The following is a 72,089-nucleotide window of genomic DNA, read 5'->3' as shown; positions in this document are numbered from 1 at the left end:
GGAGGTTCTCAGCATAGGGACCCCAGGTCCAAATGATGCGCTAAGCTCCTGGTGCTTCTTTCTTGGTAGTATGAGGTCCCCTTGCTTTTCTGCTCGCTTCTCTCTTTTATATCTCAAAAGAGATTGGCTTAAAACACGGTCTGATTCTGTAGATTGAGCCCTGCCTCATTAACATAACTGCCATTAATCCCATCTCCTTAACATCATAGAGGTAGGATTTACAACATGTAGAAAAATCACAGCAGATGACAAAATGGTGGAGAATCACACAATACTGGTAATCATGGCCTAACCAAATTGATACACATATTTTCTGGGCACACTATTCAATCCATGACAGGCACTCTAGTGGGAGTGAAATGGTATTTTATTGTGGTTTTAATTTGCATCTCCCTGATGGCTAATGACATTTAGCATCTTTTCATGTGTTTGGTGGCCATTTGAATATCTTCTTTGATGAAATGTCTATTCAAATCCTTTGCCCATTTTATGATTGGGTTGTCTTTTTGTTGTTAAGTTTTTGTTAAGTTTTGTTTGCTGTTAAGTTGGTTATTGGATTCTTATCAGATATATGGTTTCTGAAGATGTTTTCCCAGTCATTAGCTTGCCTTTTCATTTTTTGGTGAGGGCTTTTGATGAACGAGTTTTTAATTTTCAAGTGGTCTCATTTATTTATTTTGTCATTTGTTGTTTGTGCTTTTGCTATCATATTAGATAATGCATTGTTAAAAGCTAGGCCCAACAGGGTTGCCCCTACATTTTCTTCTAAGCATTTTATAGTTTTTGTTTATACATTAGTTCCTTAATCCATTTTGCATTCATTTTTGTGTGTGGTGTGAGGCATGGATCTTGTTTCATTTTTTTTGTATGTGGAAACCCAATTTTCCCAAGGCCATTTATTGAAGAGACTCCTTTCCCTATGGAAAGGACTTAACACCCTTGTCAAAAATCAGTTGACCATAGACCTGTGGGTTTATTTCTGGACTGTCAATTCTATTCCATTGGTCTGTGCATCTATTGCTATACAAGTTCCAGGCTGTTTTGATTACTACAGCTGTATAACGTTTCCATATCAGAGTGTGAGTCCTACTTTGTTCTTTTTCGACATTGTTTTAGCTATTTGGGGCCATGCCATATGAAACCGAAGACTGGGTTTTCCATTTCTGTAAAGAAGGCTGTTGGAATTTTGATTGAGATTACATTGAATCTATAGATCACTTAGGTAGTAGTATTAATATCTTAACAATATTAAGTCTTCCAATGCATGAACATAGAACATCTTTCCATTTATCTAAGTCTTCTTTTATCTCTTTCAGCAGTGTTTCATAATTTTCATTGGATAAGTTCTTTTCACTTTATTGATAGTGTACTTTGCACTACAAATGTTTTTAATTTTGGTGAAGCACACTTTATCTGTTTTTTATTTTGTTGTGTATTTGGCATCATATTTAAGAAACTATTGCTTGGGGAGGCGGGGCCAAGATGGCGGACTAGGTAGATGCTACCTAGGATCCCTCTTGCAACAAAGACTCGGAAAAACAAGCCAATCGATCACATACATAACAATCTACAAACCCTGAACAACAAACACAGATTTAGAGACGGAGAATGAACAAATACGGGGAAGCAGTGATTGTTTTCAGAGTCTGGAGCCAGCGTACCAGTCAGGTAACCTTCGGCGCCTGATTTGGGGCAGAGCCCAGGGGAGCAGACGGCAAAAACAAGGGGTCCAGCCGGTTCGCGCAGGCGGTGTGGCGACGCAGACGGTGGGAGAAGTCCCCAGGAGGCAGTGACTGATCCTGGAGCGGGGAGAGCAGCGTCCCAGCCAGGGAACCATCCTGCTGGGATTTTGGCTGGTCGCAGGCACGGCATAAGCATGGAGAGCTGCTCCACCCCCCTGAACCAACCCCAGGAGGGGGCCCAGCCAGTTCGCGCGGGCAGCCTGGCGACGCAGCTGGTGGGAGAAGTCCCCGGGAGGCAGCGACTGGTCTTGGAGCGGAGAGAGCAGCGTCCCAGCCGGGACATGTGATCACGGCACAAGCACGGGGAGCTGCTCCACTCACCTGAACTAACCCCGGGAGGGGCCCAGCCGGTTCTCTGAGGCGGCACGGCGACGCGGCTGGGGGGACGAGAAGTCCCCGGGAGGCAGCGACTGATTTTGGAGTCGAGAGTGCACCGTCCCAGCAGGGGAACCTTAATGTTGGGCGTGGGGCTGGCAGCAGAGGATCTGACTGTGACTCCAGCGGGCCAGACCCACCGGGGGCAATCTCCACACAGCCAGCACACATAGGCGATGCGCCCGCGGGAATCTCAGATATAATAGTCATTCCAAGCAAGACAAGCAACTCTGGCTATATTCTGAGGTGCTACTCTCCTATCTCTCTGTTCCCTCCCCCACCCTCCCCAGGTGGCTTCATTAACATCCGAATAGCCTGAGCCAGAGGGAGAACTCTGATAGGGATCTGACTGCATTTTTTTTTAGTGGATTTTTCTGGAAAAACTAGTTTCCCAGTGATGGCTCGGAGACAGCAGTCCATATCAAACCACATAAAGAAGCAGACCAGGACAGCTTCTACAACCCCCCAAACAAAAGAATCAAAATCTTTCCCAAATGAAGATACAATCCTGGAATTATCAGATACAGAATATAAAAAACTAATTTACAGAATGCTTAAAGACATCACAAACGAAATAAGGCAAACTGCAGAAAAAGCCAAGGAACACACTGATAAAACTGTTGAAGAACTCAAAAAGATTATTCAAGAACATAGTGGAAAAATTAATAAGTTGCAAGAATCCATAGAGAGACAGCATGTAGAAATCCAAAAGATTAACAATAAAATTACAGAATTAGACAACGCAATAGGAAGTCAGAGGAGCAGACTTGAGCAATTAGAATGCAGACTGGGACATCTGGAGGACCAGGGAATCAACACCAACATAGCTGAAAAAAAATCAGATAAAAGAATTTAAAAAAAGGAAGAAACCCTAAGAATCATGTGGGACTCTATCAAGAAGGATAACCTGCGGGTGATCGGAGTCCCAGAACAGGGAGAGGGGAGAGAAAACACAGAGAAAATAGTTGAAGAACTCCAGACACAAAACTTCCCTGACATAATGAAAGACGAAAGGATATCTATCCAAGATGCTCATCGAACCCCATTTAAGATTGATCCAAAAAGAAAAACACCAAGACATATTATCATCAAACTCGCCAAAACCAAAGATAAACAGAAAATTTTAAAAGCAGTCAGGGAGAAAAGAAAGGTTTCCTTCAAGGGAGAATCAATAAGAATAAGTTCAGACTACTCAGCAGAAACCATGCAGGCAAGAAGGGAATGGGACGACGTATACAGAGCACTGAACGAGAAAAACTGCCAGCCAAGGATCATATATCCAGCAAAACTCTCTTGAAATATGAAGGCGAAATTAAGATATTTACAGATAAACACAAGTTTAGAGAATTTGCAAAAACCAAACCAAAGCTACAAGAAATACTAAAGGATATTGTTTGGTCAGAAAACCAATAATATCAGATACCAGCACAATACAAGGTCACAAAACAGAACGTCCTGATATCAACTCAAATAGGGAAATCACAAAAACAAACAAATTAAGATTAATTAAAAAAAAATAACAATACACATAACAGGGAATCATGGAAGTCAATAGGTAAAAGATCACAATAATCAAAAAGAGGGACTAAATACAGGAGGCATTGAACTGCCAGATGGAGAGTGATACAAGGCGATATAGAATGATACAAGTTAGGTTTTTACTTAGAAAAATAGGGGTAAATAATAAGATAACCACAAAAAGGTATAACAACTCCTTAACTCAAGAAAAACGTAACGACTCAACTAACATAAAGTCAAACACTATGAAAATGAGGATCTCACAATTTACTAAGAAAAACATCTCAGCACAAAAAAGTATGTGGAAAAATGAAATTGCCAACAACACACATGAAAAGGCATCAAAATGACAACACTAAAAACTTATTTATCTATAATTACGCTGAATGTAAATGGACTAAATGCACCAATAAAGAGACAGAGAGTCACAGACTGGATAAAGAAACATGATCCATCTATATGCTGCCTACAAGAGACACACCTTAGACTTAGAGACACAAACAAACTAAAACTCAAAGGATGGAAAAAAATATATCAAGCAAACAATAAGCAAAAAAGAAGAGAAGTAGCAATATTAATTTCTGACAAAATAGACTTTAGACTTAAATCCGCCACAAAGGATAAAGAAGGACACTATATAATGATAAAAGGGACAATTGATCAGGAAGACATAACCATATTAAATATTTATGCACCCAATGACAGGGCTGAAAGATACATAAATCAAATTTTAACAGAACTGAAAAGTGAGATAGACACCTCCGCAATTATAGTAGGAGACTTCAACACACCACTTTCGGAGAAGGACAGGACATCCAGTAAGAAGCTCAATAGAGACACGGAAGACCTACTTACAACAATCAACCAACTTGACCTCATTGACTTATACACAACTCTCCACCCAACTGCTGCAAAGTATACTTTTTTTTTTCTAGAGCACATGGAACATTCTCTAGAATAGACCACATATTAGGTCAAAAAACAAATCTTTGCAGAGTCCAAAACATCGAAATATTACAAAGCATCTTCTCAGACCACAAGGCAATAAAACTAGAAATCAATAACAGAAAAACTAGGGAAAAGAAATCAAATACTTGGAAAATGAACAATACCCTCCTGAAAAAAGACTGGGTTATAGAAGACATCAAGGAGGGAATAAGGAAATTCATAGAATGCAACGAGAATGAAAATACTTCCTATCAAAACCTCTGGGACACAGCAAAAGCAGTGCTCAGAGGCCAATTTATATCGATAAATGCACACATACAAAAAGAAGAAAGAGCCAAAAGCAGAGAACTGTCCCTACAACTTGAACAAATAGAAAGTGAGCAACAAAAGAACCCATCAGGCACCAGAAGAAAACAAATAATAAAAATTAGAGCTGAACTAAATGAATTAGAGAACAGAAAAACAATTGAAAGAATTAACAAAGCCAAAAGCTGGTTCTTTGAAAAAATTAACGAAATTGATAAACCATTGGCTAGACTGACTAAAGAAATACAGGAAAGGAAACAAATAACCCGAATAAGAAACGAGAAGGACCACATCACAACAGAACCAAATGAAATTAAAAGAATCATTTCAGATTACTACGAAAAATTGTACTCTAACAAATTTGAAAACCTAGAAGAAATGGATGAATTCCTGGAAAAACACTACCTACCTAAACTAACGCATTCAGAAGTAGAACAACTAAATAGACCCATAACAAAAAAAGAGATTGAAACGGTAATCAAAATCTTCCAAAAAAAAAAAGCCCTGGCCCGGATGGCTTTACTGCACAGTTCTACCAAACTTTCAGAGAAGAGTTAACACCACTACTAATGAAGGTATTTCAAAGCATAGAAAATGACGGAATACTACCCAACTCATTCTATGAAGCCACCATCTCCCTGATACCAAAACCAGGTAAAGACATTACAAAAAAAGAAAATTACAGACCTATATCCCTCATGAACATAGATGCAAAAAATCCTCAACAAAATTCTAGCCAATAGAATCCAACAACACATCAAAAAAATAATTCACCCTGATCAAGTGGGATTTATACCAGGTATGCAAGGTTGGTTTATTATGAGAAAAACCATTAATATAATCCATCACATAAATAAAACAAAAGATAAAAACCACATGATCTTATCAGTTGATGCAGAAAAGGCATTTGACAAAGTCCAACACCGATTTATGATAAAAACTCTTACCAAAATAGGAATTGAAGGAAAATTCCTTAACATAATAAAGGGCATCTATGCAAAGCCAACAGCCAATATCACTCTAAATGGAGAGAACCTGAAAGCATTTCCCTTGAGAATGGGAACCAGAAAAGGATGCCCTTTATCACCGTTCTTATTCAACATCGTACTTGAAGTCCTAGCCAGGGCAATTAGGCTAGACAAAGAAATAAAGGGTATCTGGATTGGCAAGGAGGAAGTAAAGCTATCACTATTTGCAGATGACATGATCTTATACACAGAAAACCCTAAGGAATCCTCCAGAAAACTACTGAAACTAATAGAAGAGTTTGGCAGAGTCTCAGGTTGTAAAATAAACATACAAAAATCACTTGGATTCCTCTACATCAACAAAAAGAACACCGAAGAGGAAATAACCAAATCAATACCATTCACGGTAGCCCCCAAGAAGATAAAATACTTAGGAATAAATCTTACCAAGGATGTAAAAGACCTATACAAAGAAAACTACAAAGCTCTACTACAAGAAATTCAAAAGGACATACTTAAGTGGAAAAACATACCTTGCTCATGGATAGGAAGACTTAATATAGTAAAAATGTCTATTCTACCAAAAGCCATCTATACATTTAACGCACTTCCGATCCAAATTCCAATGTCATATTTTAAGGGGATAGAGAAACAAATCACCAATTTCATATGGAAGGGAAAGAAGCCCCGGATAAGCAAAGCATTACTGAAAAAGAAGAAGAAAGTGGGAGGCCTCACTCTACCTGATTTCAGAAGCTATTATACAGCCACAGTAGTCAAAACAGCCTGGTACTGGTACAACAACAGGCACATAGACCAATGGAACAGAATTGAGAATCCAGATATAAATCCATCCACGTATGAGTAGCTGATATTTGACAAAGGACCAGTGTCAGTAAATTGGGGAAAAGATAGTCTTTTTAACAAATGGTGCTGGCATAACTGGATATCCATTTGCAAAAGAATGAAACAGGACCCATACCTCACACCATGCACAAAAACTAACTCCAAGTGGATCAAAGACCTAAACATAAAGACTAAAACGATAAAGATCATGGAAGAAAAAATTGGGACAACCCTAGAAGCCCTAATACAAGGCATAAACAGAATACAAAACATTACCAAAAATGATGAAGAGAAACCAGATAACTGGGAGCTCCTAAAAATCAAACATCTATGCTCATCTAAAGACTTCACCAAAAGAGTAAAAAGACCACCTACAGACTGGGAAAGAATTTTCAGCTATGACATCTCAGACCAGCGCCTGATCTCTAAAATCTACATGATTCTGTCAAAACTCAACCACAAAAAGACAAACAACCCAATCAAGAAGTGCGCAAAGGATATGAACACACACTTCACTAAAGAAGATATTCAGGCAGCCAACAGATACATGCGAAAATGCTCTCGATCATTAGCCATTAGAGAAATGCAAATTAAAACTACGATGAGATTCCATCTCACACCAACAAGGCTGGCATTAATCCAAAAAACACAAAATAATAAATGTTGGAGAGGCTGCGGAGAGATTGGAACTCTTATACACTGCTGGTGGGAATGTCAAATGGTACAACCACTTTGTAAATCTATCTGGCGTTATGTTAAACAGTTAGAAATAGAACTACCATACAACCCAGAAATCCCACTCTTCGGAATATACCCTAGAGATACAAGAGCCTTCACACAAACAGATATATGCACACCCATGTTTATTGTAGCTCTGTTTACAATAGCAAAAAGCTGGAAGCAACCAAGGTGTCCATCAACGGCTGAATGGGTAAATAAATTGTGGTATATTCACACAATGGAATACTACGCATCGATAAAGAACAGTGAGGAATCTGTGAAACATTTCATAACATGGAGGAACCTGGAAGGCATTATGCTGAGCGAGATTAGTCAGAGGCAAAAGGACAAATATTGTATAAGACCACTATTATAAGATCTTGAGAAATAGTAAAAACTGAGAAGAACACATACTTTTGTGGTTACGAAGGGGGGAGGGAGGGAGGGAGGGAGGGAGGGAGAGGGTTTTTTATTGATTAATCAGTAGATAAGAACTGCTTTGGGTGAAGGGAAAGACAACACTCAATACATGGAAGGTCAGCTCAGTTGGACTGGACCAAAAGCAAAGAAGTTTCCGGGATAAAATGAATGCTTCAAAGGTCAGCGGAGCAGGGGCGGGGGTCTGGGGAAAATGGTTTGAGGGGACTTCTATGTCAATTGGCAAAATAATTCTATTATGAAAACATTCTGCATCCCACTTTGAAATGTGGCGTCTGGGGTCTTAAAGGCTAACAAGCGGCCATCTAAGATGCATCAATTGGTCTCAACCCACCTGGAGCAAAGGAAAATGAAGAACACCAAGGTCACACGACAACTAGGAGCCCAAGAGACAGAAAGGGCCACATGAACCAGAGACCTACATCATCCTGAGACCAGAAGAACTAGTTGGTGCCTGGCCACAATCGATGACTGCCCTGTCAGGGAGCACAACAGAGAACTCCTGAGGGAACAGGAGATCAGTGGGATGCATACCCCAAATTCTCATAAAAAGACCATACTTAATGGTCTGACTGAGAGTAGAGGAATTCCGGCGGCCATGCTCCCCAGACCTTCTGTCGGCACAGGACAGGAACCATCCCCGAAGACAACTCATCAGACATGAAAGGGACTGGTCAGTGGGTGGGACAGACATGCTGATGAAGAGTGAGCTAATTATATCAGGTGGACACTTGAGAGTGTGTTGGCAGCTCTTGTCTGGAGGGGGGATGGGAGGCTAGAGAGAGAGGGAAGCTGGCAAAATTGTCACGAAAGGAGAGACTGAAAGGGCTGACTCAATAGGGGAAGAGCAGGTGGGAGTACGGAGTAAGATGTATGTAAACTTATATGTGACAGACTGATTGGATTTGTAAACGTTCACTTGAAGCTTAATAAAAGTTAATTAAAAAAAAAAAACGAATGACTACAAATGTAAAGGCTTATTTTTATTTCTGAAATTTCAATTCTATTCCATTGGTTTATATGTCTGTAGTATTTAAGAAAAATAAGGTTATATTCATGCATATGTATGGAATAGAAATTTGTATATAGAGAAGCCTAAGAAGAAAAATAAAAGAAACTTTAAACCCACTGCAAAAGAATGAACTATTGGTCCAAATTTTTCACTTCCGTGTTATATCTGCATGCATCCATACCCTTGTCATGCTGGGTGGAAGGTACTTTGGGCTTGGTCCATTTGACTCTGGTCTTGGCCATGCAATTTCCTCTGGCTCTCAGACTGTGAGTGAACATGACATGAACAGATGTTTAAGAGTTGTTTGTATGGTTGGTCTTGCTCTCTTGCACTTTTGCTATCACCATGAAAAGAACATGATCTGGGTAGCTCACTGGTTCCAAATGAATGACAGATGCTTAGAGCAAACCTGAACCCTCTCTGTGATCTGGAACCCAGCCCAAGATAAGCCAGACCCCAACCAAAACTTAGACCCACGGGCAAGAAATAAATGCTTATCATTGCTTACCACTGAGAAGTTTGTGGTTGTTTTTTCTGTAGCAATAGCTGACTAATATACCCACCACTTAGAGATAACCACTCCTATCAGTTTGGTCTTTTCCTACACATGAAAAAATGAGATTTATATATATGTTATTGTTAGTTGCCATTGAGTTGATACCAGCTCATGGCTACCCTACGTGTGCAGAGAACTACTCCGTAGGATTTTCAAGACTGTGACCTTTTGGAAGCAGGTCACCAGGCCCATCTTCTGAGGCGTCTCTAGGTGAGTTTGAACCACCAAACTTTTTTGTAGTCATCTAGTGCTTAACCATTTGTGCCACCCAGCTGCATATATATAAAATCATAATCTCATCATGAGATGAAAGGTTGGTGGTTCAAACCCACCAGCTGCTCCTCGAGAGAAAGATGTAGCGGTCTGCTTCCATAATTACAGCCTTGGAAACCCTATGGGGCAGTTCTACTCTGTCCCATAGAGTTTCTATGAGTTGGAATCAACTTGACGGCAATGGGTTTTGGGGTACATATATATTTAACATTTTACCATAATACCCTGTGTTAGTAAAAGTTCTTGATAAACACCCCTTTCAATATCCACATATTTCAACCTTGAGAAGTCGTATATTTCTCTTAACCATTCCTATGTTACTTTCATTATTACAAGTAAAAGTTGCAATGAATTTCTCTCTTATATAAATTTTGGTCCACTTTTCACATCATTCCGTGGAATAGATTCCTAGAAGTAGATGACTTTAATAAACTCCTTTAACCAGAGTTTAAGGTGGAGTCACCGGCTTCCTGAGTTCCATGTTATTACTATTCACATTTTCGTCTATGCTACTTGGCTAAACCTACCTTGTTTTGCTGCTTAAGGGATATGAGCAAATTTGATTTCTTTTTTAATAAACCAGTTTGTGAATTCTTCCAGGATGTTCTATCATATTCTCTTTGGACGTTTATACTTTATTCTAAAGAAGAAAATTGTTGCTACAAACAATAAACTATAGAAAGCCCTGCCTTTCTTGTTCTCTAGGCTTATGCTGTAGTAGGGTATGTGAGCACATGATTTTGTTTATTGGCATGCTGATAAAAGATCATATACCCTGGGGTAATTCTCTTTATACCCTTAACAGTGGCTGGCATAGTGCACAGGTGTATTCAATAAATATTCATTGAATAAAGAATGCAGGAAATACAGGAAACATTTAAGGAGCTTTTAGAGCCAGAATCTATTATCCTGACAATGATTAAGGACTATTTTTAAGGCTTTTTTAGTGATGAATCTGCTACATCTAGAATTACATGCGTAGCATTTTAAAGAGTAGACCAGATGGCTGATACTACATCTAAATTTTCTGGGTTCCTTTCTCAAATAAATGAATCTCCCCCTCTCTCTCTCTACGTTCCTTGTTTTACTTTTGCTTCCCCCAACGAAAAATCACATTTTTCATGTCATCTAACAGTGATTGATCCAGTTTCATTTTGGCAACTGCAGAAACATTTACTTTGGGGGCCCTAAGTATATACACTCTACTTGCTGAGCACATGCGCTGATTCTTTCGGGAAGTTTTGTTCAGGGCACCCATTGTTTGCCATTTGCAAGCAGAACCATTGATCTCACCTGGGCAACTGCCTCCCTGAGTCTCCTCTGAGAAGACTGTGGCCCCACCACTCCCAACATCCCCTGCACTGCCTTCTAAGGGGATGTGGAATTCTACATCAGTCACCCCCTTGGGTTAAGCCTGAAGGTCTCCTTTCAAAGGCAACTACTTCTATTTGCATAAAAACAGGATGGGGGGCAGTGTCTGACCTCCTTTCACTTTGCTAGGGGGTAGCCCAAGGGTGATTCCCATGAGGTGGAGGTCAAGACATGCTACCTTTCTCTGCCATCTTTACTACATCTGACACCAACCGTCCCTCCCATGGCACTGTCTACTTCTGTGCTGGGTTCAATAATTCATTGCAATGGTCACACAGAACTCACAGACAATATTCATGATTATGGAGTTTATTAGGGAAGTAACAGGTTACAATTCAGGCTTAGGAACATCCAGGATACAGTTTTTCCATGAGGATAGCCTCTTTTCAGCTGTGCTCACAGGCACACCTCTCCCTGGCCCTCTGCCTCTGCCCAAAGGCACTCAGCCGGTCTCTTCTGCCACCACTTCTCTGCCTTGGCTTCTCACTGCCTTTAGGGTTATAGCTCACTTTCTGTCCTCTGGGTCCAGGAGCTTCTCACACAGGGATTCCAGGTCCAAAGGACGAGCTCTCTGGTCCTAGCTGTTTTTCCTTGGTGGTGGTGGGATCCTTTCTTTCCCACCTCTAAGGTGGCTCATTTCAAGCCCAGAGGAATGGCAAAACTGATCAATCCCCTTGGTGGGGCACAATTATCCTATCTGCACAGACCATGGCTAGAAAGGGCACAGAAAAGCGATCCATTGCACTGCGATTTGGCTCACGTAATACACTAAGCGCCATTATTATCCATTCACACTACAAGCCACATTTTTTTTAAATTAAATTTTCCTTTTTGTTTATTGGCAGTTTTTTATTGTTGTAAAAATACAGATAATACACATTTACCAATTCAACATTTTTCATATCTGTTGCCAAATTTTCCATCCCCCTAAACAAAAGCTTGATGCTACCTAGACGATGATTCCCCCCTCTTCCCATCCCTTCTCCCACCCTTGGTAACTGCTATCACACTCTGATCTTTACACATTTGCCTGTTCATATCAGTAAGCCACTTTTTTTTAAGTCAGCTTTGCTAGTGTATTAGTCAGAGTTCACCAGAGAAAACAGAACCAATAGGAGATATAGACAGATTATATATAAATATCCAAATAGATATGTATATGTATCTATGTATACAGATATCTATCTACATATACATATCTACCATCTGTCTGCCTGTTTATCTATCTATCTAGAAAATTTATTTTAAGGAATTGACTCACTCAACTGAGGGGGCTAGCAAGCCTAAAATCCATAGGCCAAGCAGCTTTGGAAACCCTGTCAGTGTTGTGTCTGAAATTAGTAGGCCAGAAGGTAGGCTGGAAACTCCAGCAGGATGTCTATTTACAGTCTCAAGGCAGAATCCTCCTCCCCTTGAGAAATCTCAGTATTTGTTCTTATTGCCTTGAAGTGATTTGATAAGGCCCATCCACATTATGGAGCCCTGGTGGCATGGTAGTTAAGAGCTACAGCTGCTAACCAAAAGGTCAGCAGTTCAAATCCATCAGCCACTCCTCGGAAACCCTATGGGGCAGTTCTACTATGTCCTATAGGGTCACTATGAATCGGAATTGTCTTGACGGCAATTTTTTTTTTTTTTAATCCACGTTATGGAGGGTAATCCGCTTTATTTAAAGTCAATGGATTGTAAATGTTAATCACATGTAAATACCTTCATAGCAACATCTAGCCTAGTGTTTGACCAAACAGGGTGCCATAGCCTAGCCAAGTTGACACATAAAATTAACCATTTCAGCCAGTCAGTCACCTTGCCATTGCTCAGACAGAAATGGAATAAAATAATAAAAGACAGGAACATCTAAGGAGGAGTACATAGACCTAAGCACCCCAAGGACAGCTGAGGTGCTGCACTGGGAAGTGGGACATGATGGAGACAGAGCTCTATTGTGAGCTGCAGACCAACATGACCACAGTCACAACTGGTGTAGGACAAGCCCAGGCTACAGACCTCAGCAATTTATCACATCCAGAAGCCGTTTCCCACACACATATTGACTTGAGGGTACAGGATGTCCTAATAAAGCTGAGAAGGCCTAAGGGCATTCCCTGAAGCTGAGACCAAACCCAAACCCAGTTCAGTGTTGTTGATTTATTCTGACTAATAGCGACCCTATAAGACAGAGTAGAACTGCCCCACAGAGTTTCCAAGGCTGTAAATTTTTATGGAAGCAGACTGAGACATCTTTCTCCTATAAAGCAGCTGGTGGGTTGGAACTGCCTACCTCTTGGTTAGCAGCTGAGCACTTACCCACTGCACCACCAAGGCTCCTTAAAGCTGAGAAGGGCTTCTAATACTCAGCATGTAGGGAGAGGCATATTCCTTGCACCCCATTTCTTGTCAAATCACATGCCTGCTGTTGTAGTAAGTGATGTCGTTAGCTGCCTTTGAGTTGGCCCCACTCATGGCAACCCATGTGCAGCAGGATCGAACCGTTGTGATCCATAGGATTTTCACTGACTGATTTTATGGAAGTAGATTGTCAGTTCTTTCTTCCTAGTCTGTCTTAGTCTGAAAGGTCTACTGAAACCTGTTCGACATCATAGCAACACGTAAACCATTACTGACAGATGGTTAGTGGCTGTGCATGAGGTGCTTTGGCTGGGACTCGAACCGGGGTTTCCCACGTGAAAGGTGAGAGTGCTACCACTGAACCACCACTGTCCTCCTAGTGGGAGATAGGTGCAGATAAATCCTTCAGCTAAATGAAGCACATAAATAAAGCAGAAATGTAATGCTTTCCAGTGCCTGCAGAAAATTTGATCCCTTTATCGCCAAGGAGTAAAAATTTCATTGCTAACTCCTGAACAAGTAAAACATCTCTGAAAGAGGGTGACACTGCAGATTAGACAGTTATCAGATAGTGGCTCTCCCGACAAGAACCATCCTTTCATTGGACAGCAGTTTAGTCATAGAGAGTTTCAGTTAAGGCTGGTTTTTAACTGTCCTCTTACCAATCCTCCTCAACATTTGCTTAGAGAAGTCGACTTGCCATTCCATCGCAAAGGAAACAGCCTGTGAATGTGTGGCCATTACAGCTGTGATGAAGCAACGGCGAAGAACTGCCTCTCAGTCAAAAAGTGCACCCAGAGATAAGGCTCATTTCCAGTGCCCCTACTGCTGCTGATTCTGATTGCGTGCTGACTGCTCTTCTCAGTAAGTGGGGATCAAATGCTTGAGTCACCGCAGAGTGAACACAGATATTTTTTTTCCTCTGTAACATTTGCTTTTACAAGAATCCGTGCTCTAAAACTCCTAATAATTTCTTTAGTGGGGGGAGGGGGGCAGGGGCTGGGAGGTGGGAGGGTTGGAAAAGCAAGAAATAGTGATTTATAAATACATATTTTAAATAATGAAAAAGGGGAAACAAAACCCCTTATAGCTCTATTATTAGCTGGGACAGGACTAGTAATGGTGCTATTAAACATGTATTAGGTAGGTAATAGCGATTCTGGTGACAGCATTCTATTCTTGCATTCTGGTTAAGATAACCAAGATGTGCGCATTTGTGACAAGGTGGGTCGTATTAAAATAACATCCACAGTTTTTCTTAATGCTTACATGAGATGCTTTCTACTGTTCCAGATGCTTCATAGAATTAAAGTGAGATCATATACTCTGCCAAGATTTCTTGGAAAATATATGAGTTAGGAAATAGTACATGGATTGTAATAAAATATCTTGGCGAGGAAGTTGCAGGGTTAACTAAGGTACAGATTAAGAAGCAGCAAATAAGGAGTTGATTCCATTGCATCAAAGTGAAGACATTCTGCTTTTTGTTTCTCCTGTGGGTTCTGTGATTTCCAAGATTGTTTCGATCTTATAGAAAATATACAAAAATTTGCTGAAGTATTTCACTTGCTTTTATGCTCACCATTTTAATTATTTACCCAAGGCAAAGTAAAAAATATTTCCAATGTAGACAGAAGAAATGGAACAACAAAAAAATGGAAGTAGAAAGAAATTTAAAAAAGGAAGGAAGCAAGCAAGGAAAGAAGGGAGAAAGAGAGAGAGAGATTAGACAAAAGAAAGGAAGAAATAAAGAAAGAGAAATAAATCAGGATATCTTCATGCCTCTTATGCTCCATGAGCCTAAAATTCATAAGCACGTGAAAGTGACTAGGCTCCTCTAGCCGTAGAGAGTGATATACTTGATTCCTGAGTTAATGAATTATCGTACTGAACTTTTCATTTTCTGGTATGAGTTCTCTTTTGTGTGAAAGAATTGTGCTCTTCTTCACAGCTATTGAAAAATAAATTAATTGACGTAGGTAGGTGTTTGTTAAAAGTTTGCATTTCAAAACATAATAGAATTTTGGAAATCAAGTCACCTCATTTGTTTACATTACTTGAAATTCTGTCTGCGGGACTTTTAAGGCAAGGCTTCAAACATATCATACCTTCCAACAAACGGACCAACCTGCCGTGCTCCTGACCAAACGCAGCTGGCTTTGTCAAGAACTATGCACCGATTCACATTTATTCTGTACAAGGCAGGTACACTTAGCGGAATAGTATGCTAGGTGCTGGGGCTGCAGACATGAGTGGGACCTTTTCCTTACCCTCTGCTACTGAGTACTGGTCAGACATAAGAGGATCGCCTGTGCGCAGGTAGGCCCAGAGGTGGAGGGCATGGATGTGGGATGACAAATCACACCACATGTCATTAGCAGGAAGATTTTTAACTATTGGGGTATTTGTAGAAATCCCCTTATTCATCCATTTTTCAAGTATTCGGGACAGCGGCACCATTTTCAGCTAGCTGACAGAGTGTTTCACGTTTGTGGCAACACCTGGAATCCCTGTATTATATTTTAGGACTATGTCAGAAAATTCATAAAAAAATCAGTAGTAGTAAAAAAAAACTTCAGTATATATGGTAAGTGGCCCTTATTACTCATTTATATTTTTAGGAGCATGCATAGTTTTTCATTTGGGGTAATGCTGTTTACCTAGCTATCTAACTTGCATTTTACCCGTTGGTTTGTTTACTTCCCATCCCGTAAGAGATAGGCTTTATTGCTGATTACACTGCACAGAAAGATGAGGAAGTAAAAAGCAAGCTCTTCACTTTTACAAGCAGTGGGGAGTGGAGAGCCTAATAGAGCATGAATCCTCCCAGTTGCTTTTCAATTTCTGATGTTTGAGTCTGGGCTTAGGTGTCACCACAGCAGACTCAAAAAGGCTCTGAAAACAGGGCTGTAGATACAATTGTGGACATAAAACCAATTCCCCAGACAGAAAAATAAGTTTGAAGAAAAAAAAAAAAATAAAGAGGTGAAAATATGTCTATTAACAAGTCTGAACTTCAGTAGAATTTGAACAGTTCTCAGGAACACTTGGGGAAATCCATCGCAATTGTTAAAAGTTTACCTAGCTAATTTTCTAAAGACATCTGGGGTGCAAGACAGTGTGTCTTGCTTTCTCCCAGATTTCAAAGAATGTAACACTTATCAGAAGCCACAAGGGCACTCGAGGAGTTTTTCGATTGACTTGGTGAAGCAAGCAGCTCATGACCTCCTTTGGTGGTCAAGTGTGCATTCCTGAGAGGTTGTGGGTAAACAACACGTGTTTACTTCTCTTGCTTAAGCTGAATCTTAGTTTCACAATGTAGTGGTTTTCTTCTGGATGTTAATTGTAGCCATGGGAAGAAGAGATACTGGAACACACTGTCATTTTGATATATTTTTTAAGTTAGTGGAAGCAGCTCTATTCTTGCACTATAAAATATTACCCACTTGACATCTATAAATAGTACATTAATTTTGGAGTAAAAGGATGGCTCAAAGACATTTGAGTTGTTTTTCCAGCCAAGGGGATTGCTCTGCCAGGAATCAGAAATATTAAGGGCTCGTGGGCCTAGATTAAAGGAGCCTTGGTGGCATAGTGATTAAGTGCTCAGCTGCTAACCAAAAGGTCAATGGTTTGAACCCACCAACTGCTCTGTGGGAGAAAGATATGGCAGTCTTCTTCTGTAATGGTTACAGCCTTGGAAACCCTATAGGGCAGTTCTACTTGTCTCTATGAGTTGGAATCGACTTGGTGGCCTTGGGTTTGGTTTTTTGATTTGGGGCCAAGATTAAAGGAACAGGGAACAGCAGAGAGTGAACGTATTCATAGAAAACATAGGGTCAAATGCTAAAGTCTCAGTAATAGGCAGACTTGTATGGAATTCATCTGGCTCAGGAAAAATCATTATTTTGGGTAATATTTAGACATGTCATTATTTTTAAACGCTTGTTTGAGTCTCTTTTGTTGTCTATAGGACAATTTAGTTTCTTCCAAAGGTAAAATTATTTATTTATTTATTATTGTACTTTAGACAAAGGTTTACAGAACAAACTAGCTTCTCATTAAACAATTAGTACACATATTGTTTTGTGATCTTCGTTACCAACCCCATGACAAGTCAACACTCCCTTCTCAAACTTGGGTTCCCTATTACCAGCTTTCCTGTCCCCTCCTGCCTTCTAGTCCTTGCTCCTGGGCTGGTGTGCCCCTTTTAGTCTTGTTTTATTTTATGGGCCTGTCTCATCTTTGGCTGAAGTGTGAACCTTGGAGTGACTTCATTACTGAGCTAAAAGGGTGTCTGTGGGCCATACCCTAGGGGTTTCTCCAGCCTCTGTTAAGCCAGTAAGTCTGGTGTTTTTTTTGTGAGTTAGAATTTTGTTCTACATTTTTCCCCAGCTCTGTCTGGGGCCCTGTTTTGTGCCCATTGTCAGAGCAGTCAGTGATGGTAGCCGGGCACCATCTAGCTGTGCTGGACTCAGTCTGGTGGAGACTGTGGTAGTTGTGGTCCATTAGTCCTTTGGACTAATCTTTCCCTTGTGTCTTTAGTTTTCTTTACTTTCCCTTGCTCCCGACGGGGTAAGACCAGCGGAGTATCTTAGATGGTCACTCATAAGCTTCTAAGATCCCAGACGCTAAAGGCAGCATTTTTTTTTAATGGGAAATATCGCAGTAAGAAATGAAAAAAGATTAAAGCTGTTTCATGTTAAAAAATGAATAATCAAAAACTTATGAATGGTTAAATCTGAAAAATAATTCTATTTTCAGCAGCTATGAAATCAAAATACATGATAAATTCTAGGGAAGAGTTCTTGGTTAAGTAAAATATTCAGTTTTTCTCCTAATGAGATATTCAACAGCTTCATCATTTAATTCAACAATTTAATTGCAAAGGATAAATAGATGTTCATTATTTTTACAAATATGGTTATAACATACTACTTTCTTTGCTAGTCAGTAAAAATCACTAGGAAATATCAATTTAAATTTTTTTCTGACCTAGAATTATTCCCATTAATGAAAATTGTGCAAAGTTAGAGCATATTTAGTACCATTTCAGCAAATACTGACATCTCAAAGACATCACCTTTATAACTTAAAGAGAAAGCTGTTTGGTTGTTGTTGCTTAAGGGTTTTTTTAATCTTTGCTTCTTAGGCTTAGTAAATTATTAATGTTTCCCCTTTAAGTCATTAAAAATTTCCTTTGTTGAAAATTAAAAAATATATACATTAGAATACCTACTTTTTTTGCCTTTATTGTTGTTTTATAAATTCTTTTTCTATATGGGTGAGATCATCAGAGAGAAAGAAACAGGATTATTTTTTATCAAAACTCTTATAATTCCAATTGGCAATACTTCATTTATTCAAAAAAGGAACGGAATGATTTATATACTGTTTCTTTCCTTGATGTTGTGGCATTTTATTAATTTCATAGTTAAGAAGTAATAATGAACTAAGAGTATTTCATACTACTTTCTAAAGGTATCCATTTTAGCCAGGATCTGTGTTCTGTGGTTCTACCAGAACTAAATTTGGAAAATTCCAAGCCATTTTAATAAATTTTACACTGAAAATTATAAGTCATTGAGGGTAGTAACAGAAACCGAGGTGGCGTAGTGGTTAAGTGCTGTGGCTGCTAACCAAAAGGTTGGCAGTTTGAATCCACCAGGCTGTCCTTGGAAACTCTACGGGGCAGTTCAACTCTGTCCTATAGGGTTGCCATGAGTCAGAATTGACCGGACGGCAATGGGTTTGGCTTTTTTGGTTTGGGTTAGTACCACAGAGTTGACAGAATATAGGTTTTACTGTCAGAAGACCTGTGATTGGGTCCCAGTGTCTTTTGTTACCAGTGGTTTGGTCTTCGGACAATGATTTGACCTCTCTGACTCCTTTTCTTCATTGTAAATTGGATAATAACCACTGGATAATAACTGGGCAACGTGCCCCTTACTGAATCATCAGGAGGCACACAGAAGAGACAGTAGGAAGAACCAATTTGTAACATCAGTAACGGCACACAAATGACAAAGGCCAGTCATATTATTTGTTCTTTAAAGTTCATACGAAAAATGACTTTCAAAATTTGCAGAAGAAAACACTTGAAATTTCTAACCTACAATTTCCAGAATGAGATTTTCAGGTCCCTTCTTTGACTTGTCAGACAAGATACAGAGACTTATGAACTTCAGGGACGAATATGGTTTATCAGTGTTTTCATACTGCCACACTGAGTTATTTAACATTTTTTTTTCCTAAATTCATTTTCATCCTCCCATGTTTCAGGTCAGGGGTTTTATTTTCTTGAGGTCTATACCTTTGCTTTCAATTTGTTTTGTGGCCTGTTCCCATTTGGGTTCGTCAAAAAATTTAGCCTCTCCCAAACTCAAAGTGTTGTTGTTAGCTACCACTGCGTTGCCCCCCGACTCATGGTAACCCCATGCACAGTGGGATTGGACTATTGTGACTCATAGGATTTTCACTGGCTGATTTTTCAGAAGTAGATTGCCAGGTCTTTCTCGTTAGTCCGTCTTAGTCTGAGAGCTCCACTGAAGCCTGTTCAGCATCATAGCAACATGTAAGCCTCCAGTGACAGATAGATGGTGGCTGTACATGAAGTGCATTGGCCAGGAACCAAACCCGGGTCTCCCTCATGGAAGGCAGGAATCCTACCACCGAACCACCACTGCCCCCAAACTCAAAGTACCACGGGTTTATTCTGGGTTTGTGATACAGAATTTCTCTTTCTCACATTACAAATTGTTTCAGATTTAAGTTTCTTGTCATGTTGCCTCATACTTAAACACTCATCAGTGAAAACGATAATGTTTATTTTCAATTTTATTAACTGTGCCTAACCAAAAAACACCAAACCCATTGCCATAGACTCCATTCAAACTCACAGCGACCCTACAGGACAGAGTAAAACTGCCCCATAGAGATTTCAAGGGTGTAGATGTCAGAAGCAGACTGCAACATCTTTCTTCCGTGGAGTGGCTGGTGGGTGCAAACCTCCAACCGTTTGGTTAGCAACCAAATGCTTGTCCACTGTACCACCAGGGCTCCTGCTAACTGTGCTTCAAACAAACAAGCAAGCGAGCAAGCGAGCAAGCGAGCAAGCAAACAAACAAAACCAAACAGGTTGCCACCTGGTCCACTGCAACTTAATGTTACTATTTAAAGGTCTGCTCTGTTTTCTCACTGAATATCAATCTTCTACCACTTAAGGAGCCCTGGTGGCCCAGTGGTTAAATGGATCAACTGCTAACCCCCGAAAAGTCAGTGGTTCAAAACCACCAGCAGCTCCACGGGAGAAAGATGCGGCAGTCTGGCAGTCTGCTTCTGAACAGATTCAAAGCCCTGGAAACTGTGGGTCAGAATCTATGGGGTCACTGTGGGTCGGAATCTGCTTGACAGTCATCGGCACTACTTATATTGGGAGAAAGATTTGCTCCCATAAAGATTACAGCCTACAAAACACTACTGCGCCGTTCTGCTGTGTCACATGGGGTTGCTATGTGACTTGCTAATTGACTTGAGGGCACCTAAGAACAACACTATTTACTTTCCTCCCTCCTAACTTTGCACACAGAGTATATTCCACCAGGAATGCCTTTCCCGCTGGTGAGCGGTGAGAACTCTACTGCACCCATGCGGAGTAGACGCAGATGTCTCTCTGCTCCCCCTACCACCCACCCACACCTTTACCCAGTTGCTACCTATTCTCAGCTATACACATGTCCCTCTCTATCCTGGGGGAGTGGTTCCAGGCCCCCCAGCAGACACCAAAACCAGCAGATGGTCCAGTCCTTTATAGAAAATGGGGTAATATTTGCATATAACCTAGTGCACAACCTCTGTATACTTTAAATCACCTCTAGATTACTTATAATACTTGATACAATGCAAATGCTATGTGAATAGCTGTTCTACTGTATTGTTGAGGGAATAATGACGAGGAAAAAAGGGTACACACAAGTAGCAAACTAAGGAGACTCCCACAAACAATGCTCAAACAAACGATCTGAGACTGGCTAAATCGGAGGAACCCGCGGATAGGAGGGCCGACTGTAATTATTTATTTACATTTCATGTTCTACCTCAGGCGATGGCTCTGCATTGCAAGGGCAAAGTCCATGGTTTGTTCATATTTGTATTCTATTACATAACGGATATTTCATAAAAGCTTGTTAAATGGCCAAATGACTACATCTTACTTTAGAAAGTCACTGTCGGTTTTTCTTTAAAAAATGTCAACAGATGATTTGGATTTGTATCTTTCGTTTCTGTAGGAAGTGACCATCATGGCGGCTGTACTGCTGATTCTTTCGGGGGCCACAGCAATACTGCAAGCAGACTTACTTCCTGATAAAAAATGTAAGGGGCTTCAGTACAATTCACGGATGTCTCTTTTTTTTTTTTTAAAAAAAAAAAAGTATAATAAAAAAGATACCTCTGTTTTCCTCTAAATAAACCCTCAATTAGGAAATTACATACAGGTTTTTAAAGGGATAGAATATTCTTATCAGAATAAAAACTCTGTGAAAACACTATATCTTAAAAAAAACGAATTTGATAGAAAGGCAGCTTTTATGTTGCAGCGGAAATCATATTCCAAGTGTAGGTGTACAGGCACCATGGAACAAGCTGGAGCTAATGGCCACATATGGAAGGTCTTCCCATGCAACGGAATGGTTACAAGATCTTAGGGCCAAAGAGTAAGAAATTCCATGATACTTTGTTCAGACACATGTTGATCTACGGGTGTGGTGTGATGATGGAGTTTAACACGGGGAAAACAGTCACATGGTCTGTATCTACCATTCCTGTTGCAGTTGAGTTGATTCCAACTCATAGCGACCTATCTATGATAACAGAAATGCTCTGTATCTGCAGTGTCTGATGCAATACCCACTAGCCGTATGTGACTGTTCAGTACTTGAAATATGGCTAGTGTGACTGAGGTAATGAATATTTGATTTGATTTTAATGGATTTAAATTTAAAAAGCTGCACGTGGCCAGTGGCTGCCATGTTGAACAGTACAGTGTGGACAAAGCCCTAGAAGTCATTACATGGCAAGTGTGACACAGAGTCACTGGAGGCTGGGAGGGCTATTGAAGGTCATGGGAAAATGATGACAACTGAGTAAGTGAACATAGAGGCTTTCATAATTGTGTGTACAATACTGTTCTAATTTTATTTAAAAAATTAAACTGGATCAACTGCTAACCTCCAAAAGGTCGGTGGTTGGAAACCACCTGCAGCTCCATGGGAGAAAGATGTGGCAGTCTGGCAGACAGCTTCTGAAGAGATTTACAGCCTTGGAAACTGTGGGTTGGAATCTATGGGGTCACTGTGGGTCGGGATCTACTTTACAGTAGTATGTGCCTAGAAAAATAGAAAGGGAGTATATCGCATGACAATGCCATTTTGAGTAGGTCTCTGGGTGGCACAAATGTTTGTGCTCAACTACTAACTAACCCAGGAGCCCTGGTGGTGCAGTGGTTAAGCGTTTGGCTGCTAACTGATAGATCCCAGTAAAAACCCAGTGCCGTAGAGTCGATTCTGACTCACAGAGACCCTATAGATAGGTCAGTGGTTTTTAACCCACCAGTTGCCTCATGGGAGAAAGATGTGATGGTCTGCTTTCCTAAAGATAATAGCCTTGGAAACCTTATGAGGCAGTTCTACTCTGTCTTATAGAGTCACTATGAGTCAGAACCAACTCGATGGCAATGGATGCTAACTAACCTTAAGGTTGGTGGTTCGAAGCCACCCACAAGTACCATGGAAGAAAGGCCTGGTGATCTTCTTCCGTGAAGATTACAGCTGAGAAAATCCTATGGAACTCAGTTCTACTTTGTAACACATGGGGTCGCCATGGATTGGAATCACTTTGCTGGCAAGAAGTTTGGGTTTTTTTTTTTGTTTTGTTTTATTTTAATGCCATTCTCCATGGTAGGATTGTGGGTAATTTTTGTTTTCTTCTTTTTGCTCATCCTTCCTTTCTGAAATTTCTACAATGAACAGACATTGACATTACAATTTAAAAGAAAGCCTTTATTTTGAAAGCAAAGTCAGAGAATGATTAAGAAAAAAATTAATATAACAAAAACACAAAACACTTTTCTTTCTATAAATGTTTGAGTTATTTTGCTCATAAACTTTTTGGATTGTGAATCATAAGAAGTAAATACATTGTTAACCAACAAACATGCAAATAGGTAAGTATATTTATATAATGGAAACTAGAGTTTCATGAAACCGTATTTATTCTTACTATGTTTGATGCACCCTGGTATTTTCTATTCTATTGTCTTCCATGTCATTAAAAAAAATACGGCTCATAAAATAATAAATTATCATAGCCCATTAATGAATAATGGCTCTCAGTTTGAAAACTATTTTATAATGAATGAGGATACGGTAAAAGTTGGTATTTCAACAAAGAATATATAGATGTTGTAGATAAACACCTAAAAACCCACTAGGTAAGGTTAAAAAATGAGTTTAAGAACAACTTTATGAATCTCTTTCCAAAATCATTTCAGTATTAGACATTGCTATGTTGTTAGGTGCCCTCAAGCTGATTTCTACTCAGTGGCATCACCTGACAGAGTAGAACTGCCCTGTAAGGTTTCCTAGGTTGTGGTCAGTATGAGTCAGAATCAACCTTGACAGCAATGGGTTTGGCTTGGGTTTAATCTTTTATAGGAGCAGATTGCCAGGTCTTTCTCCTGTGGAGCTACGAGGTGGGTTCAAACCACCAACCCTTTCATTTAACAGCTGAGCATTTAACCCACATTCTAATAAACCAAAACAAAAACAAACCTGTTAGCATGGAGTCGATTTCCATTCATAGCGACCCTATAGGACAGAGTAGAACCACCCTATAGGGTTTCCAAGGCTGCAGTCTTTACAGAAGCAGACCACCACATCTTTCTCCTGTGGAGCAGCCAGTAGGTTCAAGCCACTGACCTTTCGGTTAGCAGTCAAATGCTTAACCACAGCACCACCAGGGCTCCTTTACATTTCAATAGCCGTAATAAAATACTATACTATACTACACAATAAAATATTTTTAAAATCCTGCCTATGAAAAAAAAAAAATTTTTTTTAATGTACAGTTTAATACTGTGTTGCTTCTTTTTTCTTTTAATCCACAGTTTTGCTTCTTCCACCTGTCAATTTCACCATTAAGATCACCGGTTTAGCTAAAGTTCTTTTACAGTGGGAGCCAGATCCTCGTCAAGAGCGGAGGGATGTTAATCTTGCATACAGGGTGAGAATAAACGCACCGCAAGAAGATGACGTAAGTGCTTGTTCTAACAGCAATCTTTGTGTGAAGTAAATATTCACGGTGACTGCATTTTCATTATAAAATAAAATTTTAAGTTCTCAAAAAACAAGAAAGTACTCAACGGCTTTTGTTCCATCCCCTTTAGAGCAGCGTCTCTGTTGAAATGGCTATGACCTGTGGACTAGTGCCAGGCAGGGTGTTTAGCATTAAACAGCACAGAAAACTTGTAACTCTGGGGCAACTCTTTCACTTAAGAAGGAAAATTTGGTTGACTCTTTAGGTTCAGTGGATTAAATCTTGGTTTTAAGTTTCCTCTAAAGTAGACAAAGGAATGGAATAGAACAGCTGAGTAGCATGGGAAAGGGCAGGGTACCGTGTCAGAGAGACCTGGTTTGAATCCTGGTTCAGCCACTTCCTGCCTTTGTGACCTTGAACCAGTCACTTCTCAGAGCCTTAGGCTTACTGCAGATTCATGTTAAAGTTCCCAGTACATAGTAGGTGTTCAATAAAGTTAAACAAAAGGAGAAATGATTAGTATTAACCATTTTTCAGTCAATATGGAATTCTAGAAATTGTCAAAGAGATCCCTCTGTGGAATGGACTGGACTAGAGATGGTAGTCAAAGGGGACTTGAACCTTAACTGTAATATTTTGCTTGTTTTTATAAGAAGAATGTATTCCTGTCTTATTGAGGAATTATTATAACATTACTAACCTGTTGTCATCAAGCTGGTTCTGACTTGTGGCGACTGCATGTGTGTCAGAGTAGAACTGTGCTCCATAGGGTTTTCAATGGCTGATTTTTCAGAAGTAGCTCACCAGGCCTTTCTTCTAAGGTACCTCTAGGTAGACTCGAACCTCCAAACTTCGGGTTAGCAGCCAAGCACCTTAACTGTTTGCACCACCCAGGGACTATTATTATAATGGTTTTATTATTAATTTTGTCTAGCAAAACTATTTCATTGCATTTTATTTATGCATAATTTAAGAAGTGGAAGGAAATGTGTATTTGCTTAAAATGGTCCTCTTGATAAGCTGTTCCATTTTTACGTTTCATGACTTGTGGGTTTTATTTTTAGTATGAAACCATGGACACTGAAAGCCAATGTGTAACGATCCTTCATAAGGGCTTTTCAGCAAGTGTGCAGACCATCATTTGGGACGAATACTCAGTCCCTGCCAGCAGCTGGGTTTCTGCAGAACTGAAAGAACCACCAGGTAAGGTAGGCTTCTAAAAGTCCCGTTTTATATTTTGGCAGGTATTGGAAATTGGAAACTTTTTTCTTTTCGTTAGTTCATATTAAGTATTCTTCTGTAACATCAACATCCTAACTGTCTTAGTTATCTAGTGCTGCTCTACCAGAAATACCATATGTGGGTAGCCAGCTCTAGGTGAAGTCTTTCTTTCTCTGTCTGCTTTGGAGGAAAGTACTGTTCCTCAGTGATCTTTATGTGACTTGGCTTCTATCTTCCCCAATCTCTGGCTGCTTCTTTTTTTATGGTTTTTTAAAAGTATTATTTATTTTGTTGTTTTTGTTGAGAATATACACAGCAAAACATACACCAATTCAAGTTTCTACATGTACCATTTAGCGATACTGATTCATTTCTTCGAGTTGTGCAACCATTCTTATGCTCCGTTTCTGAGTTCTTCCTCCCCCATTAACATAAATTCATTGCCCCTAAGGTTCCTGTCTAATCTTTCCTATTGCTGTTGTCAATTTGACCCATATAGATAGTTCTTAAAAGAGCATAATGCTCAAGGCAGACACTTTTTGTTACTATTTAAGCTAAACTCTTTGGTTTTTAAGAAGACTTCAGGGGTTATATTTGGTCTAAGGTTTAAAGATTATCTCAGAACAACAGTTTCAGGGGTTCATTCAACCTTCATGGCTCCAGGAAGTCTGGAGTCCATAGGAATTTGAAATTCTGTTCTGCATTTTTTCCCTTTTGATCAGGATTCCTCTATAGAATCTTCGATCAAAATATTCAGTAACACTAGCCCGGCACCATTCACTTCTGGTCTCATGGCAAAGGAGGCAGTTCTTCCTGGAGGCAATTAGCTACATGTTCCATATCCTCCTATTCCTGACTCTCCTTCCTCCTCTGTTGCTCCAGGTGATTAGAGACCAATTGTTGTGCCTTGGATGTCTGTCTGCTTCTCTATGCCTAATCTGCTCTTTTATAACTCAAGAGACTGACTTAATACACACCCTACACTAATACTGTCTAATTATCATAAAAAGGAAAACCCATTTCCAAATGGGATTACATCTTGGGGTGTAAGGGTTAGAAGGAATCCTGGTAGCACAGTGGTTAAGCGCTTGGCTGCTAACCGAAATGTTGGTGGTTCGAATCCACCACCTGCTCAGAGGGACAAAGATATGGGAGTCAGCTTCCATAAAGATTACAGACTTGGAAACCCTATAGGCCTGTTCTACTCTGTCCTATACTGTTGCCATGGGTTGAAATCGGCTCAACTGCAAGGGCTTTTTTAGAGGCACCTTGGAAGAAAGGCCTGGGGATCTATTGAAAAGTCAGCCACTGAAAACCCTATGAAGCACAGTTCTACTCTGACATACATGGGGTCACCATGAGTGGGAGTTGACGCCAACTTGCTTTTCTCTGCCAAAGGAACTCATTCATTGGTTGTGCTCCTCAGTGAGCACATATAACATTTTATTTTCTTTCAAAAATAAACATATTTATACACTGCCATTCTAACCATACTATATTCTGCTTGGGTGCAAGGGCAATGTCTCATGCTTTATAGCATCTATCATAGTGCACTTTAGAAGTAGTATGCCTTCATGTAGTTGTTTGTGGATTTTTTTTTTTAATTCTGTGATTCTCAGTCCAAACGGAAGAAAATGTTGCTGAGAGTTCGTAGAAGTTAAGAGACTGAACGACCAAATTACCATAAGGAAAGAGGATAACATTCCATCTCTGTATGGGTCTTCAGTAGAATGCTAGTGTTTCTGATACTTGGAAACAGGGATACTTCCCATTAACAGTTGAAAACACACACACACACATAAAAAAAAAAAAAATTTATGTACAGGAAAGGAAAAGAGAAGTAGGCCAGGAGATCCAGATCCGCCCCCCACAGGTAATTTTAAAACTGTTCTCCTGTGATAACTGGCTGAAGAGACCTTGCCTCCCGAATTGTATCAGCAACTGAGAACAGCATTTCCATTTATTCATTTATACTCATGTTATACCATGTTGTCTGTACCATAAAGCAGCTAATTCACAATGACCTTAATCCCAGGTGTAGAGACTCATCCAAGGTAGACATGAGATCACAAATATATGTCATTGTGTGCCTTTCATTAAACCAATTTTCCTCTTCTCTATAGTGAATAACTGAATTATACCTATAATGTACCTTTCTGCATGTCTGCAATTCTAGTTATTCTCTAGGCATTCCAGTACGAGTTCACGCTAATGAAAAATTAATTATTTCTTCCTTGAGCTAAACTGAATTAAAAAAAAAAAAAAACTGAATTACTACCAAGTAATTCCAAAAAAAAAGGAAAAAGAAGTTTTTTTCTTTTTTTTTAATTCTTTGGAAGGGATCTGCAAGACAATCAGGCTTCAGGAACTCTAAACTGCACTTGGGCATGGACCACCTAGTCATTTAGGGAATGGACAGGTATACACACACACACACACACACACACACAGATTTTATATAACTGGCCATGCGTGGTGATAATACAAAGCAAAACGAATTTTAGTTGTTTTTTGTCTCTAACTCCTTTACTGACAATGCTACCCTAATCGGCTCTATTAGAGGATCCCTCCCATGTCCCTCCCTCTCCTTTTCTTGCATGATCTTAAAACCAACCTGACCTAAGCTGACAAGACATTCTTCTACGTTTCAAAACTGAGTCTAATTATTCACACTTTGGTGTGGTCCTCCCTGACCCCCAGCTCAAAGGCTTTTGCCGCCTCTGAGCAACCACAAGACCAGTGTTTCCCACAACGTTCTGAAGAGCAAGCATTCATATGGTGATGGGGGGGGTTTAAATGAAAACAAGGCTTTCCCATGAAATAATTTCAGGAAATGTCGGGAAAAACAGTCGTGTTTAAAATCTCAAGGTTTCCTTAAAGCCCTAGCATATTAAAAAGGGCTTTATAGGCTAATATTCTCTGAGCCTCCAAAGTGGTAGTATTATTTTGCAGTGTTGCCAAAACGCACTTCTGTCCGAGCAGCAATCTGTGCTCTTCATGAAACATTTGGATACAGCTTTACACTAAAAAAAAAAAAAAAAAGTTTTTTTTTTTTTTTTTACACTAGAGTCATTACAATTCTCAGATGGAAAGCAGCACTGGAGAGCGTCCTCAACAAATCCTCTTGTTTACAGTTGGAAAAACTGAAGCCCAAAGCTAGTAGAGGGTCAAAGTTTCACAGCTAGTTATGACCACATGTGGCCTTAGGACACCAAGGTTGTTAGATACCAAGCTTTGATTATTTTTTTATATGACAATACATTGTACTGTTCTTGAACTTTTCATGTATGAATGTCACACACAGAGCCTCCCTACCCAAAGTAGCTGGAAAGCTCTTTGAGGTCAGAAGCTAGGGCTTTGGAATCCTGGTTTGCTTCCCCAGTAAGTTGGCCCTTGGGAAACAGTAGGTTTCTATTTGTAGTAGGTAATGACTAGTAAATGTTTTTTGGTGATAGTTAAGATGTTCACAACCACGACAGTTTCAAAAGAAGTACAAAATAAGTGCAATTTATTTTGTTTGTTTTTGACCATCTAGGGTCTCCTGGAACCTCAGTTGTGAATTTAACTTGTACCACCAATGCTGTAGTAAGTAATTATATGCACTTAAGGCCGTACCAAATGTCTCTTCGCTGCACCTGGCTTGTTGGCCAAGATGCCCCTGAGGATACACAGTATTTCCTCTACTATAGGTCTGTACCTATTTTTACTTATGCAAATGGGTTGTTTCCTCCAGTCTTATAAAACTTATCAGTGTCCCAATTTAGGTATGGCTCTTGGACCGAAGAATGCCAAGAATACAGCAAAGACACACTGAAGAGGAATATTGCATGCTGGTTTCCAAGGACTTTTATCAATAGCAAAGCGCGTGGCAGGCTTGCAGTGCATGTTAATGGATCAAGCAAGCATGCTGCAATCAAACCATTTGATCAACTGCTTGCTCTTCAAGACATTGGTAAGACAGACTTAATTACCCCAAGTTAGAATAACTGACTCATAGGATGTCTGCATGGGTAGCGGTTATAAAGATCACCTCGTTTAACTACTCCTCTGATGTTAAGTGACCATCTAGCTCAAGCTGGAAAACCACTTGGGAAGGCTTTCTCAACCTCCAACCAAACCAAGCCAGTTGCTGTTGAGTCGACTCTGACTCATAGCGACCCCACGTGCTACAGAATAGAACTGCACTCCATAAGGTTTTCCAACAGGCTGCGACCTGTTGGAAGCAGACCGGCAGGTCTTTCTTCTGAGGTGCCTCTTGTGGGTATGAACTGCCAAGTTTTTGGTTAGTAGGTATGTGCTTAACCATTTGCGCCATGCAGGGACTCCTTTCTCAGTCTCAGCACTATTAATATTTTTAGCTGGATAATTCTGAGTTGTGGGGGAAGAGGGCTGTCCTGTACATTATTGGATATTTAGCAGTATCCTTGGTCTCTACCCAGTAGGTGCCAGCAGCCCCCAGTTGTGACAACCAAACATGTCTTCATACATTTCCAAATGTCCCTTAAGGTAGGGCAAAATCACCCCCAGTTGAGAATTACCACACCAGGGGAAATGAACTCACTGCTCAACAGGGCCTATTTTATCCTGCAGCGGCTCTGACTGGTTTCCTGAAGTTTCTGCCCATGTGGTCTAGTGGAACTACCTCAAACAATTCTGATCTTTTTCCCCACAAGAAGGTCCCTCCGCTATCCAAAGGCAGCCATATTTGCCATCTTAAGCCTCCTCTTCCTCAAGCTCAACTTCCTGTGATTCCTCATGCACTCTCCTTATGCCCCTTCATCACTCTGACCTATCTCCTCTGGACACTCTCAAGTTAGAAGGTCTCTCTCAGCATGTGATTCTCAGATCTAAACATTCTATGCAAGGTTTGAGCTGCTCAGTTCTCAAAATAGAAGATGTTCTTCCTCCTCCTAGATCTTCTACTAATGAAACTCAGCACATAGCATTCTCAGTTATTACCACTGGAGACTTCAGCGGGGTGGGGCAGGGAAGGTGTGGCTATTCGTCTGGGCTGTGGAGCCAGGTTGCCTGAACTTACATACTGGCTCTTCCACTGACTGCTAAGTGACCTCAGACAAGCTGGTCATCCTACTCTGCCTCAGTCTTCTGATCTGAAAAATGGAGATTAATTGGTTTGCGCTTGACGCTAACCTAAAGATTGACAATTTAAACCCACCCAGTGGTACCACGGAAGAAGAGTATTGGAAATGTTTCCATTAAGATTACAGCCAAGAAAACCCTATGAAGAAGTTCCTCTGTGTAACATATGGAGTCACCTTGAGTCTGAATTGACTCGATGACAGCTAACGAGACGACTTTTGTGAGAATCAAGGGCATTAATAATTACATAGTGCTCAGAACAGTGATGACATAAGTTTTCAATAAATATGCTAAAATATTATTGTCTAAAGGACATGATTTAGTCTGTGAAATAGTTGTCTATATCAAATGGAGTATAACTTTGTCTAAAGAATCATAGCACTTACAAAAGAGGTTATGTAATTTTCTTCAATGGTGTATTTCTTAGGTGTCCTAAAAATGTCACTTTCGTGAAAATAGGCAATAAGAGATGCTGAGGGGGCTCTGGGAAATAATAATATTAATATGACTCAGGATACAACCTGTCACAGAACAAAGGAATTCACTTTCTTTTATGATTTTCATTTTTTTTTTTTTTTTTGAGTCCAATTCTTAGGATCACTAAAATAAATGAATACTTTTGTTTTGGGGATGGAGTATGGAGTTCAGTTGTCTCTTGGATAAAAAGAATGGATTGGGCTAAATTTGTCTTTACTTGCAACTCTATCGTTCTTTCCCCTGAAATCTTGATTGATTTTCTTCATGGCTGGGTGAGGTGTGTGGAAATTACTGTTTCTACGTCAGTGTTCTTGTCTTAGTTTATGTGACTTAGATCTCACAAGTAATGGCTCGTGGGAATAAGCTAAGAATGGCACCCACTGGCTCTATAGCCTGCCATTCCCTAAGCAGAGCTGGCGGGTACCATCCTTAGCTTGTTTACATGTGCCATTGATTGTGAGATCTAAGTCACATAACCTAAGACAAGAACACTCACATAGAAACACAATAATTTCTACCTACCTCACCAGGCCATGAAGAAAATCAATTGAGATCTCAGGGGAAAGAACTATAGAGTTACAAGTAAAGACAAATTTAGCCCAATCCATTCTTTTTATCCAAGAGACAACTGAAGCTCCATATTCCATCCCCAAAACAAAGCAAAAAGCACATAAAACAAAATGAAAAAAAAAAACAAAAAACTGAAAGCCCAGAATGGGGAAATGATTTGCCAGGGCTGCACACCTGCTGGCAGAACAGAGGTGGGGCTTGGTGGGAACTCCAGGGCAATGTTCTTGCCATTGTCATTTTACCCTTGCCTTCATCCAATGGGCTTCCTGCATGGTGCAAACAGCTAACACACTTGGCTGTGAACTGAAGGATTGAAGGTTTCAGCCCACCCAGAAGTGCCTTGGAAGAAAGGCCTGGTGGCCTACTTCTGAAAAATTAGCCATTGAAAACCCTACATATACAGTACAGTTTTACTGTGATACACACAGGTTGCCATGAGTCGGCGTCAACTCAATGGCAATGGGTTTGGCTTATCCAACTAGAGAAATAAAAAGGGGTGCTGGGGTCTTACAATGAGCTGATGGAGTTAGACCTCTCACTTCCATTTAGAGTAGGAATCCTTAATGTTTACAGGAGGGATCTCTTTCTCTTCAGCATTACAAGAGAGAAGTCATATTGAGGCCACCCAGCTTCCTGTGGCTTAGAGATCAGTTGATGCAGACCTGATGGCGAATATATGAGATAAGCATATCCTAAAAATGCACTGAAAAGTATGGGTGGATCGGGCCTATCAGTAGTTATCACTGATTCTAAAGAAAAAAAAACAAAAACCTGATCTCTCATTCTCTAATTTAGACCAAGAAAATCCTCCAGTGAACGTCACAGCAGGGATTGAAGGAACTCGTCTCTCTATCCAATGGGAGAAACCAGTTTCTGCCTTTCCAATCAGCTGCTTTCATTACGAAGTTAAGATTCACAACATAAGGAAGGATTATGTTCAGGTAATTATTCAGATCATGTCAACATTCAATGATACGCATTCTTTTAGAAGCATTTTAATGAAAAATTATCTTCAATGACTGCTCTGGCTACAGCTTGGTACTAAGAAGGTCAAAGTTAACGCGCATCTACCCAGGTGTTAAGGAGCTACCCCCTAAGGAAAGCAACCAAACGTTACTGCCCTTTTGTCTTGAAGTGCCGTACTTTTGGGTGAAAATAATCTGAAGGACTCAGATAAAAACCCATTAGCACTAAAGAAGAAAAAGTTTAAGAGGAAAGCAACTAATGGCCAACATTTACTGAATACCAACTATACATCGAGCTTTATTAAATTAGTTTGTTCTATCCTCACAGTATTTCTATAATTATCATTCCCATTTTACAGGTCCAGAAAACTAACGAACAGGGCTGAGTAAGTAACTTGCCCAGAGTCATGAAGCTAGAAAAAATAGGAAAGTCAGGATTCAAACTCAGGGCTCTTAGACATCGACACTCATGTCTTATAGTAGGCAAAGCAAATTCAGTTCCATTCAACAAAATATTTAATGAATTGGCTATTTTGTGGCCAGAGTTGGGAGCTGTAAAGATAAACAAGACACTGTTTTTGCTATCAAAGGGCCCAGTTTATTGGACATGTTCACCTGCCTCAGAGTTGCTCTCCCATAGTAAAGACCAATGGAGGCACAAAGGAGGTGATAGGCAAAGCAACCTGCTCTGGTGCTCCACAGAGAAGAACTCTGTAGAATCTTGAAGAATGAATAGAAATATGCCTGGTGAGAGAACAGGGGAAGGATGTTCCCAGCCAGTGTTTCTCCAACTACCTGTGGTGAAGGACAGGCTTTGCTTTTTTAAATACCTAATCCACTATGGATTGGTACTTTTGTAAAATACAATAAAATAAATTTGCTAGAAAAATGAAATATAACCAAAGACATGTAAATTATAACCCCACTGATCACGTGCTTGGATGTCCTGGCAATGTTAAATTTTTAGATACATTTCTAAATTGTAGTTTCCATTTCTGTACTTACTGGTCTACAGACCAGTAATACACAGTTCCTGACCTGTATCAGTACAGCCACCACGCTGTGAGTAGCAGGAGTCTAAGAGGGCATTATTCCTTGAACCAAATGGCCAACACAGGGATAGCTCTAGACCATATACACTGATTTCTCCCAGAGTGACCTTGTAAGATTTTGTCAGAAAAAGAAATGGGTTTCCTTTTGAAAAACCATGGCCATAGGTATGAAAGCCGTTGAAGGGTTTTAAACAACCGAGAAACATGACCACATCCTCAGAATCCAAGAACAATTTTGGTAGCAGCACAAGAGCTGGATGTGGGGAGGTGGGGTATGAGGATGGGGATATCAGTTAATGGCTACTACAATGAATAGCCCAAGCAAAAGATGACAAGGGCCAAAATAGGCAATGACCCTGGGATGGGGATGAGTAAAGGAGGGAGATACATACCCAGGGTGTATGTAAGATGCAGGTGTCAGGGACACATCGCTGGTTTGAGATACAGGGGGTTGGCTGGATGGTGGTGCTACTGGCCAGTACAGGCAGTACAGGAGAAGGACCTGTTTGTGAGAAAACATCCTCGATTCAGTGCTGGACAACTTTAGCCTAAGTTTTCTGTGGCCAACTAGCATTGAGTGAGCATATATCACTACGTTGAACTGCTCAAATTGCTGTTTTGCAGATCAAAATATTGAATATTGGCAGTTTTCCCTAAGATTCAACATAGCATGTCCTTAAGTTTGGGATTTACAGAGATATTTTCATTAAGCTCAACAATCCATGGGTTAGATATTGTTATCCTATTTTACAGATGGGAAAACTGAGGCTCAGAGAGGTCAAGGGACTTGTCATGCAGTTAGTTGGAAGTAAAGCTAGGATTCCAATCCTGTCCTTCCTAGATTCAAAGTCTATGCTCATTCCATATCCCAAGCTGCCCCAACCTCTGGCCGTTTGGGACATCCTGCATCTCTGGGGTCAGCAAATGTTTTTTTTAAGGGGCCAGATTGGAAATATTTTACGCTTTGTAGGCCATATGGTTTCTGTTGCAACTACCCAGCTCTGCCACTGCAGAGGGAAGGCAGCCCTAGAGAACATGTAAACTAATGGGTGTGGCTGTGTTCCAATAATATTTTACTGTGGACACAAATTTGATTTCCATGCCATTTTCATGTGTAATTTTTTTTTTTTATTTTGTCATTATGCTTTTTTTGATTTTGTCCTAACCAATTAAAAATGTAAAATCCATTCTGAGCTTGCAGGCCCTACAAAAATAGGCAGCAAGCGGGATTTGGCCCACAGATCATGGTTTGTAACCAGTGCAGAATCTAATGGGAACCATGTGATATTCTTTAGTAATATCACTAGAAAATATGCAGGGACAAGGTGAGGGGGATGACATGCTCTGCTGCCACTCCAGTGTTTCGGTCTGGAAACATCAGTTAGGCCCAGGTGGACTATGTGTCTTTCAATTGACCAGTGTATCTATTTTGGTCACCGAGTAGCTTTTCTCTGAAGGGTCACTGTCAACACACCCATATTGAAGCAGTCTAGAATAAACTGCTCGATATGTGTCCTGTTGATTTTAAATTGATCACTGAACAGTGAGTCACATTACCACTAGAGGACATCCCGTTCTTATCATTGGCATAACGTGAATTGTGTGTCTAGAGATTTTTATAATGCGAATTTTTCCCCATTTAGACAGAAAAAATGATGATCAATACATTCAGCTGGATAATTGATGATGTTTCTAAGCATTCAGTTCAAGTGAGAGCAGCAGTGCACACTGTGTGTGGGAAAAAGGGACACTGGAGTGAGTGGAGTCAACCTATTTATGTGGGTGAGTATCTTATTCTTATTTTGAGGCAAGCACTTTATCTTGGTGGTGGTGGTGTTGTCGGGTGCTGTTGAGTTGATTCTTCCTCATGGCAACCCAATGTGTTACAGAGTAGAACTTCTCCGTAGTGTTTTCTTGGCTGTAATTTTAATGGAAGAAAATCGCCAGGCCTTCTTTTCACGGTGCTGCTGGGTGGGTTGGAATTGCCAACCTTTAGGTTAATAGTTGAGCACAAAGCGTTTGCACCACCTAGGGACAAGCTACCTTACTGAGAGTTGAAGCAGATAATCCTGGAAAGGATGCGCAATCAATTACAGGTCTCATAATGGTGTTACATCTCTGCTATGCCTCATCTTCTGTAGGTCTACTGCCTTTTCAACCTTGACGGCCATGTGATTACACGGAAGCCAATGAAGCTAAAGTGCCCAAGCCTCTCACTAGCACCAGTCCTTCCAAGGCCCTGTACCCGATTTTTTCCCCCTAGATATTCTGTTTCCACTTCTATCCAATTTTTAAAATTAAACTTTTTTTTGGAGATAACTGTAGAGTCGCATGCTGTTGTAAGAAATGATACAAAGAGATCCTGTGTACCCTTTACCCTGTTTCCCCAAGGATAACATCTGCCAAAGTATAGCACAATATCATAACCAGAAAATTGGCACTGATACAATCCACTAATCTTATTCAGATTACACTAGTTTTACAGGCACTGATTTGGGTGTGTGGGTGTCTATTTAGTTCTAAGCAATTTTATCACTTGTGAAGGTTCATGTATTAACCACCAGAGTCAAGATATAGAACAGCCCCATCTCCACAAGGATCCATTGTATTGTCCTTGTATAACCACATCCACTACCCTCTCCCCATCTGTCCCTACCCTGAACCCATCTGTCCCTAACCCTTGGCAATCACTAATATCACTAATCTAGTCTCCATCTCTATAATTTTCCTGTACCTAATTTTACATTCACATTCATAGTTTTCTGTTCTTAAGGAAGATTCTAAAATAGTTTCACAGCCCACAAAGTCTGGATCCACTCCTGGGCCTTCATATCCAATGTTACTGCATATATAAAACAACTGGGAGTCTCCTGGGCTTCCTGTGTTGGTTCTGATACAGTTTTTGTTTATGACCAAATTGACTTGTTTATTTGTCAAGTAAGGTAATTATCCATCAGTGAGATCTGTGAAGGGCAATAAAGTACCTGGTATGGCCCTGCATGAAAAAGCATTTCTGACCTCACCTTGGGCCAGATGGCAGTCCCCTAGCCTGACATGAAGATAGAACATTCAGACCTGTGTTTGCTGTTATCTGGGTGTCTTGGGCAAGAAAAGACAGGGATTTTATGAGAGAAGGGGACAGCTAAAAAGCAGACAGTGTGTCTTGTGTGTATGCTACAACCATGCAGCCTGGGGATACAGACATACGTGGTTAAGTGTTGCATTAGGTCTGCAAAAGCAGGGGAGGTGAAAGGAACACTGGAGTCTGACAGAAAATGCAGGTATAACACCAGGCTTGTCACATATTGGAGTCCCTGGGTCGTGCAAATGGTTAATGGCTCAGCTACTAAATGAAAGGTTGAAGGTTTGAGTCTACCCATAGCTTCCTCCAATGGGGTATCCAATGACCACTTGAAAAGACTTCTCTTAATCATGTGCTAAAGTTTTGTATTATTTAATTCATTCACTGAGGCTAAGGGGTGGGTCTTCAGAAAATTCCTAGGCAGTGACCTATTATTAGCTCATGTGGATATGAGTCAGATCTGACACCTATCAGGTAGATCTCCATGGAAGACTGGGAAAGATGAGGAAAGGCCTGGGAATGGAGAACTGTTTCCAAAAAGGGGACTGGTCATGCTGAGTTGCTGAGTATTCAAAGGGGAATGGCACTCCCGAGAGTCATGCAACACACAACCAGCACAGCTTATGGGTTGGCCTTGATCACTGTACTGCGACCCAGAGGAGAAGCATGAGCCCTCTTGGGGAAAGAGAACTGAAAGGAGGGAAAAAGGAATTCAGAATGGACCAACTTCATAACTCTGCTGAGGCCAATCTTCCGCTTCTCCTAGGTTGATACCTTGACCTCACTAAAATGACCCAGCACACACGGGGCCTCCCTCAACTATGCTTCATCTACACAAATAAAATGCACTCTATTCACTGAGAGAGAAACCAATAGAAGAAACATTCATCAGTTCCAGGGAATTTTTAACAAGGTTATTAATTTTATCAAATCCCTTTGGCGGAAGCTTAATTTTTATCACTCACATTCAGTGGATTTCCTTTTTAAATGCTTCCTGTTAATCCCCAAGAGGACAAGTCTTGTTGGTGACAAATTACTGATATTTCTAAGTGTCTTCCCAATCCTCCAACATATGTCTCCAAGACCTTTTAATGCTGTCCAAGGTGCCTCAGACCAACATGGTGGAGCTTGGAATGCAACACCAGATTCTTGGCTAAGGATCCATTTCTGCTTACAAGTGTTTGAGTTTTGAAGTTATAGTCAGTGTTAACTGTAGAGAATTTACAGCTTATAAAGTGGGGCAGAAGCATTAGACAAATCAGGAGATCTAGGTTTTAGCCATGTCTCTGCTAATGTCTAATTCTGCGACCTAAATTGTTATTGTTAGTTGGCTTCAAGTCGGCTCCAACTCATGGCCACTTTAGGTATAGCAGAACGAAAGGTTGCCTGGTTCTATGCCATCCTCATGATTACTGGTATGTTTGAGTCCATTGTTGTGACTATTGTGCCAATCCATCTCATTGAGTCTTTCTTCCATTTTTATCGACCTCCTACTTTACCAAACATGATACCCTTTTTTTAGCAAATGGTCTTCCCATTTGATATGTCTATATCAGACAATATCCTGTTTGATCCATACGTTTTTTTTTAATTGGCTAATTTTTGGAAGTAGATCACCAGGCCTTTCTTTCTAGCCTGTCTTAGTCTATATGTTTTGCTTACACCTGTCCACCATGAATACCTCTGCTGCTATCTGAAATACTGGTGACATAGCTTCCAATATCATAGCAACACACGAGTACAACGTATGACAGATGGGTGGTAGATGACCTAAATTACAGATGGCAAAATATAGTATTTCATGAGCCGAATAATTGAAGATTGCTCAGAGAGCTGTTCTGAGAAGGGTTCTCGGGCTAAATATGGGTCATCAGAAAAATGTATCAGCAACATCTACCACTGGTGGAGGGGATAGTGGTGACTGGTGTGCCAGGGTTTGGCCACCCCTGACCTAGCCTCTGAGTCTCAGTTGCCTTACCTGTAAAATGTGAGTGCTGCCTTCCTCCCAGCTCCACCATTCAAGACCTTTAACACTGCCTTACCCCACTGCAAAAGTGCTGAGAGTGAAACTGTGATCCATAACGAGAGTTTATTTTGAGCTTGTTTTTAATTTGTCATTCACTTTCCACTTCAGGCTCTCTTCCTGTTATTATTTCCAAAATAACAACTTCCTAGTCTTGGCCTGAGCTCATTAGAGTTTCCCCCCAGGTGTACCTCACTGCCATTATCTATGGCAAATCCCATTTCATTTACAGCCACCCTTTTCATGAAGATGAGCTGATTAATATTATTACTACTCACCTTATAAATCCATCGTTTCTGGAATTTACTCCCCTGCTCAGTTTAGGATCATTAGTGAATTTAATCAATGCAGTCTTTCCCTTTTCATCAAGATGATTAATAAATGTAATAGAAGTCCAGGCTTCTCTGGGGCATCTTGCGTGGCTCTTCCTTACCCCTCGAGGGGGTGGCAATAATTATGCTCAGCTTGCAGTCTATCAGGCAATTTTGCCACTATGTTCATTTCCTTTAGACACCCCTCCTCCTCTCTTACCTTGTCTTATAAATGGCAACCAGCAGTCCTCCCCTTCTATTTTTACTTTGAGGCCCAACTCAAATACCACCTCTTTCTTAGATCTTATCAAGTCCACCTCCTTTATTTTAACCTAAGGAAATAAAGGCCCAGAAACAATAAATGGCTTAGTCAATGCCGAGTGGCCAAGATGTGCTATTAAGATACAGTTTTCCCAAATAGGTGACATTGAGCCAATTAGTGAACTAGAATGGATTCAATTAACTAATTAACCCATTATAGCCCAAGATTATTTAATAATGAAGGAGCTATAGAATGAGTAAGTTTTGACTGATGAGTTCAGAGAGGCTGAGGGGAACAAAAGGAGTCCCTGGGTGGTACAAATGGTTAACACACTCAGCTGCTAACTGAAAGGTTGGAGGTTCAAGTCCCCCAGAGGTGGCTCAGAAGAAATGCTTGCTAATCTACTTCTGAAAAATTAACCACTGAAAACCCTATGGAGCACATTTTTACTCTGACACACATGCAGTTGTCATGAGTCAGGGTCAACTTGATGGCAACTGGTAGGGGCAAACAGGGGTACTACTCATTCCAGATGGCCTGGTCCCTAGACAGCCGGGTAGCACAGGGGATGGCAGTTAGGAGGAGGCAGCAAGCCAGTGAACACACTTTGCCTGACTGACCTAAACTGGACTCTAGATGGGCCCTCCTTCCCTAGCATTTCCAGAGCATGGAATCGTTGTTTTATTTTTTTAAATGGAAGGAGCAGTTTTATTTTATCAGTACTTGGTATCAACTGTCCTTCCTCAGCTGGCTTCTCTGTCTTATCTTAACAGCTAACTTCCCACTTTTTACATGTCTTTCTCTTTTTTAAACTTTCTTAACTTCCTGATTTTTCTGTTCCTCCATTATCTTTTGCCATCTCTTGTTTACCAAAAGCTTTTGCTCCCTGGTGCCTGGGAAGCTTTTCATTTTCTGAAGTTCATCATCTTCTCTTCTTCTCCCCTCTCCATGAAGCTCAAATGCTGTGTGTGAAATAAGCAATTATGGAAATAAATTTCCCTATGTCTGTGTCCTTCTCAATGGAAAAGTGTGTGTAGCTCTTGTAGATCTACCTGGTGTCATTGTCAGTGACAGGCCTTACCCACAGTCCCAGGAATTGTCCTTCAAGCAAACAGTTGGGTTTTGACCTCACCTCACTGAGGACTTTATCTGAAGGCCAGAATCTGTGTGATGATGGTTCTAAGTACCATTTAAAATGTATTTTTAAAAAAGATTGCTTTAGGCTTGAGGTGTGTAAGCACTTGCCCCAGGGGCGTAAAGCAACATTCACCTAATTTTAGGACAGCTCTGACTGGGGCGTTGCTGCCTTCCTTCAACGCCACCATGTGTTACTCACCAGGAAGCTCTGGCATTTACTTTTCTGTCATGGTTTGAGCCAGGGGACTTTCTTATAGTTATGTGACACATCCTCGAGTCTGTAAGGGCTTCATGAAAATAGGCCAAGGCAGAAAATCAAGGTGTGTGTGTAAGAATTTAGATGGGGCTGGGGTGGAAGTAATGCCACCACTGGGCCGCTCCTGTGTTTTCTCCTTTGCTTTGGTATTCATGGACCGATTTGTGAAGAAACCCTGTACATTGGCTCCTGGCACCCAGAATGAAAAGCTGCAGGGGGTGGAACCACCTTTGAGGTCATCTGATACACCTCCTTGACTTTACAGGTTGCCCTGTGTCTCACCAAAGCTCCTGTAGCTCCATCCCTCCTCCCTCTGACTCCTGCTTCTTTGCTCTTTCTTCTTACATTCTTGTGTTGTGGTAGAATAGGGAGAGCATCAGGAAAGGGGAAGATGAAAGGGAAACATGGTGGAAGGCCCCAAATTAGGATTCTCTTATTGTTAGCAGTGGCCAAGTTGGCTCTGACTCACAGTGACCCCATGTACAACAGAATGAAACACTGCCCGATCCTGTGCCCTTTTCAAGATTATTGGTATGCTCGAGTCCATTGTTGCAGCCACTGGGTATTTTGAGTGCCTTCCAACCTAAACCAAAAAAAAAAAAAAAAACCCTGCCGTCGAGTTGATTCTAACTCATAGCAACCCTATAGGACAGAGTAGAACTGCCCCATAGAGATTCCAAGGAGCGCCTGGCAGATTTGAATTGCTGACCTTTTGGTTAACAGCGGTAGCACTTAACCACTACGCCACCAGGGTTTCCCCTTCCAACCTAGGGGGCTCATATTCCAGCACTATATCAGGTAATATTCTGTTGTGATCTGTAGGGTTTTCACTAGATAATTTTCTTAAGTAGATTGGCAGGTCTTTCTCTGCCTAGTCTAGCTTAATCTGGCAGTTCTGCTAAAACCTGTCCTCCAAGGGTGACCCTGGTGGTATTTGAAATATTTGAAATACCAGTGGCATAACTTCCAGCAATATGCAAGCTACCATAGTACAACAAACTGACAGATGGGTGGTGGAGGTTTCTGTAGGCCTTCCAAAAGAATTTTATAAATTCTAATGCTTTCATGAGGTAAGAGATAGCATCCTCTGGGCCAATATGGTGGCAAAATTTGGTTGAAAGGTAAAAACAATTAACCTAATAACAAGATGAAAAACCCACTCTGTCTCACTTGAGACTGACATACCTTGTGGTGATTCTGGATTTTTGGTTACAATTTACTTGTTGTTGTCGTCGTTAATTGCTGTCAGTTGAGTCAATTCCAACTTATGGCGACACCATGTGTGCAGAGTAGAACTGTACTCCACAGAGTTTTCAAGACCGTAACCTTTCAGAAGCAGATCGACAGGTCTGTCTTCCAAGGCACCTCTAAGTGGGTTCTAACCACCAACCTTTCAGCTAGTAGTTGAGTGCATAATTGTTTGCACCACCCAGGGAGTCTTGCAATTTACTAATTAGCTATTTTTCATCAAAACCTATTATTGGGTCTGAAATCAGATTCACAATCAACATGGAAACACTGAAAGTTCACATTTATATGGACAATTTAAGATGGAGCAAGGTTCCAGATCAAATTAATCTCCTTGGTGTTATTAGTCTGGACTACAGAGATCGTAACCTGTTGTGAGTCTATTCCAAATCACAAAGACCCTAAAGGACAGAGTAGAACCGCCCCACAGTGTTTCGAAGGAGCAGCTGGTTAGCAGTTGAGCTCTTAACCACGGTGCCACCAGGTCTCCACATAGATCATTAGAACTCTAAAATAAGAAAGGCTGCAGCAACAAGAGGGAAGTGATTTGACCAAGCTCCTAAAACAGAGGCAGAGCTGGGTCCAATGCCTGGGGTCTATCTGCCTTCTTTATTGCCCATATCCCTCACCCCATACCCCACTCATATACACTCTCAGGTCATAGGACAACAACAAATAGTTTTCATCAGTTGGCTTATGTGCAAGGACGAATGGTTGAGATATCAAGAACCATGGAAAACCAAGGTCATCTGAAGCCAAACAGCAGAGCTCCCCAAATGCTTGAACATGGCAACATCTGAAGCGCATCTAGATTTGAAGTGGAAGAGTCCTGCGAGCTTCTCCTTAGAAGGACAAGCTTTTTGACTTCCTCTTTCTAAAACTCATCTCTGCATAACCAAATAGTGGTTGCTTATCAATTTCTCAAAAGAAACATCAGTGGCTTTCGTTTTAATGGCAGGAAAGGTATTCTCTTTGAGTCAGAGAAAAGATTCAAGTTACCTGGAAATATGTGCTGTTAAAAAAACTCCAAGACTAGAGATGCCAGAATTCCAATTAATGATGTATTCAAGGGTGGAACCTATTTTCCTGTTCTATTTCAGTGAAGCCAGACTAGATGCTTACTTTAATTCACTTATTTATATAACTATCAATTTTTTTTTTTTTTAAATCTATCTTAACGTTAGATAATCCACAAGTCATTTTCACTTGGTGGTAAGTACGTGAAAACTTTTCTTTGCACTAAATTTACCTGCTAGTTTATGTTTTCTCTGCAGTAAAGCTGGGGTTTGTTTTGTTCTCAGTTGGCTGGCGGGGAGTTGCCCTAGAGCATGTTGGGTGACTGGAGAAGCCAAGCCAGGAGAAATGACTAATTGGCCAACTCCCTCCAGGCAGGGACCATGACTTTGCTCCCACATAGTACCTTTCATGCATCAGTAACTTTTTTTGATTGAGTGAAATAAAATCAGTTGCCTCTGTATTTTTGCTAATTCAGAGAAAATCTTCGCTTATCAAAGTGAGAGCTGAAGTGAATAACCAGATAGTGGTTTAACTGAAAAGATTTTTGTAATCATGTTCAGGAGTAAACGGTACTTTTTTATCAGGACTTGGCACATCAGGCTACAGGGAATTGCACAATTTGAGACACAAATGTGACCGAATGTGTGACCCTGATAATATGTAAGACACTGTTTAATATTTTTGCAGGAATTGAACTCTACCTGTCTAACATAGTTGTAAATACGATAATTTTTTTTTTCTGCTGACACACTCCTTGATGAATTCATATTCTAAGATACAAATATAGATTTCTAAGCGTATTTACGAGGAGTCTCAAATAATGGTCAAGAGAATGGAATGGTCAGTTTCACAGATGGGGAAAGAGGAGCAAGCTGAGTCCCATATTCAAGAAACCAGATGGGAAATAAATATTTGATTTGATGGCGTTAATTATTTCCAGTTAGTCTTTATGTTAGCTATGAATGACTGCAGTAAAAATAGGGTTTAACAGGGTACTCAGTTACAATCCAAGAAACTGACTATTAGTCCTAGGACCACTACTGAGTGTCTGTGGGATTTGGAAAAATAAAAGGCCTGTTTCTCTCAGGCTGTTGGTCCCATTAATTGGTGAAATATGGCTAACGCCTGTTTGTAAAAATATTAGATATAAATATGGCTCAAAATTTTGATTTTTAAAAATATTGTCATAGGTTCTTAATAAAGTTGTTCAATCGCCCCTAGAGCCTAGGGAGCTTCAGGAGGAATGGTAGTTTGCAAGGTGTTGCTATTGTTTTTAGCTGCCCCGGAGTTGTGACTCATGACAACCCTATGTACAATGGGATCAGATCATTGTGATTTGTACGGTTTTGAAACTTAGTACTGAAATTCTAATTTTGACACAAAGAGTGTATATTGTAGGTCAAATTTATTTCCCTGTTCTACTTTAAGTGAAACCAGGCTAGACGCTTACCTTAATTCACTCATTTATACAACTGACTCTCAATTTTTTAAATATTAATATCTTAACAGTGGGTAATCCACAAGAAATGTCCACTTGGCAGCGAGTATAGGAAAGCTTTTTTCAGAAATAGATCACCAGCCCTTTCTTCCTAGCCTGTCTTAGTCTAGAAGCTACACTGAATCCTATTCAGCATCTTCACAACACTCAAGCTTCCACTAACAGATGGGTGGTGACTATGCATGATGTGCACTGACCAGGAATCAAACTAGGGTCTCCAGCATGGAAGAGAATTCTCTCACTGAAATTAGCCCCCTTCAATTAGAGATGCAGCTCACAACCTTAGCAACACTCAGCAATGGGGACGGAAACAACAAAACAGGGCTTCCCTACAGTGAAGTAGCGTCTAGCCAGGAAGAGTTCTCAGAGACCAAAACGTGCTTAGAACATGCTGAGTGAAGAGCCTGTATGTGCATGTGACCTCAGGTGTTCCTATCCTAGGGCTGCCTACCCCCACGTGTCTGTCAGTTTGTCACACTGTGGAGCCTTGTGTGTTGCTGTGATGCTGGAAGCTATGCCACTGGTATTCAGATACCAGCAGGGTCACCCATGGAGGACAGGTTTCAGCTGAGCTTCCAGACTAAGACAGACTAGGAAGAAGGACCCGGCAGTCTACTTCTGAAAAGCATTAGCCAGTGAAAACCTTATGAATACCAGCAGAACATTGTCTGATATAGTGCTGGAAGATGAGCCCCCCAGGTTGGAAGGCACTCAAAAGATGACTGGGGAAGAGCTGCCTCCTCAAAGTAGAGTCGACCTTAATGATGTGGATGGAGTCAAGCTTTTGGGACCTTCATCTGCTGATGCGGCATGACTCAAAATGAGAAGAAACAGCTGCAAACATCCATTAATAATCGGAACCTGGAATGTATGAAGTATGAATCTAGGAAAATTGGAAATCGTCAAAAATGAAATGGAATGCATAAACATCAATATCCTAGGCATTAGTGAGGTGAAATGGACTGGTATTGACCATTTGGAATCGGACAATCATATAGTCTACCATGCTGGGAATGACAATTCGAAGAGGAACGGTGGTGCGTTCATTGTCAAAAAGAACGTTTCAAGATCTATTCTGAAGTACAACACTGTCAGTGATAGGATAATATCCATACGCCTACAAGGGAGACCAGTTAATACGATTATTATTCAAATTTACGCACCAACCACTAGGGCCAAAGATGAAGAAATAGAAGATTTTTATCAGCTGCTACAGTCTGAAATTGATTGAACATGCAATCAAGATGCATTGATAATTACTGGCGATTGGAATGCAAAAGTTGGAAACAAAGAAGAAGGATCAGTAGTTGGAAAATATGGCCTTGGTGATAGAAACAGTGCCGGAGATCAAATGATAGAATTTTGCAAGACCAACGACTTCTTCATTGCAAATACCTTCTTTCACCAACATAAATGGAGAGTATACACAGGGACCTGGCCAGATGGAACACATAGAAATCAAATTGACTACATCTGTGGAAAGAGACAATGGAAAAGCTCAATATCATCAGTCAGAACAAGGCCAGGGGCCGACTGTGGAACAGACCATCAATTGCTCATATGCAAGTTCAAGCCAAAACTGAAGAAAATCAGAACAAGTCCATGAGAGCCAAAATATGACCTTGAGTATATCCCACCTGAATTTAGAGACCATCTGAAGAATAGATTTGACGCATTGAACACTAGTGACCGCAGACCAGACAAGTTGTGGAATGACATCAAGTACATCATCCATGAAGAAAGCAAGAGGTCACTGAAAAGACAGGAAAGAAAGAAAAGATCAAGATGGATGTCAGAGGAGACTCTGAAACTAGCTCTCGAACGTCGAGCAGCTAACATAAAAGGAAGAATTGATGAAGTAAAAGAACTGAAGATTTCAAAGGGCGGCTCGAGAAGACAAAGTAAAGTATTGTAAGGACATGTGCAAAGAGCTGGAGATGGAAAAACAAAAGGGAAGAACACGCTCGGAGTTTCTCAAGCTGAAAGAGCTGAAGAAAAAATTCAAGCCTCGAGTTGCAATAGTGAAGGATTCTATGGGGAAAATATTAAACAACACAGGAAGCATCAAAAGAAGATGGAAGGAATACACAGAGTCATTATACCAAAAAGAATTAGTCGACGTTCAACCATTTCAAGAAGTGGCATATGATCAGGAACCGATGGTACTGAGGGAAGAAGTCTAAGCTGCTCTGAAGGCACTGGCAAAAAACAAGGCTGCAGGAATTGATGGAATATCAATTGAGATGTTTGAACAAACAGATGCAGTGCTGGAGGTGCTCACTCGTCTATGCCAAGAAATATGGAAGACAGCTTCCTGGCCAACTGACTGGAAGAGATCCATATTTATGCCTATTCCCAAGAAAGGTGATCCAACTGAATGTGGAAATTATAGAACAATTAATATCACATGCAAGCAAAATTTTGCTGAAGATCATTCAAAAATGGCTGCAGCAGTATATTGACAGGGAACTGCCAGAAAGAAGAGGATTTGGAACCAGGGATATCATTGCTCATGTCAGATGGATCCTGGCTGAAAGCAGAGAATACCAGAAGGATGTTTACCTGTGTTTTATTGACTATGCAAAGGCATTCGACTGTGTGGATGATAACAAATTATGGATGACATTGCAAAGAATAGGAATTCTTCATTGTGCTCATGAGGAACTTTTACATAGATCAAGAGGCAGTTGTTCGGACAGAACAAGGGGATACTGATTGGTTTAAAGTCAGGAAAGGTGTGCGTCAGGGTTGTATTCTTTCACCATACCCATTCAATCTGTATGCTGAGCAAATAATACCAGAAGCTGGACTATAAGAAGAACAGGGCATCAGGATTGGAGGAAGACTCGTTAACAACCTGCGTTATGCAGATGACACAACCTTGCTTGCTGAAAGTGAAGAGGAGTTGAAGCACTTACTCATGAAGATCAAAGACCACAGCCTTCAGTATGGATTACGCCTCAACATAAAGAAAACAAAAATCCTCACAACTGGACCAATGGACAGCATCATGATAAATGGAGAAAAGTTTGAAATTGTCAAGGATTTCATTTCACTTGGATCCACAGTCAACAGCTATGGAAGCAGCAGTCAAGAAATCAAAAGATGCATTGCATTGGGTAAATATGCTGCAAAGGACCTCTTCAAAGTGTTGAAGAGCAAAGATGTCACCTTGAAGAGTAAGGTGTGCCTGACAGAAGCCATGGTATTTTCAATCGCATCATATGCATGTGAAAGCTGGACAATGAATAAGGAAGACCGAAGAATTGACACCTTTGAATTGTGGTGCTGGCAAAGAACACTGAATATACCATGGACTGCCTGAAGAAGGAACAAATCTGTCTTAGAAGAAGTACAGCCAGAATGCTCCTTAGAGGCAAGGATGGCGAGACTGTGTCTTACGTACTTTGGATACGTTGTCAGGAGGGATTAGTACCTGGAGAAGGACATCATGCCTGGCAGAGTACAGGGTCAGTGGGAAAGAGGAAGACCCTCAACGAGGTGGATTGACACAGTGGCTGCAACAATGAGATCAAGCATAACAATTGTAAGGATGGCTTAGGACCCAGCAGTGTTTCGTTCTGTTGTGCACGGGGTCGCTATGAGTCAGAACTGACTCGACAGCATCTAATAACAATAACAACAGGGCTCCCCAAACCAGGTTCCACAACTGTGTGGCTTCCAACAACAGAAATGTATTCTCTCACAGCCTGGAGGCTAAGAGTCTGAATTCAGGGTGTTATCAGGGCAGTATTCTCTCTGAAGGCTCTAGGGAGGAGCCTTCCTTGTCCCTTCCAGCTTCTGGAAGCACCAGGCATTCCTTGGTTTGTGGCAATGTAACTCCAATCTCTGCTTCTGTGTTTATATGGCCATCTTCCCTCTGTGTCTCTTTTCCTCCTCTTATAGGCCCATGAATCATAAAGAGTTTAGGGCCCACCGTAATGACCTCAGAGCCCCCATGGTGTAGTGGTTAAGACCTCAGCTCCTAATCAAAAGATCAGGTTTTTGAATCCACAGCCGTTCCTTGGAAACCCTATGGGGCAGGTCTCTGTCCTATAGGGTCACTATGAGTTGGAATCTACTCAGTGACAATGGATTTGGTGGTTCATCTTAATTTAACTAATTACATCTGCTATGACCCTGTTCCCAAATAAGGTCACATTCACAGGTGCCAGGCTTTAGGATTTGAAGGCATTATCTTTTGGGGGAACACAATTTAATCTATAACTCGTCTAAGTTTTGGGGATGGTGAGGAGTAGAATGGGATACCTGCATAATGGCTAAGGGTATGGACAGGTTACCCAGTCCTGAGCCTGAACCTCAGTGTTTACTAACTATGTCCTTGCTGGACTTAATTCTGCCCTTCTGTGTTCCAGTTTCCCAATCTTAAAATGAGGATAATGGCAACCACCTTGAAGCGCTGCTGTGAGAATTAAGTCGATAACATATGTTTAAGCAGTCTGCATAGTGTTTGGCACCTGTGAGAACTCATGTAGGTGAATATAAAAATATGGGTAGAAAATGAACTATTAGTTACTTCCAGTTACCGATGGTTTTTATTTCCTTTTAGTTTATGCTTTACTGTAACTTTCAAGTTTTTAGCAGTGAAAATGTGCTACTTTCCTAAAATCAGTTTTGCTATAGGTATATGTATATGAGCTGGCAATGCCTGAGACTGAGTGAGTGATGCTAGAAAAAGCACTGGCCAGGAAGAAGCTTAAGGATCATATATTTCAACTCAAGCATTTTTTACAAATAAGGAAATTGAGGCCCAGAAAGTTCACCTTCACAGCAAGTTAGGACTAGAACCCAGGCTTCCAGATGAGGTAAGGACAAATGCATGAGATAAAACACGCCTATCTTGCATATATGACTGGCTATATAGTAATGCCACCACCTGTCTGTCAGTTTTCCTACTGTGGTGGCTTGCACATTGCTGGGATGCTGGAAACTATGGACAGGCGTCAGTGAAGCTTCCAGACTAACAGGCTAGGAAGGAAGTCCTGCTGAATTACTTCTGAAAATTAGCCAATGAAAATCTTATGGGTCACAATAGAATATTATCAGATATAGTGCTGGAAGATGAGTCCCTGAGGTTGGAGGTTGGAAGGCACTACATAATAGTCACACGAATGGACTCGAGCATACCAGTGATCATGAAGATGGTGTAGGACCAGGCAGCGTTTCGTTCTGTCGTATATAAAATTGCCATGAGTCGGAGCCAACTCTACAGTAACTAACGACAACATGCAGTAATGATGTAAGCTGAGGGATAAGCCAAGGGGGCAGGGCTGAATCAAAGTGACTTCAAGGGTTCAAGTTTAGGGGGTTGGAAGAGTGAGGACTGCAAAGGGGACCTTGGTGACAGAAGTAGTTTTGATATGATGGAGAGCATGGGTTTGATTTGAACGTTGCCATCTTTGAGAAACGTCCTAGCGGGCTCACCTAAGGGCTGTGGAAAATCTAGACCTTGATCAGTGGTATCAGAGCCGTCCTGGAAATGCAGATCTGGAAAAGAATGTCATGGAATTAAAAGATCAAGCTGTAGAAACACCCTTTTCTAAGCTTGGAGAATAGACTGTAATGGAAAATACCAAGGGGACACGTCTGTGCTGAAAGGGTCGGTTGAAAATAAAATGGGGTGAGAAAGTGCCACTGAAGAAGAGGAATATTTAGGTAAAAGTGCTAAAGGATTGGTTTCAAGGTGGGTGTAACTGTCAATAGTCTGACATTCAGGAGAGAAGCCAGGAAATATAAAGTTGGAAAAGAAACCAAGAATACCATGGATTTGGCCAAAAAAGAAGCCATCCGTAATTGAAAAAGCAGTTTCAGAGATGGGAAATGAAGCAGCCCAAATCTCTTATTCAAGAAATTAGACTGGGAAATATAGTAAGGAAGCATCTGATGATCGTTGGGAGAGATGGCAGAGCACAGTAATGGCTTATTCATGATAAAGGACTCTATGAATATTTGAAAGCAGAAAGGAAGAGATGAAGAAGGAGAGATTAAAGCTTTTGGGACATAGAAAATAAACCTGGAGTAAGAGTCCTCAGGAGGCAAGAAAGCAAGCGATCAAGGCAAAGTGGAGTCACTAGCATTAAATCCTAGAGACATACGTCCCTCCTGATACCTTGAACACTTTTGCCTTTAAGTATTTTGGGGTTTCTGGAAGTCATAGGATATTTACAAGGACTTGAAAATTCCACTTACGTCCGTGTCTCGTTTTATAGAAGAAACAAGTAATGGCAAGTGGAGGATTGGGGCCTTATTCTCCTGGCACAGTGTCATTTGAACAGAACCAAGTACTTAGCACAGCTGTCATGAAGTCATTACTTGGGTCGTTATTTGCTTAGTGCCATTCTTTCCCAGTGGACTCTAAACTGCACGAGGGGAGGGCCCACTGTGCTCTTAGAACCACTGGTTCCCAGCAACTCGTATACTGCCAAACGCATAGCAGAAGCTCAGCACGTATTTGCTAAATGGATGACTGAATAAATCAATGAGTGAGTGAGTGGCCTTTCCCAGAGAAAGGAAACTTATGTTAGCGAGGTAACTCAGGCTGGGCATTTTTCTCCAGAGATAAATTGGGCAGTTTAGCAAGGGCATTACCTCTTTAACCTCTTTAAACACCACTTGGTAAATGACCTTGGATTTTTCTTAAATGCATTCCTACTATGTTAACACACACACACACACACACACACACACACACACACACACACACACAGAGCTATCATTCAAGCCCACAGGAGACTCTATCCCATGAGTGCTGACTAGAAGTGAATTTGACTAGAGAATAAGGTGGCATGCAATGTATGAGTCGGAATCTATTTGAAAGCAGGGGGTTTAGTTTGGTACTGGATTCATGGCAAATTTCTTCTACTTTCTATCTGTGAAATGGTAATAATGGTAAGGGGTATTTTGAGGATAATTAAGATTGTAAAACACATATAGAAAAGTCTGGGGCCTTAACTGTTCACTATGAGTATTATCCCATTCTCTACTTTTTCTAAAGGTTTAATCGATGTATTTCCCACTTTGTAAAATGTTTTGGTTGTAATGTAACTAGGCTACTAAGTTGGCTTACATTTTTGTGGTTTTTCATCTAAAAATTACTCAGCAAAAGCTGGTAAGCTCCAGGATCTATGTAGCACACTTCATAGAGTATACTTTATGGCTATTTGCTGATTGAATAAATAATGCTGTCGGTTAAGACTGACTTCATGTCATTATTTCATTTCACTACTATATCAACTTTGTGAGATGGATGTTATCCCCATCTTACAGGTGAGAAATCTAAAGCGCAGGAAGATTGAGCTTTTTGCCCAGTGTCACCCAGGCCCTGGACTCAAACCTAGGACTTCTGATTGCCTGAGCTTAGTTATCTCCCTTCTCTGATGCTAATTTTAGCTCTGATTTCTTTCTCCTTTTCTCTTCAGGAAATGATGAGCAGGCACCCTCGACAGAATGGTTTATCATTGTGCTGATGTCAGCCATTTGCTTCGTCTTGTTAATGCTCTCACTTATCTGCAGAATGTAGGTATTCTTTACATTTAGGTGTTTCTAGCGTGGTCTGGGCATTGAATTCTTACAGTCTTGCCAAGGATCCAGAATCCCTGGGTGGCACAAGTGGTTTACAATTGGCTACTAATGTAAAGGTTGGCAGTTCGAACCCACCTAACAGCACCATGGAAGAAAAGCCTGGTGATCTCCTTCCATAAAGATCACAGCCAAGAAAACCCTATGGAGCAGTTTAACTCTGTAACATTTGGGGTCACCCTGAGTCAGAACTAACTTGACAGCAATGGGTTTGCCTTGGTTTTGGCCATGCATCCACTAGATGCATGGACTTTAATGTATTTTTCTGTCTTCCTAGAAAGACTTTTTAAGGTGAGTGTAGACCAAGTCGAAAGTAAGAAAACCAGGAGTGATGTACAGCAAAGCAGTCACAACCCTCAGCCAGAACACACTCCTTCTCCAATTTGACCACAGCCTATTTTTTTCTGTGAAAGTTTTTACATTTGTGTTCTTTTGATCCCTTCACTGCCTTCCATTCAGCTCTTGGTTGTCTTTGTTAAGCTACCAGCCTGGGCGTTTTACATCTCTGGTAAAGCAAAGCAACCCACTGGAGGCTGAGATGACTACATTGCCTCCCATGCTATTATTCCTAATTACCAGGGGCCAACTCCTACTGCGATTCTTTGGTCATCCTGCCCCGGAGTGGCTAATTGCTTTTAAGTCAAACATAGATTCTAGAAGTGTCTTGTAGATCTGGTGCCCTATCCTCCCAGAGCCCACAAATGGCCCAGTGATCACTCCCCCATCCATTGTGGCATTCGGGAAGGCAAAGCGCCATTTAGGAGGTTGGTCCTTTCATAATTCAGAAAATGATTTTTTTAGTAACAGTGTCACTGTTGTATTATATTCAGATGATATCTATGGGTTGGGGGTCACAGTTAAAAGAAGAGAAAGAAGTAAACTCTGTGAGCCACTGCAGTTAGGGAAGGTCACTACGACTATGCAATTGTAGATAGCAGTAAGATGCCTCACACCTGACACATTTTGTCCATTTTAAGAAATTAAGCATGGACATGAAGCGATTACAGGCATACCTCATTTTATTGTGCTTCACTTTATTGCACTTTGCAGATATTGCATTTTTTATAAATTGAAGGTTTGTGGCAACCCTGCGTTAAGCAAGTCTATCGGTACCATTTTTCCAACAGCATCTGCTCACTTCACGTCTCTGTATCACCTTTTGGTAATTCTCATAGTATTTCAGACATTTTCATTATTATTATATCTGTTATGGTGATCTGTGATCAGAGATCTTTGATGTTACTATTGTAATTGTTTTGGGGTGCCACAAACTACACCCATATAAGACAGCAATTGATAAATGTTGTGTGTGTTCTGACTGCTCCACCAACTGGGTGTTCCCCCATCTCTCTTCCTCTCCTTGGGTCTCCGTATTCCCTGAGATATGACAATATAGAAATCAGGTCAGTTAATAACCCTACAATGGCATCTAAGTGTTCAAGTGAAAGGAAGAGTAGCACGTCTCTCACTTTAAATCAAAAGCTAGACATGATTAAGCTTAGTGTTACAGATTAAACTGTGTCCCTCCCAAAATGTGTGTCAACTTGGCTAGTCCATGATTCCCAGTATTGTGTGACTGTCCACCATTTTGTCATCTGATGTGATTTTCCTATGTGTTGTAAATCCTACTTCTATGATGTTAGTGATGTGGGATTGGTGGCTTTTACATTACTGAGGCAGAACTCAATCTACAAGATTAGGTTGTATTTTAAGTCAATCTCTTTTGAGATATAAAAGAGAAAAGTTAGCAGAGAGACATAGGGACCTCACACCACCAAGAAACAAGAGGCAGATGAATAGCGTGTCCTTTGGACCTGGGGTCCCTGTACTGAGAAATAGCTCAACCAAGGAAGATTGATATAACAAGGATCTTCCTCCAGAGCCAACAGAGAAAGAAAGCCTTCCCTAGAAGCTGACACTCTGAATTGCGACTGACCCTCTTGTTAGGGGCTAATGCAGCTTATAACTTTAAGTTGAAGCCAATGTTCATTTACCATTCCGAAAAGCCTAGAGCCCTTACAAATTATGCTAAATCTACTCTGCCTGTGCTCTGTAAATGGAACAACAAAGCTTGGATGACAGCACATCTGTTTACAACACAGTTTACTGAATATTTTAAGCCCACTGAGACCTACTGCTCAGAAAAAAATCTTCCTTTCAAAATATTACTGCTCATTGACAATGCACCTGGTCACCCAAGAGTTCTGTTGGAGAGATATACAAGGAGATTAATGTTGTTTTCATGCCTGCTAACACAGCTTCCAGAGCCCTGGTGGTGCAGTGGTTAAGAGCTCGGCTGCTAATCAAAAGGTCAGCAGTTCGAATCTACCAGCTGCTCCTTGGAAACCCTATGGGGCACTTCTACTCTGTCCTACAGGGTCGCTATGAGTTGAAATCAACTCAACAACAACAGCTTTGGTTTGGTAACACAACATCCGTTCTGCAGCCCATGGATCAAGGAATAATTTGAACTTTCAAGTTTACCATTTAAGAAAAAAATTTCGTGTAAGTCTATAGCTGCCATGGATAGTGATTCCTTTGATGAATCTGGACAAAGTAAATTGAAAACTTTCTGGAAAGGATTCACCATTCTAGATGCCATTAAGAACATTAATGATTCATGGGAGGAGGTCAAAATATGAACATTAACAGGAGTTTGGAAGAAGTTGATTCCAGCTCTCATGGATGACTTGGAGACGTTCAAGACTTCAGTGGAGAAAGTAACTGCAGATGTGGTGGAAATGGCAAGAGAACTAGAATTAGAAGTGGAGCCTGAAGATGTGACTGAATTGCTGCCATCTCATGATAAAACTTTAATGGATGAGGAGTTGCTTATTATGGATGAACAAAGAAAGTGGCTTCTTGAGATGGAATCTACTCCTGGTGAAGATGCTTTGAACATTGTTGAAAAGACAACAAGGGATATAGAATACAACATGAACTTTGTCGATAAAACAGGGGCAGGGTTTGAGAGGACTGACTCAATTTTGAAAAAAGTGCTACTGTGGGTAAAACGCTATCAAACAGCATTGCACGCTACAGAGAACTTTTTTGTGAAAGGAAGAGTCAATCAATGTGGCAAACTTCATTGTTTTCTTATTATAAGATATTGTCACAGCCACCCCAACCTCCAGCAACCACCACTCTGATCAGACAACAGCCATCAACATCTAGGCAAGACCCTCCACCAGCAAAAAGATTATGACTTGCTGAAGGCTCAATGATGGTTAGCATTTTTTAGCAGTAAAGCATTTTTAAATTAAGGTATGTACACTGTTTTTTAAGACAACACTATTGCACACTTAATAGACTACAGCACAGTGTAAGTGTAACTTTTATATGAACTGGGAAACCAAAAAATTCATGTGACTCACTTTATTGGGGTGGTGTGGAACCGAACTCACAAAATCTCCAAGCTATGCTTGTACTATATTTTGTCTTTCTTTGAAGATAAAGAAGTCACTTCAGAGCCTTGCAGTATTCCATGGTCAACTATTATTACAATGTATATACGGAAGTTGGAGTCCCTGGGTGGTGCAAACGATTAAAACACTCAGCTGCCAATGAAAAGATTGGTGGTTTGAGTTCACCCAGAAGTACCTCACAAGATAGGGTTGGCAATCTACTTCTGAAAAATCAGCCATCAAAAGCCCTACGGAGCATAGTTCTACTCTGACACAGACAGGGTCACCGTGAGTCAGGCTCAACTCCATGGCACCTGGTTATATGGAATTCAGGGCCAATAAAAGATTTTGAACTCAGAAAGCAGAAGGTCCTAGAATTGGCCAATTTTTCAAGTAGATATTTAAGGACAAGAAGGGATGCTCCTGATCACCTAACTTTTACTTTTACTCTCCTTTCAGTTGTCACTTATGGACCAAGTTGTTTCCACCAGTTCCAGCACCTAAAAGCAACATTAAAGATCTCTTTGGAAGCACCAACTATGAGGTAATATTGAATGTTCTCATGACATGGCGTATGTCCCCAGAGCTGGGTTCCCAGGGAACAGTCATTAGGTAATTGGTTTTGCATATCACAAGGCAGGGTTTTTACCCAGGAATTGCTTCAGATGTTCACCCTTCTGTTATATGTGTTCATTACTGTCTTTACCTACCGGAAAGGTCCTACCGAATTCTGAGTGTCCTCACCAGTCAGAGTTGAATTTTAATTTCATATTAGCCATCTCTTAACTGACCTTGAATAATTCCATCAACCCTGTAAGCTTCTACTTCCATTTCTGTATAGTAAGGGGCATAGATGAGATAGTCCAAGGTCCTGCTTCACTCTAACATTTTAAGAATCTACGTTGTTACACAGAGGTACCCTAGCAAAAAGGAATTTTTGGGGGAAGTTTAGCTTCTTAGTGTATAGAATCATAGAGAAGGCAGGTAATGATTTCCCCAAATATGCATTTTTTTAGATCTTATTCATCACTCAGAAGCCCTGGTGGCATAGTGGTTAAGTGCTACGACTGCTAACCAAAAGGTCAGCAGTTCGAATCTACCAAGTGCTCCCTGGAAACTCTATGGGGCAGTTCTACTCTGTCCTGTAGGGTCTCTGTGAGTTGGAATCGACTCAATGGCAATAGGTTTGGTTTTTGGTATTCATCATTCAGGAACCCTGGTGGCTCAGTGGTTAAAGCACTCAGCTGCTAACCAAAAAAAAATTGGCTGTTGGAACCCACCAGCTGCTCTCTGCAGGAGAAGGATGTAGCAGTCGGCTTCCATAAAGATTTACAGACTTGGAAACACTATGGGGAAGTTCTACTCTGTCTTATAGGGTCGCTATGAGTTGGAATTGACTCGACGCCCAGTGGATTTGGTTTTATTCACCATTCAGATCACTTAGGCTAAACTGAATGGTAACTATCCAATTGTTTCAGCACCATCTGTTGAAATAATCATCCTTTCCCCAGTGGATAGCCTTGGCAACCTTATCAAAAATCAGTTGTGTGAGTCTATTTCTGGGCTCTGTTCAGTCTCATCGATCTATTAGCATTTCCTTATGCCAATGTCACACTGTCCTCATAACTGTAGCTTTACAGTAAACCTTGAGGCCAAGTAGTATAAGGCTTCCAAAAATGATTTTTTCTGCTTCAAAGTGTTTTTTTTTTGGCTATTCTATGTCCTTTGCATTTCCATACAAATTTAAGAGTCAGCATAACAATTTATACAAAAGGCCGCTGAAATTCTGCTGCTGGGATTTTGTTGAATTATAAATTAATTTGGAGAGAAGTTACATCTGAACAATATTGAGTCTTCTGATTCGTGAACACGGTACATCTCCCCATTTTACTTAGGTTTTCTTTAATTTCTCTCAGTAATGTTTTGTCATTTTTAGTGTGTACTTCCTGCACATCGTTCATCAAATTTATCCCTGATAGGTAATTTAAATCAGGAGTCAGGAAACCTTTTCTGTAAAGAGTGATAGTAAATATTTGAGGGCCAGATGATTTTTGTGACAACTACTTGATTCTTCTGCCAATCTCATTTCTCTGGCTCACTAGGCTAGTTACCATCATGGCCCATGATTATTCCAAACACCAAAACTGCAAACACTAAAGAAAGGTCATTGTAATGTGAAATCAGTCAGTGCTAAAATGTAAATAAGTGAGCATCGCTGAGTTCCAAGAAGACTTTATTTACAAAAATAGGTGACAAGTCAGATTTGGCCCACATGCTGTAGTTTCCTGACCCCTGATTTAAGTCAAGCGATTATCTTAACAAAAACAGTTTTTCCGATAAAGTGACTCTTGATTGGACGTACCAGTTGGTGACTGGTTGTGGTGATAGGAAAATGTAGATTGATAACTCACCAAAATGGTAAACTTCAATAAGCTATGACCTTTCTTTAGTGTTTGTAGTGTTGGTGTTTGGAATGATCATGGGCCATAATGGTTGCTAGCATAGTAAGCAGAAAACTGCGATTGGAAGACGAATCACCTTGCCCTTGGTTTGATCTGTGTGTTGATCAGGGAGCAACCCATCTGCCCTCGTAAACCCACAGGCTTTCTGGAAGGAGAGTGGGCCCCAGTGTGAAACTTGGTTTCAGTTCTTCTGAATGTGACCTGTCAATTCCACCTTGTTCTGGCATACACGTCCCTGAGGAACTACATTTGACTTAAGCAGCAGAATGAAGTCATTTGTCCTGGCCTCTTAATGGAACATCCTAATGCTAGTGTCTAATTTCCCTGCAAAGCCCCAAAAGAGTTCCTTTAGTATTCTGAGGTTGGTGAAGGAAACTGGTTTAAGAGCTCATCATGGATGCTTGCAGTTTGTTTTTAGTTAAAATCGAGTCATATGTGCAAATAACAACTTGGGGTAGACAAGCTGGTTTCAGAAGCAGCAAAGGACTACTGTCCTGGCTTCTCAGGACAACATACTCTCTTCTCGCATTGCATAGTTTCATGTGAAAACAGACCAATGAGAGAGAGAAAAAGGGGGCGGAGAGAGAGAGGATAGACACATACACACAACACACAGAAATAGAGGAGAAGAGAGACACACATACCCACACAGAGGGAGAAACAGGGAGAAGACACACGCACACACAAAAAGAGGAGGAGAATTGGGAAAATGCAGTTTCGCCTTGTGCTGTCAACTCTATGGTTTAAAATTCTCCCCGAGGGAGTATGTGACCCAGTGTGGAGCTATCTACAGCTGGGCCACATATACCTGTGGCCTAGCGTCTATTTCAAAGGCAAAAGCCGTCCAACCCACTCCTGGGGTCTCTGCTACCAAGGGTGATAAGGGCTCCAATCAATGCTCTTGGTGGTGGTAATCTGGCAATGCAGGCTCTAGTCCAAACCACTGAGGAGGCACTCCGCTAGTGGGGAATAGAAGCCCTCTACTTGTGATTACAATTTGAACCTCTCAGCTTGGCAGGGATACCCAGAGCCCTGCCATCCCAGAACTCTGCTTTTGTTGTAAATGGTTGCTTGCTCAGGCCTCCGAAGTTGTTTTTTTAACATTCAAGATACAGATGCCTGGGAGAAGGGAGGGACAAGTAAACTGGCCTTTAGAAGTAAAAGAGAAGGCCTACTTTAAAAAAAATATTTACTGAGCTCTCAATTTATTAGACCGGTTTCCAGTTGTTCTTTTTTTCTGCAGTGGTACCCAGAAGAGAGTTCAAAGTACCTAAAGGCAGGAACTATGTCTGTCTTGCTTATCACTGAATATCCAATGCATAGCAGTGTCTAACGTAGAGTAGGTATTTATAAAGGTGTTGAATGAGGCAATGAGGTAGATTAACATGGTATCCGAGAGGTGGTATTATTTTTCATTACAAATTTTCTAATTCATATCAGCATTATTTTTAATAGCCCAAATTGGACATAACAGATATTCAACTGTAGGGGAATACTAAACTATGGATGGAATATTATGGAGCTAATTAAAAAAATTTTTTTTTAATTAAAATGGTACATCCAAAGGATATATGGTAATATAATTTAAAATTTATGTTATATTACACAGAAAGAAATCAGTGTATAAAGTAGTACATACAATATGACTATAAAGCTGACTTTAGCCTAGAAAAAGGGGTTGATTAGAACCGGTGGGCTATATTTGGGAGACAGGTTTATGGGTGTTTTTTTTTTTTTTTTGTCGTATTCCTACTTTATTTTCCACATTTTCTTCAGTGAACAGTCGCTGTTCTTGTAATAAAAAAATAGACTCCGTCCTAGAACCAATTGTCAAGAATGCTAAGAAAGTTCTCTAAAAGATATTTAAGGAAGAACGTTTTGTTTTGCAGAAAGCTGGTTCCAGTGAAACAGAAATCGAAGCCATAAGTTACGTGGAAGAGGCTGGACTGGAGAATCTGGAAGATTCTGTCTTTTGACGGTCTCTGTGGCAACCTCATCTGAACTCACTCATATGCCTGGGTAATAAGGAGACTGGGTCTGCTGTTTCTTGGCTGAGGGGTGTTTGGAGTTTACCGAACACTTAATTTATCTGCAATGCAATACACCCCAAAGTACCAGTCTTGTATCTTTGAAAAGTGTGGATGCTTCATTGAAATCTCCTCACTCACAGCAGATGATTGCAACTGAGGTGGCCGCAACTGAACATTCTTCTTTTTTTTTTTTTTTTTATTTCTTTCTCCCCACTCTGGACAAGGCAGCACCTCTTCTTGCAGACTTTTTGTGTGTAAGAGAGTGTTTTTAAGACTAATGTCAACTCTACTTACTTCTGGTAGTGCCAGTTTGGCTGCTTAAGGTGCCAGTGGTAATACTCAGCTAAAATCTCAAGAAGAAAGCATTTTGCACCAGCCTGGAGTGAATCATGAACTTGGATTCAAGACTGTCTTTCCTGTAGCAATTAGGTGCCACAAACTCACGGTACTTTTATTATTTTTTTTCTGAGTGCTGGAATGCTTTTTCTTTCGAGTGTGTGGTGTGTGTGTGTGTGTGTGTGTGTGTGTGTGTGTGTGTGTGTGTGTGTGTGTGTGTGTGTGTGTGTGTGTGTGTGTGTGTGTGTGTGTGTGTGTGTGTGTGTGTGTGTGTGTGTGTGTGTGTGTGTGTGTGTGTGTGTGTGTGTGTGTGTGTGTGTGTGTGTGTGTGTGTGTGTGTGTGTAAGAGAGAGAGACTGAAATTAGCTCCATGGGCCTGATCCAATTAGCGTCATTTCAGACAAATCAATTTAAAACCATGAAGAGCTAAGATATCACCCCATATCAAGAGAGAGGACAATATTTTGTTCCAAGATTATATTCTTGAAAGCATCCTTGATATTCTGGGTTTATACTGAGAATGGCTTTCAGTAGAATTGGGTTATGAACAGGATAACTGCATAAAGAACAAATTTGCTAACAGATATTTGCTGGCAAAGACTTCAGAGCCATCTTTTGGGCATCTGGTCAAGCAGTACTAGGTGGAGCCCAGCCTCTTAGGCTTGGAAGGCATCTTAGAGGGCATCGCATAAAGGATTCTAATCTACACAGGAATTCTGCCACCCAATACCCTCATATATGAGTCTGCAAATCATTGGAGACCTTTGTGATGGCAGACAGGCTGCAGGCAGAACCGAGTACAAGTGCGTCCTCAGCAGGGACGGGGCAGAAGGAACACTTAGTACTTGAAGAAACCCAAATGGTGCTGATTCCAGCTGACCCTGAGGAGAGGTGCTTAGGACAGAGAAAGGAGGTAAGAGTGCTCAGAATCCCCATCATGGCATACTCTTTATACGCTTTCCAGAGTTGATGTATTCCGTTTTGATCCAAGAACGGGCACCCATTAGCCGTGAAACACTTTCAGGGGTGATTTTTTGATTAGCCCATAGCCATTCTTGTAGCTAAAAGAGAGTTGTGCCCAGTATACTAGGGCTCAGAAGTCATGACAGCTCTCAGTTTTGGGGGGCCCCCCAAGTGTCCAGGGCTTAATCAGGTATTTCACATTCATTATCTCTAATCCGGACAAGCCGGCAGAGATGGTATTACTACCCCCTTTTACAGATACAGTCACTGAAGCTCAGAGAGGTTGTCGCATAGGAAATGGCATAGCTAGGAGCTGAATACCAGGTCCAAGTGTCACTAATAATATAAAGGCGATTGTCAGGAAAAGGTGGGAGCCTGAGGCGTATTAGGGATGGGGCTGATTGAGGATGGCCCATGGAAGTGCTGCAATGATTGACAAAATGTTTGATTGCCCCAAATTAGAATCTCTGTGAGCGGTGTTCAAGAACCTGAATTTTTAATGAGTTCCCTGGGTCAATGTTTTCGAAAATGGGCTGCATCAGAATCACTTGGAGGGCTTATTAAAACACAGGTTATCGGGCTCCATTGCCAGAGTTTCTGATTGAGTAGGTCTGGGGTGGGGCCTGAGAATTTGCATTTCTAACAAGTTCCCAGGTGATGCTGATGTTGCTGGTCTGGGGCCATACTTTGAGAATCACCACACTGGATGATTCTTATGAATATCAAAATTTGAAAACCAACTGCTTAAGTAAGTGATACAAAAAGCCTGCCAAAAGAAACAAACAAAAGAAAACAACTATCCTCTTTTTGGTTTAGAGCTCCTGTCTAATTAATTTCGTATCAGAGCCTAGAAACCTGGATTGGGGAAATGACCCCTGCCTAGAAGGCTGAAAGGGAAGAGGATGGAAGCCGTCTCAAAATGTGGCCAGTTCTTTGGCTGGTTTTGTGGTGTTTACTTCCAAGAAGCCTCCTTCAGCCTCGCCAGCCAGCAATCATCTGGGCTTCCACCACACTCCTGGCACCCTTACCCAAGTGGGAGCACCCCTTTGGGTCTGTGTGTGTGTATGTCAAGAGCAACACATAGTAGCCCATGTGGCCTCCCAATGGATTGTGAACTTCCTCTTCGTCACTTCTTGTGAAACTCACACTCATTCTTTGAGAACCCATGTCCAATGTCACTTCCTCTGTGGAGACAAAAAAAAGCAGAGTTGTTTGATCCTGCCCTCGGTTCTCATTCTGTGCCACATCGCCCTTCCTGGACCTACTTTACTGTTGTTGTTAGATGCATTTGAGTCCACTCTGACTCATAGCGACCCTCCGTGCAACAGAACGAAACCCTGCCTGGCCTCCGCTGTCCTCACAACTGTTGCTGTGCTTGAGCTCATTGTTGCAGCCACTGTGTCAACCCATCTCGCTGAGAGTCTTCGTCTTTTTTGCTCACCCTCTACCTTACCCCATTGGAGGATATATAATTATCTGTTTGGATGTGCCCCTACTAGACTGTGAATTCATCTTTGTATCTTTGTGTCTAGGACAGTACCTGGTCCTTAGAAAGTGTTCAGTCAATGCTACTGAACTCTCTTAAACCCTCTTTGACCTTGGCACAGCATCTTGCATATAGCTGGAACTCAAGATGATTTGGCAGAGATGATTAAAGCCCACAATAATATGGAGAGAAAAGCTGGTGTCTAATCAGAACATGATTGGACATAACCAGGGAACACGTGTGCCTGAGGACCTGGCTTCTGTAGTCAGGCTCTCTTTTTGCTGACCATGTGGCTAAATTGTTACGTGTAACTTGCTGTCTAGGAGGAGCAAAATGGCTCGTTATGGGTAGTCTAAACTGTTTTTGGAGTCCCTGTGTGGTGCTGGTGGCACAATGGTTAAGAGCTGCAGCTGCTAACCAAGAGGCTGGCAATTCAAATTCACCAGTGTCTCCTTGGAAACCCTATGGGGCAATTCTACTCTGTCCTACAGGGTCACTATGAGTCACAATCGACTCAACAGCAATGAGTTTAGGTGGTGCTAGTGCAAACAGTTAAACTGTTTGACTGCTAACCAAAAGGTTAGAGGTTCAAGTCTACCCAGAGGCACTTAGGAAGAAAGGTCTGGTGATCAATTTCCAAAAATCAGCCATTGAAACCCTACGGAATACAATTCTATTCTGAAACACATGGGGTTGCCATGAGGCAGAATCAACTTGACAACTGGTTTGGTTTCATTTTTTTTAATATGATTCTCACTAGCCTTGTCATGGAAATTCAGAGAATTTGAACATTCAGTTGATAGTAAATGTTATAACCTACTATTAGCAGTAGGTTGTTAGCTGACCGTAATTAGACACTGGCTCCCACCAGTATTGGGGTAGAGAGCTACCTTCTTTCCCTGGCCTTCTCAGCCAGGAGATCAGAATAGTGCTTCTCAAAGACATGTTTCCAATAGGATTTTAGTGAAATATATTTCTTTGGTATTTGCAGTTCACTGAGTGCAGCTTAGGGGGAGTGTTGGGAAGACTAGAGGATGATATTCACTTTTGCCAAGAGCTCAACCACCTGAGTCTCATTGAAATGCCTCAAGTTATTTATGCAGGCTAGGGAAGAATTCCACGTGGGCAAAGAACATCCTGATTAAAAATCCAAAGGTTTTCACGGTGAGACTTGTATGTGTCAGGACCATCTGCTGGTGGAATTAATAAACCTTAGGTGCTAATTTGTTAAAGAAAAAGTAGCTATCTGGAAGTGAGAACAGAGAACTGAAAACAATCTTTGATGACACGAGTAAAGGTGAAAAACCTAATTAGAAGAGGACTTAGTGTTAGCTTAAGTATCTTTGTGACAATGACTGTGCAGCTATTCCTGCCTCCAAATTCAACAAATTGTGTTCCATGGTACAAACTTTTTGAAAAGCCATTCATTTCTTTAGAATTTTACATTGAACTAAAAGACAATCTTATGTTTTCCAATAGCCCTTTTTTAGGTAATTGATATGAACGTAAATATGGTTCAGAATGACAATGGTTTAACCTAAGTGACAGTGAATTGTCCAAGTCTGAGAATTAAACAAAAAGGGGTACATTTCTCATTCCCTCTCCCACTAAATATTTCACAATATTTCCCTACTCTGTTCCCACTATTGTCTTCATCATCTCTCAGCTAGGACTACTACAGTAGCCTCTGAGCTGAGCTCTCAGCCTCCAGCATTTCCTCCCTTTGAAGCAAATATGTAAAAGGTACATCTGACTATGCCACTCCCTGCCCCAAACCTTAAATAACTCCCCATCACCTTCAGGTTAAAGATCGTTTTAAGACAAAGTCCATATGACTTGGCTTCTTAGATGCTCTTCACCCATATTCCCAAAGAGTACTCCCTTTATTATGATTGACAAGTTGATTGTTTCTCTGCAAACCCCATGCTGTTTCATCCCACCAGGCCTCTGATTAAGCTTTCTCTGGTGGGAAAAGCCTTTCAACCTTGTTTCACTCTGTTGACTTTTTTACCTCTCAGCTCTTTGCCACCAAAGTCTTCCTTCAATTTCCAGTTCAAATTAAGCATCTTTCTATGTTCCCAAAGCACTGTTTACTTCTATTTTATAACTTACCGTATTATTTAAAAATTTTCTGTCTCATTGAATCTATTAAACACTCTCAAGTCAAGAACACTGTCTTATTTATCTTCGTGTACTTAAGCACAGAGTAGGGAAGGACTCTTGCTTGAACTCAGACAACGAAAAAGAGAGTGTCTTAAATGTATACGAGCATAGAAAACTATATTCAACTTTGATTCTAAAGAACTAAATTCTGATCAGTAGAGTCATTAAGTAAAGCTGTGGTTAGAGCAGAAATTAAGCCATCACTGGAGCTTAGCAACGAAGTAAGAACTCACAGTCAGTGCTTTATTTTAAAGTCCTAGTGGACTCTTTTCAACTTGAACATGTGCCATTAGGTTTGTTTCATGAACTAAAATGAAAAAGCAAAGATTTGTCCCCGCCAGGTGATAAAGTGAAAGAACACATAAATCTGGGGGGTGGGGGGAATCGCTTGGAAAGAATCAGCAATAAGGTATTGGTATCAAGGGTTGGCAGACTTCTTAAAGGACCAGAATTATTTTTATTTTGAAGGCCATACAATCTCTTTTGCAATGGCTCAACTCTGCCATTATAGTGCAAAAGCAGCCATACATTATGGAAATGATGCGGGTAGCTGTGTTCCAATAAACATTTACAAAAGCAGGAGCAGAGCAATGTTTGCCCTGCAGGCCAGTATTTATCTGTTCATAGCACAATGGGTCCAAAACATGTGACATTTGAGCGTGTTTTTTCTTTTTAGAAAAGCAACTAAGTTGAGAAAAACATTATGTTCAATCAAATAAAATCATTCTATGGAGGGGGAGTGTGAAAAATTTGTTGTGTTTGACTGAACTTAACCTTATTATAAGTTGGTTTATGTTTGCAAGAAACATAGGTCCAGCATTCTATTCACACTTTTATCTGCTCACACCTTTCACGCCATCTTTCACATATATGTATGTTTCTGTCTCCTCCAGTCAACCGTGAGAAGGGAAGCCTTACTCCTATTTGTTTCTCCAGTGCCCAACACAGTGCTTGACACATGGTAAACACTCAACATCCCTTGTGGACAAACAAAGGAGGAACAATCAGGCCATTTCAAACTACCAGTTATTAGCCCTGAAGACTGATAAATGGTGCACTGACCACATCATTTGCTCTCCAACTACCTGACTTCAGTCCTGACTATGTTCTAGGCAATGTGCTCGTTTAAAAAACAAAAAAACCTTGCCATCCAGGCAATTCTGACTCCTAGCGACCCTACAGGACACGGTAGAACTGTCCCACAGGGCTTCCAAGGTTGAAATCTTTACGGAAGCAGACTGCTACATCTTTCGCCACTGCAGCAACTGGTAGGTTAGTCGATTCGAACCACTGACCTTTCAGTTAGCAGTTAAGTGCTTACCCACTACACTACCAGGGCTCATTACTCATTTTTAGAACACTTTAAAACATTTCTGGAATCCCTCTTCCCTCCTCGCCCCATAAATCTGGCCTTCTCTCTGGAAAGATCCCTTATAAACACCCATCCTCACACCAACCAGCAAACCAGTCAGAACTCAAAACAGCAAACCTGGTGCTGTACCCTCAGAGCCACTGACCTTCAGAAATCTGATGAGACTCAGGAATTTTGCTTTAGAAATTAATTACCTCAATGGAGGTGTATCTTGCCTCTTATATAAGGTTGCCAATTTAGGAAATTAAAATAGGACAGACCCAGTTAAATTTGAATTTCAGATAAATATTGCATGGGGCATACTTATACTAAAGAAAGTATTAATTTTTAATCTAAAATCCAAGTTTAACATTGGGCCTCCTGTATTTTATCTGTTATTGTTGTGTGCTGTGGAGTTGATTCCACTTCACAGGGACCCTACAGGACAGTGTAGAACTGCCCCATAGGGCTTCCAAGGAGCCGATGGTGGATTTGAACTGGCGACCTTGTGGTTAGCAGCCTGAGCTCTTAACCACTTCTTGACCAGGGCTCCCTATTTTATCTTGCAACCCTAATATTAGGAGCCTTGGTGGTGCAGTAGTTAAGCACCGCACCGGTAAACGGAAGGGTCTCGGTTTGAACCCACCAGCGCTCTGGGGGAAAAACATGTGGCAGTCTGCTTTGCTTCCCTGAAGATTTACAGCCTTGGAAACCCTATGGCCCAGTTCTACTCAGACCTATAAGGCCAGCGAATCGGAGTCCACTCCATGGCAGTGGGTTTTGTCTTAACGCTAATATTACAGGATAGCCCAAGTTTGAAGAAACAACCCAAAGACACCTTAAGTACAACGGCAAAACAAAACCATTTGCATTCAAAGAGAAGCAGTTATGTTGGGCCACTTTCCAGCAGAAATCACCATACCTGAGTTGTGCAGGCTTTCTGTTAGGGGGAATCCTACACCTGGGAGATTAGTGCTGCCTGTGACCAGGGACAGAAGAGCTTTCAACGCACAATTCCTGAGATTGCTTAGCGCCATCTTGCCTCGCTAAGTGGGAACGCCCACAGACACTTTTCAACAATTGTGTGCCACTTCCTGGGAAGCTTGTTACTCTTCTAGTTGCCAAGCGGGAACCAGTTTCCCTCTAGATATAAATACAGCTATGGAGATAGAGACAGAGATGGAGATGTATGGTTTGAAGCGGGGCCCTGCAGTCAAGCGGCCACCATCTGAATTCCCGGCCTCACTGCTTAGTTATGTGACCTGGGGCAAATCACTGAACCTCTCAGCCTTGGTTCCGCATATGTAATGGGAATAAGTGGTAACTAAGTTACTGGGTTGATTTGCACAGAAATGAGCACATACTGTAAGCATACGGATGTTGACCATTCACTGCGTTTCTCTACGTTGCGAAGGAATACAGTTACTGGTCCCCTAAGCTTCCCACCCACAGTCTGTCTTCAAACCAGGCGATTATGGCCTCAGAGTTTCTTCACCTCCTTCACTCCCGTGGCCGTTTGGTGTCTTCTTACTGACTGCAACATCAATCCCCAAGCCTAGAAAAGTGCCTGGCACACGGTATGTATCCAATCGTCCCTGCTGAAAGAATACAACCCGCTTTTAGGACCTGCTCACTCTGAATGGCTGCACTCTGCGCCTCGTCATCATCAGAGCGTCTTCACTCCTCCGGGCTTAAGTTCAGAACCCAACCTCCAACCTCACCATTTTCCTCTTGCCTACTCAGTGACCTGGATTACACTAAGCTGATCTCAAGACACTAACTCCTTACTCGATTCTGTCCTTTCTCTCAGTAAATATTTATTTCTAGGTGTCGAAAAGCACTGAATTAAGAGCTCTAACTTCTGGCCCTGATTTGTTTGTGTCAATTTGGGCTTTTCAGATCACCTCTTTGCCTCCATTCATAAGTGAAGAAAGGAATAAAACCTGTGCCTCCCACTTCTTAGTATAAAGAGTGCTTTGAAAACTATAAAAAAAGCAAACAAAAACCCAACGAACAAATAATTTAAAGATATTACTATTTCTTAAAATCCTAAGGAGTATGTATTTCCTGGTGTAGTTTGTTATTCACAACAATAAACCAAAACTAAACCCTTTGCCGTGGAGTCCCAACTCATAGCGACCCTACAGGACAGAGGACTGCCCCATAGGGTTTCCAAGGAGGGCCTGGTGGATTTGAACTGCTAGGCCTTTCGGTTAAGCAGCCGTAGCTCTTAACCACTCTGCCACATTCACAGTAATAGGTGAGAATATATAGCGATTAGGAATTTACAGCAATTAGGAGCATCGAAATTGATCAGCATCATAATTATGTACTTCTGCCTTGTAGGTTTCAGATTTTTCAGATCGTGGCGCAGTGGTTAAGTGCTATGGCTGCTAACCAAAGGGTCGGCAGTTCAAATCTGCCAGGTGCTCCTTGGAAACTATGGGACAGCTCTACTCTGTCCTATAAAAAAAAAAAAAAAAAACTGTCCTATAGGGTCGCTATAAGTCGGAATCGACTTGACGGCACTGCATTTGGTTTTTGTTTATCATACAGTTAAGAAGCCCTGCTGGTGCAGTGGTTAAGCACTTAGCGGTTGGAACCCACCAGCCACTTTGTGGGAGAAAAGACCTGGCAATCTACTCCTGTGAAGATTTCAGCCTAGGAAACCCTATGGGGCAGTTCTCCTCTGTCATATATAGGGTCGCTATGAGATTTTTTTTTATGAGTCAGAGTCGACTCACAGCACACAGTAACAATCGTACAGTTCTCTCAGTGTTGTTTATATTATCTAAGCTCTGCTAATCTAAAACTGACCAAGATTGCTGGTGATTAAGCAGTATGGTTTAAATTGTGAGCACTCTTGAATATTGCAGTTTACACTTGAATTGTGAAACTGGAAGATTTAATCTGCACAACGCATTAAACAGGAGTGGAAGAAGGGGCCTCCTTTCAGAATGGACAGCCTGATTGGCACACGGTAATTTGCAACTGCACCCCAGCACGGGACTGAGAAAATCAACAGCCTTTGCAATGGTGCCAGATATTTTCCTCCCTCTAGCTTTGTTAGAGGCCAAGATGCGGGAATTATGGCCCCCAATCAGGAAAATCAATTGCTCCTGATTTAATGAAGGCAGCAGCTTGCTTTTGCTTAGTTACAACACCTGGGGACTTCATAGTGAGTGCTGAGTCATCATGAGGCAGCCCAGGTGAGTGCCTCTAGCCCACCCTCCTCAGTGAATGATCCCTCCTACAGGGAATGATCCCATCCTCCAGTGTCTGCTGCCTGGGGACGGCAGTCAGGGATCTTGCCCACACTCCAGCCCTGAGATGCTCATGGTCTAGTACGAGGGAGATGACATGCATTAAAACCAAAAAACCAAAGCCAGTGCCGTCGAATCGATTCCGACTCATAGCGACCTTATAGGACAGAGTAGAACTGCCCCATAGAGTTTCCAAGGAGCGCCTGGCGGATTCGAACTGCCGACCCTTTGGTTAGCAGCCGTAGCACTCAACCACTACGCCACCAGGGTTTCCTGACATGCATCAGGTGACTTAAATATCAGGTACAAAGCGATATGACTGACAAGAGCAGATACAGATCCCCTGCTCTGGAAAGCAGAGAAAGGAGAGGTCATTGCCAAATGCGGAAATTAAGAGTCCCTGAGTGGTGCAAATGGTTAAGCACTTGGTTTGAACCAACGCAGAGGTGCCTCAGATGACAGGCCTGGCAATCTGCTGCCAAAAGGTCACAGCCTTGAAAGTCTTGTGAGGGCCAGTTCTACTCTACACACATGGGGTCACCATCAGTCAAAATCAGCCTGATGGCAACTGTTCTGTATTTGTGTGTATGTGAAAAACTTGGTACTTGAGTGAGGACACTACTGCCTAACTTCTTTTATATTTATATTAAGAAATGATAATATTTAAATAAAAGGCGATAACGGATATACCAGTTGAGTCTGACTCATCTTGGTGATGGCAGATATCCTGTGACTGTCTCAAGTCCTTTGAGAAAAAGAAAACGCCTGATTTCTAAAACACTCACTAACATTTGGAGAATAGTGCCATTTTGAGCTTTACAAACTTTAATCTCCTAAGTGGCAATTGTCAGAAGCAGTCCCAGAGAGTCAGACCCCAGGATCCATATTCTTAGCCACTGTATTAGGCTGCAATTGTAAGGCTCCAGTGTCCAGAATTCTGTGATAGAATAATTTTGGATATGTCTAGAGATTGACTATAAGTCTTTGATTTTAAAACACTCGCCTGCAAATCACTATGGTTTACCACATTACTTTTAGCCTGAGTATTATTCTATCGTAAAAATAGAATAACAGTCAATACTTGATTACCTGTGTTAATAAAGGAGAAAGTAGCACCGATAACGTGATACAAAAGTCACCTGTTGGTTGCCAGCATCATTAAAAAAACATTACTTTAAAAATCACATGACATTTTAGTAGCTAATTATGTACGATTTATGTACTTTTTATAACTCAGCAGTCTTTGAGCGTATCTGCAGTAAGATAATGGTAGTGGGAGAGACTGGGTAAAGGTTAATCAGGATTTAACATTACCTCCCACATACAAATAATAAAAAATTTAGAATAATGTAATCATTCTATCTTACGATAAAAGCTTATGACAGCTCCTAATTCACAGGCTGGAAGAATCCAGGGCTCACCTAAGAAATGAAGTTTATTATCCTTGTCTTCTGCTCGCATGAAAAGATGCTGCTTTGTACTATGTACTATGCTTTGTATACAGTGTGTATAAACTCCATAAAACTCAGGTACACCCAAATCAATTACATGGCAGAAAATAATTTTTATACAGTTAAGTCATAAGCAGATTGCACTAAAAAAAGGAGGCAAAAGTAAGCACTTGAAAAGGCTAAATAAGTAAATATGCCCTTTCTTAGTATTCCACCATCAGGATCACTGTACAAAAATACCAAGCAGTAATACATTCCACCTGAGTGTATTAATTGGGACTAAGACTTAGGAAAGTCCATTGGCTGGCTAAGTATAGGGAATCTGTTGCTTGGATGCATCCAATATTTATTCTCCCATCTTCTGGAAACATCATCTCAATTTTCCTTTGGCAAACTATTCCTTCCCTATCAGGGCAGGCTTGGTGTGATCAGGACAGGATGTTCTGCCTGGGTGACCCAAATTGGGCTGATCAGACTCTTTCCTAAGAATTTAGATATTCAACAGAGTGACATCAAAATAGGAAACAGAGCTGATTCATCCCCACAACCAAAAAAAAAAAAAAAAACTTGTCACCATCGAGTTGGTTCCAACTCGTAGTGACCCTATAGTAACAGTGCCCCAAACAG

The 72,089-nt window shown here is 41.0% G+C and overlaps 1 protein-coding gene across 4 annotated transcripts; it reads left to right on the top strand.

Annotated features, from left to right (window-relative positions):
* Positions 1 to 14,073: 14,073 nt before the first annotated feature.
* On the top strand, positions 14,074 to 66,108 carry IL5RA (interleukin 5 receptor subunit alpha). 4 transcript variants are annotated; one of them, XM_049863121.1, is made up of 12 exons: positions 14,074 to 14,286; positions 21,711 to 21,795; positions 24,587 to 24,732; positions 25,800 to 25,938; positions 29,492 to 29,645; positions 29,721 to 29,908; positions 32,899 to 33,044; positions 35,764 to 35,902; positions 52,394 to 52,490; positions 56,417 to 56,501; positions 60,309 to 60,894; positions 62,565 to 66,108. In XM_049863121.1, exons 2-11 carry the CDS (start codon positions 21,723 to 21,725, stop codon positions 60,393 to 60,395), a joined length of 1,254 nt encoding a protein of 417 aa, XP_049719078.1. In that variant the 5' UTR covers positions 14,074 to 14,286; positions 21,711 to 21,722; the 3' UTR covers positions 60,396 to 60,894; positions 62,565 to 66,108. The 4 variants fall into 4 exon arrangements, with proteins under 4 accessions (XP_049719078.1, XP_049719076.1, XP_049719080.1 ...); XM_049863119.1 differs by having other exon boundaries at positions 61,497 to 66,108; XM_049863122.1 differs by lacking the exon at positions 14,074 to 14,286 and adding an exon at positions 15,657 to 15,741 and having other exon boundaries at positions 61,497 to 66,108.
* Positions 66,109 to 72,089: the final 5,981 nt, after the last annotated feature.

This window comes from Elephas maximus, chromosome 20 (genome assembly GCF_024166365.1).
Source record: "Elephas maximus indicus isolate mEleMax1 chromosome 20, mEleMax1 primary haplotype, whole genome shotgun sequence".
Classification (NCBI taxonomy): Eukaryota; Metazoa; Chordata; class Mammalia; order Proboscidea; family Elephantidae; genus Elephas; species Elephas maximus.
This window is presented reverse-complemented; position numbering and strand designations above follow the sequence as displayed.

Excerpts from the sequence above, each read along its gene's own strand:
- IL5RA (XM_049863121.1), top strand. The coding sequence starts at position 21,723 with ATGGCGGCTGTACTGCTGATTCTTTCGGGGGCCACAGCAATACTGCAA. Across the intron at positions 33,045-35,763 it reads TAAGGAAGGATTATGTTCAG|ACAGAAAAAATGATGATCAA; the intron begins GTAATTATTCAG and ends TTCCCCATTTAG. Across the intron at positions 56,502-60,308 it reads TTGGAAGCACCAACTATGAG|AAAGCTGGTTCCAGTGAAAC; the intron begins GTAATATTGAAT and ends TTTGTTTTGCAG.